General features: G+C 36.8%; 1 protein-coding gene across 1 annotated transcript; it reads right to left on the bottom strand.

Annotated features, from left to right (window-relative positions):
* Positions 1–6,763: 6,763 nt before the first annotated feature.
* On the bottom strand, positions 6,764–53,732 carry LOC144591286 (uncharacterized; the record flags this gene model as incomplete). Its single annotated transcript, XM_078395543.1, has 38 exons — positions 6,764–6,820; positions 7,164–7,223; positions 7,558–7,608; positions 9,571–9,630; positions 10,004–10,060; positions 10,405–10,461; positions 10,796–10,846; positions 12,023–12,079; positions 12,424–12,480; positions 13,148–13,198; positions 14,906–14,962; positions 15,307–15,366; positions 15,701–15,751; positions 17,022–17,081; positions 17,455–17,511; positions 17,856–17,912; positions 18,247–18,297; positions 19,459–19,515; positions 22,712–22,768; positions 23,436–23,486; positions 25,194–25,250; positions 25,595–25,654; positions 25,989–26,039; positions 27,304–27,363; positions 27,737–27,793; positions 28,138–28,194; positions 30,689–30,748; positions 31,083–31,133; positions 32,398–32,457; positions 32,831–32,887; positions 33,232–33,288; positions 33,623–33,673; positions 43,657–43,716; positions 44,090–44,146; positions 44,491–44,547; positions 44,882–44,932; positions 53,290–53,349; positions 53,682–53,732. Coding segments are annotated over 38 exons (2,130 nt in total), but the record flags the coding sequence as incomplete, so codon positions are not given.
* Between the last annotated feature and the right edge of the window lie 1,470 nt (positions 53,733–55,202).

Below are 55,202 nucleotides of genomic sequence, written 5' to 3'. Positions count from 1 at the left end.
GATGTAGTCGATGCAGTGGCAGTTGTTGTACTTGGTTCTGAGAATGAAATGAAGATGTGACAGCAATGGATATTGAAAGAAAATTGGACTATTTTTTATTCATAAAGCAGGTAAAATGGGATAGTGATAATTAAACTGACGACAAGAAATGTGAACAATGAATTCAACAAATAATTGGGTGGGTAATTTTGGAGTTCTAATGCATCTTAAGAATAATGAACAGTGTTTCTCTAGAATTGTTCAACAATTCTCAGCAAATTACTTCGAAGTGACTGATCGATTGGTCTCTTTGAGAAAGATTGTCTAATTACTTGATCAAGCATCAACTGTTGTTTGTCACATGTGTTGGTAAATATTGTATCATTTAAAGTCAAATCAGTGAATGCTGGTGCTGCATTATCCTAGTACCTGTTGTTTCGCTGCTAGTGGCGGACGTAGTCGATGCAGTGGCACTTGTGCTTGGTTCTGTGAATGAAATGAAGATGTGACATCAATAGATATTGCAATGGAAATGGAAGGTAAATTGGACACTTATTGTGTCATAAAGCATGTAAAGTGTAGCAGTGTAAATTAAACTGACGAGAAGAAATGTGAGGCAAGGATTACATTAATAATTGTGTGGATAACATTTGTAGTTGTTTGGAATCAAGAAACATTTTGGCATGTAATTTCCTTTGTCAGTTTTGCACGGAATTATCACGGAAAATATTGGATTTTTACATGCTATTTTGATTGAGCATTTGCTGTTAGATTTAAAATTCTGCAACAATTAGTTACCGGAATGAATTGGCCATTTTTTAATCAATCCGCTGCCTATAATTTATTTACACTGGACAATACATCTTTCTAATACCCATAGATATTTTGAACTTGGTTTGTTTCATTTTGCTGTTGTTATTCAAGGCCAGAAGGTAGAATGTAGGCAGTATAAATAACTAAAATATTGTTTATGCAAAAGTCCAGTCTTGGATTTTATTTCTTGGACGAAAGGAGGCTGAAGGTTTATCTTGTGGAGGTGTAATAAAATTAAATGGGAATAGATAGTGTGGATGTACAGAATGTTTATAGTGGAGGAATCAAATATGCAGAGAAATCTCAGTTAAAATATATGCAGCACTCTCATGTCTACACTTGTAAAATGTCCATGGAAGTCAAAACTGACTTTAATTATTTGTTTATTTTTATCTATTGATGCATGTTAGCATCTTGCAGTCATGTAATTGATGACTGGGGCAGTATATATACTACTATTTTACAAACATAGAAGCATCAATGATAATAAGAGACGTCAGTGGAAATTTCAAGGAAATTGGACACCTTTTATTTCATAAGGCAGAATTCTTATCACTGTTGTAAACCAAACTGTCAGAATTAATTGGCCATTTTTTATCAGTCTGCTGCCTATAATTTACTTGTACTGGACATTAAATCTTTCTAACACCCATAGATATTTTGAACTTGGTTTTGTAAGGGGTTTCTGCGCCGAGCTTTCGCCCGACCTAAGGTCCCCGTGCCTTGCTCTGATCCCTTGACCAGGCCGCGCACACTGGTTCCCCGTGAGTGGTTCGACCCACTCACCCCCTACGGTTTTAGACACTGGACTTAGATGCAGGAGCGTTTATAGTGCAGAAAAACTCACTCAGACCAGATTTGAAGACCAGGGTTTAAATGGAAAAGGCTTTTATTGAGCGCTTGGGACTATTGTCCATGAATACTTATACACAGTTCTATTAGACATATGCACAACTACACGAATACTTAGACACAGTTCTAAACGACATATGCATAACTACACGAATACTTAGACACAGTTCTACTAGACGTATGCACACTTACACGAACACTTTTGACGCAGTTCTAAAAGACATATGCATAACTACACGAATACTTAGACACAGTTCTAAAAGACATATGCATAACTACACGAATACTTAGACACAGTTCTATTAGACATATTCTTGACTGTAAGATGGGGAACGTACGACACATCGCAAACTTGACCAACACATATTCATTTACACACCCACGTTTATTCAAACCACCCTCCCCTCTACACTAAAACTATGTCCAGGATGTGCAGGATCGGGGTACATGCTCACCATGGGGCTATTACTGGGGTTACTGGCTGTTCGTGCTGCTTCTCCGCTGCTTTCCGTGAGGGTCGTGCTTGTCCCGTGAGTTTCTTCCTTCCGTTTCTTGCGTTCCTGGCCAGTCGTTGCGAGCGTTGCTGTCCCTGCTGCGAGCGTGTCTTTCTTGCCTGTCCTTTTCGTCTTCCTCCTGGCTTGCATTCCTTGCCGTTTGTTGCCTCCTCTGACTTCTGTCTTGCATGCCTTTCTTGCCTGTCTTTTCTTCTTGCATCCGTTTTTCCAGTTTCCGACTTCTGCCTTGCATGAGTTTAAAACCCAAAAGTCGTGGCCAGTTATACTAATTATGGCCCGTCCTATCTCCCGCCAGATCTCGGGATCTCTTTGTTTAAAAGATATGTATTGAGTTTTCCCTTTGTCCTGCGTTATGTCCGGGGGTACCGGGGATGGCCAGATGGTATGTTAATTGGTATTTCGTTGAGAGGTGATGGGTTTAACTGGTTTCCCATCACCTACCGGGTAGTTTTCTATGGGCTATTGTGCCCCCTTAACGAGATTAACTGTGTAGGTCAGCTTGGGGCATTGTGAGTATGCTGATGTCAGCGCCCCAGTGTCTGGACTTCGACCTGGTTTCGCAGGTTTCTGCATGGCCAATATCCATCCATTGTTCTGGCCGTGGCTTTGCAGAAACCTAGAGACTGGGCTGTAAGGTTTTTGCTTTTGTGGCTGGTCACGAGGTCCCGCGGCCATCTTAGGACCCACGGATTGTGACATCCCTGGTTAAAACTGACCGCAGCCTTTCTCCGCTATCAGCCCCAGCCTCCCATGTAAAATGTCCAAACTGCAGCTTTTGGTTTGATGTTGATTGCAGAATGAGGGAAAACTTCTCAAATCTTACAGTTTGTTTCATTTTAATGTTGTTATTCAAGGCCAGAAGGTAGAATGTGGGCAGTATAAATAACTAAAATATTGTATATGCAAAAGTCCAGTCTTCGATATTATTTCTTGGATGAAAGGATGCTGAAGGTTTATCTTGAGGAGGTGTAAGAAAACCAAATGGGAATATATAGGGTGAATGTACAGAATGTTTATAGTGGGGGAATCAAATATGCAGAGAAATCTCAGTTAAAATAAATGCAGCACTCTCCTGTCTACACTTGTAAATTGTCCATGGAAGTCAAAACTGACTATAAATATTTGTTTATTATTTCTCTATTGATGCATGTTAGCAACTTGCAGTCATGTAATTGATGACTGGGGAATTATATATACTACTATTTTCCGAACATAGAAGCATCAATGATAATACAAAGTATAAATTAAAAATTGCCTGACTTATTTTTGCCTTATTTGACTATTTGCACGATATTTCTATTTAAATTAACGAGGTGATTATACTAGTGAATGTTTTTAGAAATTACATCAAAGTGTTAGGCCACAATATTATATCCCAGTTGCAACTCTGTATAATATTAGAAATTATACATACAGAAGAACGTAAACTGACAAAATATTTTTCTTTTTCAAGTGACTTATTTTTCTCTTGCAATATTCTCTTGACCACGCTCTGTTGTTTCTCTAGAATTGTTCAACAATTCTCAGCAAATAACTTCGAACTGACTGATAGATTGGTCTCTTTGAGAAAGATTGGCTAATATCTTGATCAAGCATCAACTGTTGTTTGTCACATGTGTTGGTAAATATTGTATCATTATAATGTCTGATCAGTGAATGCTGGTGCTGCATTATCCTAGTACCTGTTGTTTCGCTGCTAGTGGCAGACGTAGTCAATGCAGTGGCAGTTGTGCTTGGTTCTGAGAATGAAATGAAGATGTGACATCAATAGATATTGCAATGGAAATGTAAGGTAAATTAAACACCTATTGTGTCATAAAGCATGTAAAGTGTAGCGGTTACAATAAACTGACGAGAAGAAATGTTAGCCAAGGATTACATTAATAATTGTGTGGATAACATTTGGATTTGTTTGGAATCATGAAATATTTTGGCATGTAAATTCCTTTGTCAATTTTGCACGGAATTATCACAATTGTATTGAACAATTTTTAATGTAGTAGTCGTCAACTGAAAATATTGAAATTGTACACGCATATTCCGTTCAGATCAGTGAATGTTGGTGCTGCATTATCCTCATACCTGTTGTTTCGCTGCTGGTAGTCGATGCAGTGGCAGTTGTTGTGCTAAGTTCTGAGAATGAAATGAAGATGTGACATCAATGGATATTGAAAGAAAATTGGACTATTTTTGATTCATAAAGCAGGTAAAGTGGGGTAGTGAAAATTAAACTGACGACAAGAAATGTGTGAACAATGAATTCAATAAATAATTGGGTGGGTAATTTTTGGAGTTCTAATGAATTTTAAGAATCATGAACAGTTTTGGTACCGAATGAACCGATGGTTTGGACTCTTTGAGTAACATTGTTTGATCATGCATCATCTACTGTTTGTCACTTTTGGTGATAAGTAATGTATGTATTTAAAGTCTGATCAGTGAATGCCGGTGCTGCTTTATCTGGTACCTGTTGTTTCGCTGCTAGTAGTCGATGTAGTGGCAGTTGTTGTACTTGGTTCTGTGGATGAAATGAAGATGAGACATCAATGGATATTTCAAGGAAATTGGACACTTTTTATTTCATAAGGCAGAATTGTTATCACTGTGTTGTGCACCAAATTGTCATCATGTTATTGCACAAAGTTTCATGTCAATAGACAATAGACAATAGACAATAGGTGCAGGAGTAGGCCATTCAGCCCTTCGAGCCAGCACCGCCATTCAATGCGATCATGGCTGATCACTCTCAATCAGTACCCCGTTCCTGCCTTCTCCCCATACCCCCTCACTCCGCTATCCTTAAGAGCTCTATCCAGCTCTCTCTTGAAAGCATCCAACGAACTGGCCTCCACTGCCTTCTGAGGCAGAGAATTCCACACCTTCACCACTCTCTGACTAAAAAAGTTCTTCCTCATCTCCGTTCTAAATGGCCTACCCCTTATTCTTAAACTGTGGCCCCTTGTTCTGGACTCCCCCAACATTGGGAACATGTTTCCTGCCTCCAATGTGTCCAATCCCCTAATTATCTTATATGTTTCAATAAGATCCCCCCTCATCCTTCTAAATTCCAGTGTATACAAGCCTAATTGCTCCAGCCTTTCAACATACGACAGTCCCGCCATTCCGGGAATTAACCTAGTGAACCTATGCTGCACGCCCTCAATAGCAAGAATATCCTTCCTCAAATTTGGAGACCAAAACTGCACACATTACTCCAGGTGCGGTCTCACCAGGGCCCGGTACATCTGTAGAAGGACCTCTTTGTCGTATACATCAACTGAAAATATTGGATTTTTAAATGCAATTTTGATTGAGCATTTGCTGTTAGATTTTCAATTTCCACAACAATTAGTAACCTAAATTAATTGGCCATTTTTTAATCAGTCTGCTGCCTATTATTTAATTGTACTGGACATTAAATCTTTCTAATACCCATAGATATTTTGAATTTGGTTTGTTTCATTTTAATGTTGTTATTCAAGGCCAGAAGGTAGAATGTGGGCAGTATAAATAACTAAAATATTGTATATGCAAAAGTCCAGTCTTGGATTTTATTTCTTGGACGAAAGGAGGCTGAAGGTTTATTTTGTGGAGGTGTAATAAAATTAAATGGGAATAGATAAGGTAAATGTACAGAATGTTTATAGTGGGGAATCAAATATGCAGAGAAATCTCAGTTAAAATACATGCTGCACTCTCATGTCTCCACTTGTAAAATGTCCATGGAAGTCTACACTGACTTTAAATATTTGTTTATTTTTATCAATTGATGCATGTTAGCATCTTGCAGTCACGTAATTGATGACTGAGGCATTATATATACTACTATTTTCCAAACATAGAAGCATCAATGATAATACAAAGTATAAATTAAAAATTGCCTGACTTATTTTTGCCTTATTTGATTATTTGCACGATATTTCTATTTAAATTAAACGAGGTGATTATACGAGTGATTTTTTTTTAGAAATTACATCATAGTGTTAGGCCACAATATTATATCCCAGTTGCAACTCTGTATAATATTAGAAATTATACATACATAAGTACGTAAACTGTCAAAGTATTTTTCTTTTTCAAGTTACTTATTTTTCTCTTGCAATATTCTCCTGACCACGCTCTGTGTTTCTCTTGAATTGGTCAACAATTCTCAGCAAATAACTTCGAAGTGACTGATAGATTGGTCCCTTTGAGAAAGATTAGCTAATATCTTGATCAAGCATCAACTGTTGTTTGTCACATGTGTTGGATATGTGACCAATGGATATTGAAAGAAAATTGGACTATTTTTGATTCATAAAGCAGGTAAAGTGGGGTAGTGATAATTAAACTGACGACAAGAAATGTGAACAATGAATACAACAAATAATTGGGTGGGTAATTTTGGGAGTTCTAATGCATCTTAAGAATAATGAACAGTGTTTCTCTAGAATTGTTCAACAATTCTCAGCTAATAACTTCGAATTGACTGATCGATTGGTCTCTTTGAGAAAGATTGGCTAATGACTTGATCAAGCATCAACTGTTGTTTGTCACATGTGTTGGTAAATATTGTATCATTTAAAGTCAAACCAGTGAATGCTGGTGCTGCATTATCCTAGTACCTGTTGTTTCCCTACTAGTGGCGGACGTAGTCGATGCAGTGACAGTTGTGCTTGGTTCTGTGAATGAAATGAAGATGTGACATCAATAGATATTGCAATGGAAATGGAAGGTAAATTGGACACTTATTGTGTCATAAAGCATGTAAAGTGTAGCAGTGTAAATTAAACTGACGTGAAGAAATGTTAGCCAAGGATTACATTAATAATTGTGTGGATAATATTTGGGTTTGTTTGGAATCATGAAATATATTTGCATGTAAATTCCTTTGTCAGTTTTCACGGAATTATCACAATTGAATGGAACAATTTTGAATGTAGTAGTTGTCAACTGAAAATATTGAAATTGTACACGCAGATTCTGTTCAGGTCAGTGAATGTTGGTGCTGCATTATCCTCGTACCTGTTGTTTCGCTGCTGGTGGCAGATGTAGTCGATTCAGTGGCAGTTGTTGTGCTTGGTTCTGAGAATGAAATGAAGATGTGACAAGAATGGATATTGAAAAAAAATTGGACTATTTTTGATTCATAAAGCAGGTAATGTGGGGTAGTGATAATTAAACTGACGACAAGAAATGTGTGAACAATGAATTCAGCAAATAATTGCGTGGGTAATTTTTGGAATTCTAATGAATCTTAAGAATCATGAACAGTTATAGTACCGAATGAACCGATGGTTTGGCCTCTTTGAGGAACATTGTTTGATCAAGCATCATCTACTGTTTGTTACTTTTGGTGAGAAGTAATGTATGTTTTTAAAGTCTGGTCAGTGAATGCTGGTGCTGCATTATCTGGTACCTGTTGTTTCGCTGCTAGTAGTCGATGTAGTGGCAGTTGTTGTACTTGGTTCTGTGGATGAAATGAAGATGAGACATCAATGGATATTTCAAGGAAATTGGACACCTTTTATTTCATAAGGCAGAATTGTTATCACTGTGTTGTGCACCAAACTGTCATCGTGTTATTGCACAAAGTTTCATGTCGTATACTTCAACTGTAAATATTGGATTTTTACATGCTATTTTGATTGACCATTTGCTGTTAGATTTAAAATTCTGCAACAATTATTTACCAGAATTAATTGCCCATTTTTTTAATCAATCCGCAGCCTATAATTTATTTAGACTGGACAATACATCTTTCTAATACCCATAGATATTTTGAATTTGGTTTGTTTCATTTTGCTGTTGTTATTCAAGGCCAGAAGGTAGAATGTGGGCAGTATAAATAACTAAAATATTGTATATGCAAAAGTCCAGTCTTGGATTTTATTTCTTGGACGAAAGGAGGCTGAAGGTTTATCTTGTGGAGGTGTAATAAAATCAAATGGGAATAGATAGTGTGAATGTACAGAATGTTTATAGTGGGGGAATCAAATATGCAGAGAAATCTCAGTTAAAATACATGCAGCACTCTCATGTCTACACTTTTAAATTGTCCATGGAAGTCAAAACTGACTATAAATATTTGTTTATTATTTCTCTATTGATGCATGTTAGCATCTTGCAGTCATGTAATTGATGACTGGGGCATTATATATACTACTATTTTTCGAACATAGAAGCATCAATGAAAGTACAAAGTATAAATTAAAAATTGCCTGACTTATTGTTGCCTTATTTGACCATTTGCACGATATTTCTATTTAAATTTACGAGGTGATTATACTAGCGAATGTTTTTAGAAATTACATCAAAGTGTTAGGCCACAATATTATATCCCAGTTGCAACTCTGTATAATATTAGAAATTATACATACAGAAGAACGTAAACTGACAAAATATTTTTCTTTTTCAAGTGACTTTTTTTTCGCTTGCAATATTGTCCTGACCATATTCTGTTGTTCCTCTAGAATTGTTCAACAATTCTCAGCAAATAACTTCGAACTGACTGATAGATTGGTCTCTTTGAGAAAGATTGGCTAATGACTTGATCAAGCATCATCTGTTGTTTGTCACGTGTGTTGGTAAATATTGTATCATTTAATGTCTGATCAGTGAATGCTGGTGCTGCATTATGCTCGTACTTGTTGTTTCGCTGCTGGTGGGAGATTTAGTCGATGCAGTGGCAGTTGTTGTGCTTGGTTCTGAGAATGAAATGAAGATGTGACTTCAATGGATATTGAAAGAAAATTGGACTATTTTTGATTCATAAAGCAGGTAAAGTGGGGTAGTGATAATTAAACTGACGACAAGAAATGTGAACAATGAATTCAACAAATAATTGGGTGGGTAATTTTGGGAGTTCTAATGCATCTTAAGAATAATGAACAGTGTTTCTCTAGAACTGTTCAACAATTCTCAGCAAATATCTTGATCAAGCATCAACTGCTGTTTGTGACATGTGTTGGCATATATTGTATCATTTTAAAGTCTGATCAGTGAATGCTGGTGCTGCCTTTTCCAAGTACCTGTTGTTTCGCTGCTAGTGGCGGACGTAGCCGATGCAGTGGCAGTTGTGCTTGGTTCTGAGAATGAAATGAAGATGTGACAGCAATAGATATTGCAATGGAAATGGAAGGTAAATTGGACACTTGTTGTGTCTTAAAGCATGTAAAGTGTAGCAATGTAAATTAACCTGACGAGAAGAAATGTTAGCCAAGGATTACATTAATAATTGCGTGGATGACATTTGGAGTTGTTTGGAATCACGAAATATTTTTGCATGTAAATTCCTTTGTCAGCTTTGCACGGAATTATCACAATTGTATTGAACAATTTTTAATGTAGTAGTCGTTAACTGAAAATATTGAACTTGTACACGCATATTCCGTTCAGATCAGTGAATGTTGGTGCTGCATTATCCTCGTACCTGTTGTTTCGCTGCTGGTGGCAGATGTAGTCGATGCAGTGGCAGTTGTTGTGCTTGGTTCTGAGAATGAAATGAAGATGTGACATCAATGGATATTGAAAGAAAATTGGACTATTTTTGATTCATAAAGCAGGTAAAGTGGGGTAGTGATAATTAAACTGACGACAAGAAATGTGAACAATGAATTCAACAAATAATTGGGTGGGTAATTTTGGGAGTTCTAATGCATCTTAAGTATAATGAACAGTGTTTCTCTAGAATTGTTCAACAATTCTCAGCAAATAACTTCGAAGTGACTGATCAATTGATCTCTTTGAGAAAGATTGGCTAATGACTTGATCAAGCATCAACCGTTGTTTGTCACATGTGTTGGTAAATATTGTATCATTTTAATGTCTGATCAGTGAATGCTGGCGCTGCATTATCCTAGTACCTGTTGTTTCGCTACTAGTGGCGGACGTAGTCGATGCAGTGGCAGTTGTGCTTGGTTCTGTGAATGAAATGAAGATGTGACATCAATAGATATTGCAATGGAAATGGAAGGTAAATTAAACACTTATCGTGTCATAAAGCATGTAAAGTGTAACAGTGTAAATTAAACTGACAAGAAGTAATGTTAGCCAAGGATTACATTAATAATTGTGTGGATAACATTTGGAGTTGTTTGGAATTATGAAATATTTTTGCATTTAAATTCCTTTGTCAGTTTTGCACGGAATTATCACAATTGCATTGAACTATTTTTAATGTAGTAGTCGTCAACTGAAAGTATTCAACTTGTACACGCATATTCCGTTCAGATCAGTGAATGTTGGTGCTGCTTTATCCTCGTACCTGTTGTTTCGCTGCTGGTGGCAGCTGTAGTCGATGCAGTGGCAGTTGTGCTTGGTTCTGAGAATGAAATGAAGAAGTGACATCAATGGATATTGAAAGAAAATTGGACTATTTTTGATTCCTAAAGCAGGTAAAGTGGGGTAGTGAAATTTAAACTGACTACAAGAAATGTGTGAACAATGAATTCAACAAAAAATTGGGTGGGTAATTTTGGGAGTTCTAATGAATCTTAAGAATCATGAACAGTTTTGGTACTGAATGAACCGATGGTTTGGCCTCTTTGAGGAACATTGTTTGATCAAGAAACATCTACTGTTTGTCACTTTTGGTGATAAGTAATGTATGTTTTTAAAGTCTGATCAGTGAATGCTGGTGCTGCATTATCTAGTACCTGTTGTTTCGCTGCTAGTAGTCGATGTAGTGGCAGTTGTTGTGCTTGGTTCTGTGGATGAAATTAAAATGAGACATCAATGGATATTTCAAGGAAGTTGGACACCTTTTATTTCATAAGGCAGAATTGTTATCACTGTGTTGTGCACCAAACTGTCATCATGTTATGGCACAAAATTTCATGTCGTATACTTCAACTGAAAATATTGGATTTTTACATGCAATTTTGATTGAGCATTTGCTGTTAGATTTAAAATTTCCACAACAATTAGTTACCTGAATTAATTGGCCATTTTTTTATCAGTCTGCTGCCTATAATTTATTTGTACTGGACTTTAAATCTTTCAAACACCCATAGATATTTTGAACTTGGTTTGTTTCATTTTAATGTTGTTATTCAAGGCCAGAAGGTAGAATGTGGGCAGTATAAATAACTAAAATATTGTATATGCAAAAGTCCAGTCGTCGATATTATTTCTTGGACGAAAGGAGACTGAAGGTTTATCTTGTGGAGGTGTAATAAAATCAAATGGGAATAGATAGGGTGAATGTACAGAATGTTTATAGTGGGGGAATCAAATATGCAGAGAAATCCCAGTTAAAATACATGCTGCACTCTCATGTCTACACTTGTAAAATGTCCATGGAAGTCAAAGCTGACTTTAAATATTTGTTTCTTTTTATCTATTGATGCATGTTAGCATCTTGCAGTCATGTAATTGATGACTGGGGCATTATATATACTACTATTTTCCGAATATAGAAGCATCAATGATAATACAAAGTATAAATTAAAAATTGCCTGACTTATTTTTGCCTTATTGGACTATTTGCATGATTTTCTATTTAAATTAACGAGGTGATTATACTAGCGAATGTTTTTAGAAATGACATCAAAGTGTTAGGCCACAATATTATATCCCAGTTGCAACTCTGTATAATATTAGAAATTATACATACATAAGAACGTAAACTGACAAAATATTTTTCTTTTTCAAGTTACTTATTTTTCTCTTGCAATATTCTCCAGAACACACTCTGTTGTTGCTCTTGAATTGTTCAACAATTCTCAGCAAATAACTTCGAAGTGACTGATAGATTGGTCCCTTTGAGAAAGATTAGCTAATATCTTGATCAAGCATTAACTGTTGTTTGTCACATGTGTTGGTAAATATTGTATCATTTGAATGTCTAATCAGTGAATGCTGGTGCTGCATTATCCTAGTACCTGTTGTTTCGCTGGTAGTGGCGGACGTAGTCGATGCAGTGGCAGTTGTGCTTGGTTCTGAGAATGAAATGATGATGTGACATCAATAGATATTGTAATGGAAATGGAAGGTAAATTAAACACTTATCGTGTCATAAAGCATGTAAAGTGTAACAGTGTAAATTAAACTGACAAGAAGAAATGTTAGCCAAGGATTACATTAATAATTTTGTGGATAACATTTGGAGTTGTTTGGAATTATGAAATATTTTTGCATTTAAATTCCTTTGTCAGTTTTGCACGGAATTATCACAATTGTATTGAACTATTTTTAATGTAGTAGTCGTCAACTGAAAGTATTCAACTTGTACATGCATATTCCGTTCAGATCAGTGAATGTTGGTGCTGCATTATCCTCGTACCTGTTGTTTCGCTGTTGGTGGCAGCTGTAGTCGATGCAGTGGCAGTTGTGCTTGGTTCTGAGAATGAAATGAAGAAGTGACATCAATGGATATTGAAAGAAAATTGGACTATTTTTGATTTCTAAAGCAGGTAAAGTGGGGTAGTGAAAATTAAACTGACTACAAGAAATGTGTGAACAATGAATTAAACAAATAATTGGGTGGGTAATTTTGGAAGTTCTAATGAATCTTAAGAATCATGAACATGAAGGGCGGCACAGTAGCGCAGCGGTAGAGTTGCTGCTTTACAGCGAATGCAGCGCCGGAGACTCAGGTTCGATCCTGACTACGGGTGCTGCACTGTAAGGAGCTTGTACATTCTCCCCGTGACCTGCGTGGGTTTTCTCCGAGATCTTCGGTTTCCTCCCACACTCCAAAGACGTACAGGAGTGTAGGTTAATTGGCTGGGTAAATGTAAAAATTGTCCCTAGTGGGTGTAGGATAGTGTTAATGTACGGGGATCGCTGGGCGGCACGGACTTGGAGGGCCGAAAAGGCCTGTTTCCGGCTGTATGTATATGATATGATATGATGATAACAGTTTTGGTACCGAATGAACCGATGGTTTGGCCTCTTTGGGGAACATTTTTTGATCAAGAAACATCTACTGATTGTCACTTTTGGTGATAAATAATATATGTTTTTAAAGTCTGATCAGTGAATGCTGGTGCTGCATTATCTGGTACCTGTTGTTTCGCTGCTAGTAGTCGATGTAGTGGCAGTTGTTGTGCTTGGTTCTGTGGATGAAATTAAGATGAGACATCAATGGATATTTCAAGGAAATTGGACACCTTTTATTTCATAAGGCAGAATTGTTATCACTGTGTTGTGCACCGAACTGTCAACATGATATTGCACAAAGTTTCATGTCGTATACTTCAACTGAAAATATTGGATTTTTACATGCTATTTTGATTGAGCATTTGCAGTTAGATTTAAATTTCTGCAACAATTAGTTACCAGAATTAATTGGCCATTTTTTTAATCAATCCGCTGCCTATAATTTATTTACACTGGACAATACATCTTTCTAATACCCATAGATATTTTGAACTTGGTTTGTTTCATTTTGCTGTTGTTATTCAAGGCCAGAAGGTAGAATGTGGGCAGTATAAATAACTAAAATATTGTATATGCAAAAGTCCAGTCTTGGATTTTATTTCTTGGACGAAAGGAGGCTGAAGGTTTATCTTGTGGAGGTGTAATAAAATCAAATGGGAATAGATAGTGTGAATGTACAGAATGTTTATAGTGGGGGAATCAAATATGCAGAGAAATCTCAGTTAAAATACATGCAGCACTCTCATGTCTACACTTGTAAAATGTCCATGGAAGTCAAAACTGACTTTAATTATTTGTTTATTTTTATCTATTAATGCATTTTAGCATCTTTCAGTCATGTAATTGATGACTGGGGCAGTATATATACTACTATTTTCCAAACATAGAAGCATCAATGGTAATACAAAGTATAAATTAATAATTGCCTGACTTATTTTTGCCTTATTTGAGTATTTGCACGATATTTCTATTTGAATTAACGAGGTGATTATACTAGTGAATGTTTTTAGAAATGACATCATAGTGTTAGGCCACAATATTATATGCCAGTTGCAACTCTGTATAATATTAGAAATTATACATACATAAGAAAGTAAACTGACAAAATATTTTTCTTTTTCAAGTGACTTATTTTTCTCTTGCAATATTGTCCTGACCACATTCTGTTGTTTCTCTAGAATTGTTCAACAATTCTCAGCAAATAACTTCGAACTGACTGATAGATTGGTCTCTTTGAGAAAGATTGGCTAATGACTTCATCATGCATCAACTGTTGTTTGTCACATGTGTTGGTAAATATTGTATCATAGTATATTCTTGCTATTGAGGGCGTGCAGTGTAGGTTTACTAGATTAATTCCCGGAATGGCGGGTCTTTCATATGTTGAAAGACTGGAGCGACTAGGCTTGTATACACTGGAATTTAGAAGGATGAGAGCAGATCTTATTGAAACATATAAGATTATTAAGGGGTTGGACACGTTAGAGGCAGGAAACATGTTCCCAATGTTGGGGGAGTCCAGAACAAGGGGCCACAGTTTAAGAATAAGGGGTAGGCCATTTAGAACTGAGATGAGGAAAAACTTTTTCAGTCAGAGAGTTGTGAATCTGTGGAATTCTCTGCCTCAGAAGGCAGTGGAGGCCAATTCTCTGAATGCATTCAAGAGAGAGCTGGATCGAGCTCTTAAGGATAGCGGATTCAGGGGGTATGGGGAGAAGGCAGGAACGGGGTACTGATTGAGAATGATCAGCCATGATCACATTGAATGGCGGTGCTGGCACAAAGGGCCGAATGGCCTCCTCCTGCACCTATTGTCTATTGTCTATTGTCTATTGTCATTTAAAGTCTGATCGGTGAATGCTGGTGCTGCATTATCCTAGTACCTGTTGTTTCGCTGCTAGTGGCGGACGTAGTCGATGCAGTGGCAGTTGTGCTTGGTTCTGTGAATGAAATGAAGATGTGACAGCAATGGATATTGCATTGGAAATGGAAGGTAAATTGGACACTTATTGTGTCATAAAGCATGTAAAGTGTAGCAGTGTAAATTAAACTGACGTGAAGAAATGTTAGCCAAGGATTACATTAATAATTGTGTGGATAACATTTGGGTTTGTTTGGAATCATGAAATATATCTGCATGTAAATTCCTTTGTCAGTTTTGCACGGAATTATCACAATTGTATTGAACAATTTTGAAATTGGTAGTCGTCAACTGAAAATATTGAATTTGTACACGCAGATTCCGTTTTGATCAGTGAATGTTGGTGCTGCATTATCCTCGTACCTGTTGTTTCACTGCTGGTGGGAGATGTAGTCGATGCAGTGGCAGTTGTTGTGCTTGGTTCTGAGAATGAAATGAAGATGTGACATCAATGGATATTGAAAGAAAATTGGACTATTCTTGATTCATAAAGCAGGTAAAGTGGGGTAGTGAAAATTATACTGACGACAAGAAATGTGTGAACAATGAATTCAACAAAAAATAGGGTGGGTAATTTTTGGAGGTCTAATGAATCTTAAGAATCATGAACAGTTTCGGTACCGAATGAACCGATGGTTTGGCCTCTTTGAGGAACATTGTTTGATCAAGCATCATCTACTGTTTGTCACTTTTGGTGATAAGTAATGTATGTTTTTAAAGTCTGATCAGTGAATGCTGGTGCTGCATTATCTGGTACCTGTTGTTTCGCTGCTAGTAGTCGATGTAGTGGCATTTGTTGTGCTTGGTTCTGTGGATGAAATGAAGATGAGACTTCAGTGGAAATTTCAAGGAAATTGGACACCTTTTATTTCATAAGGCAGAATTGTTATCACTGTGTTGCGCACCAAACTGTCATCATGTTATTGCACAAAGTTTCATGTCGTATACTTCAACTGAAAATATTGGATTTTTACATGCTATTTTGATTGACCATTTGCTGTTAGATTTAAAATTCTGCAAAAATTAGTTACCTGAATTAATTAGCCATTTTTTAATCTATCTGCTACCTAAAATTTATTTGTACTGGACATTAAATCTTTCTAATACCCATAGATATTTTGAACTTGATTTGTTTCATTTTAATTATTCACAAAATGCTGGAGTAACTCAGCAGGTCGGGCAGCATCTCGGGAGTGAAGGAATGGGTGACGTTTCGGGTCGAGACCCTTCTTCAGACTGTTTCATTTTAATGTTGTTATTCAAGGCCGGAAGGTAGAATGTGTGCAGTATAAATAAACTAAAATATTGTATATGCAAAAGTCCAGTCTTGGATTTTATTTCTTGGACGAAAGGAGGCTGAAGGTTTATTTTGTGGAGGTGCAATAATATCAGATGGGAATAGATAGGGTGAATGTACTGAATGTTTATAGTGGGGGAATCAAATATGCAGAGAAATCTCCGTTAAAATACATGCAGCACTCTCATGTCCACACTTGTAAAATTTCCATGGAAGTCAAAGCTGACTTTAAATATTTGTTTATTTTTATCTTTTGATGCATGTTAGCATCTTGCAGTCATGTAATTGATGACTGGGACATTATATATACTACTATTTTTTTCCGAACATAGAAGCATCAATGAAAATACAAAGTATAAACTAAAAATTGCCTGACTTATTTTTGGCTTATTTGACCATTTGCACGATATTTCTATTTAAATTTACGAGGTGATTATACTAATGAATGTTTTTAGAAATTACATCAAAGCGTTAGGCTACAATATTATATTCCAGTTGCAACTCTGTATAATATTAGAAATTATACATACAGAAGAACGTAAACTGACGAGAAGAAATGTTAGCCAAGGATTACATTAATAATTGTGTGGATAACATTTAGAGTTGTTTGGAATCATGAAATATTTTGGCATGTAAATTCCTTTGTCTGTTTTGCACGGAATTATCACAATTGTATTGAACTATTTTTAATGTAGTAGTCGTCAACTGAAAGTATTGAACTTGTACACGCATATTCCGTTCAGATTGGTGAATGTTGGTTGGTGCTGCATTATCCTAGTACCTGTTGTTTCGCTGCTGGTGGCAGATGTAGTCGATGCAGTGGCAGTTGTTGTGCTTGGTTCTGAGAATGAAATGAAGATGTGACATCAATGGATATTGAAAGAAAATTGTACTATTTTTTATTCATAAAGCAGGTAAAGTGGGGTAGTGATAATTAAACTGACGACAAGAAATGTGAACAATGAATTCAACAAATAATTGGTTGGGTAATTTTGAGAGTTCTAATGCATCTTAAGTATAATGAACAGTGTTTCTCTAGAATTGTTCAACAATTCTCAGCAAATAACTTCGAAGTGACTGATCGATTGGTCTCTTTGAGAAAGATTGGCTAATGACTTGATCAAGCATCAACCGTTGTTTGTCACATGTGTTGGTAAATATTGTATCATTTTAATGTCTGATCAGTGAATGCTGGTGCTGCATTATCCTAGTACCTGTTGTTTCGCTACTAGTGGCGGACGTAGTCGATGCAGTGGCAGTTGTGCTTGGTTCTGTGAATGAAATGAAGATGTGACATCAATAGATATTGCAATGGAAATGGAAGGTAAATTGGACACTTATCATGTCATAAAGCATGTAAAGTGTAGCAGTGTAAATTAAACTGACGAGAAGAAATGTGAGCCAAGGATTACATTAATAATTGTGTGGATAACATTTGGAGTTGTTTGGAATCAAGAAACATTTTGGCATGTAAATTCCTTTGTCAGTTTTGCACGGAATTATCACAATTGTATTGATCAATTTTTAATGTAGTAGTCGTCAACTGAAAGTATTCAACTTGTACACGCATATTCCGTTCAGATCAGTGAATGTTGGTGCTGCATTATCCTCGTACCTGTTGTTTCGCTGCTGGTGGCAGCTGTAGTCGATGCAGTGGCAGTTGTGCTTGGTTCTGAGAATGAAATGAAGAAGTGACATCAATGGATATTGAAAGAAAATTGGACTATTTTTGATTCCTAAAGCAGGTAAAGTGGGGTAGTGAAATTTAAACTGACTACAAGAAATGTGTGAACAATGAATTCAACAAAAAATTGGGTGGGTAATTTTGGGAGTTCTAATGAATCTTAAGAATCATGAACAGTTTTGGTACCGAATGAACCGATGGTTTGGCCTCTTTGAGGAACATTGTTTGATCAAGAAACATCTACTGTTTGTCACTTTTGGTGATAAGTAATGTATGTTTTTAAAGTCTGATCAGTGAATGCTGGTGCTGCATTATCTAGTACCTGTTGTTTCGCTGCTAGTAGTCGATGTAGTGGTAGTTGTTGTGCTTGGTTCTGTGGATGAAATTAAGATGAGACATCAATGGATATTTCAAGGAAATTGGACACCTTTTATTTCATAAGGCAGAATTGTTATCACTGTGTTGTGCACCGAACTGTCAACATGTTATTGCACAAAGTTTCATGTCGTATACTTCAACTGAAAATATTGGATTTTTACATGCTATTTTGATTGAGCATTTCCTGTTAGATTTAAAATTCTGCAACAATTAGTTACCAGAATTAATTGGCCATTTTTTTAATCAATCCGCTGCCTATAATTTATTTACACTGGACAATACATCTTTCTAATACCCATAGATATTTTGAACTTGGTTTGTTTCATTTTGCTGTTGTTATTCAAGGCCAGAAGGTAGAATGTGGGCAGTATAAATAACTAAAATATTGTATATGCAAAAGTCCAGTCTTCGATTTTATTTCTTGGACGAAAGGAGGCTGAAGGTTTATCTTGTGGAGGTGTAATAAAATCAAATGGGAATAGATAGGGTGAATGTACAGAATGTTTATAGTGGAGGAATCAAATATGCAGAGAAATCTCAGTTAAAATACATGCAGCACTCTCATGTCTACACTTGTAAAATGTCAAAACTGACTTTAATTATTTGTTTCTTTTTATCTATTGATGCATGTTAGCATCTTGCAGTCATGTAATTGATGACTGGGGCATTATATATACTACTATTTTCCGAACATAGAAGCATCAATGATAATACAAAATATAAATTGCCTGACTTATTTTTGGCTTATTTGACTATTTGCAAGACATTTCTATTTAAATTAAACGAGGTGATTATACTAATGAATGTTTTTAGAAATGACATCAAAGCGTTAGGCCACAATATTATATCCCAGTTGCAACCCTGTATAATATTAGAAATTATACATACAGAAGAACGTAAACTGACAAAATATTTTTATTTTTCAAGTGACTTATTTTAATCTTGCAATATTCTCCTGACCACACTCTGTTGTTTCTCTAGTATTGTTCAACAATTCTCAGCAAATAACTTCGAAGTGACTGATAGATTGGTCTCTTTGAGAAAGATTGGCTAATGACTTGATCAAGCATCAACCGTTGTTTGTCACATGTGTTGGTAAATATTGTATCATTTTAATGTCTGATCAGTGAATGCTGGTGCTGCATTATCCTAGTACCTGTTGTTTCGCTGCTACTGGCGGATGTAGTCGATGCAGTGGCGGTTGTGCTTGGTTCTGAGAATGAAATGAAGATGTGACATCATTAGATATTGCAATGGAAATGGAAGGTAAATTAAACACTTATCATGTCATAAAGCATGTAAAGTGTAACGGTGTAAATTAAACTGACGAGAAGAAATGTGAGCCAAGGATTACATTAATAATTGTGTGGATAACATTTGGAGTTGTTTGGAATCAAGAAACATTTTGGCTTGTAAATTCCTTTGTCAGTTTTGCACGGAATTATCACAATTGTATTGATCAATTTTTAATGTAGTAGTCGTCAACTGAAAGTATTCAACTTGTACATGCATATTCCGTTCAGATCAGTGAATGTTGGTGCTGCATTATCCTCGTACCTGTTGTTTCGCTGCTGGTGGCAGCTGTAGTCGATGCAGTGGCAGTTGTGCTTGGTTCTGAGAATGAAATGAAGAAGTGACATCAATGGATATTGAAAGAAAATTGGACTATTTTTTATTCCTGAAGCAGGTAAAGTGGGGTAGTGAAATTTAAACTGACTACAAGAAATGTGTGAACAATGAATTCAACAAATAATTGGGTGGGTAATTTTGGGAGTTCTAATGCATCTTAAGTATAATGAACAGTGTTTCTCTAGAATTGTTCAACAATTCTCAGCAAATAACTTCGAAGTGACTGATCAATTGATCTCTTTGAGAAAGATTGGCTAATGACTTGATCAAGCATCAACCGTTGTTTGTCACATGTGTTGGTAAATATTGTATCATTTTAATGTCTGATCAGTGAATGCTGGCGCTGCATTATCCTAGTACCTGTTGTTTCGCTACTAGTGGCGGACGTAGTCGATGCAGTGGCAGTTGTGCTTGGTTCTGTGAATGAAATGAAGATGTGACATCAATAGATATTGCAATGGAAATGGAAGGTAAATTAAACACTTATCGTGTCATAAAGCATGTAAAGTGTAACAGTGAAAATTAAACTGACAAGAAGTAATGTTAGCCAAGGATTACATTAATAATTGTGTGGATAACATTTGGAGTTGTTTGGAATTATGAAATATTTTTGCATTTAAATTCCTTTGTCAGTTTTGCACGGAATTATCACAATTGCATTGAACTATTTTTAATGTAGTAGTCGTCAACTGAAAGTATTCAACTTGTACACGCATATTCCGTTCAGATCAGTGAATGTTGGTGCTGCTTTATCCTCGTACCTGTTGTTTCGCTGCTGGTGGCAGCTGTAGTCGATGCAGTGGCAGTTGTGCTTGGTTCTGAGAATGAAATGAAGAAGTGACATCAATGGATATTGAAAGAAAATTGGACTATTTTTGATTCCTAAAGCAGGTAAAGTGGGGTAGTGAAATTTAAACTGACTACAAGAAATGTGTGAACAATGAATTCAACAAAAAATTGGGTGGGTAATTTTGGGAGTTCTAATGAATCTTAAGAATCATGAACAGTTTTGGTACTGAATGAACCGATGGTTTGGCCTCTTTGAGGAACATTGTTTGATCAAGAAACATCTACTGTTTGTCACTTTTGGTGATAAGTAATGTATGTTTTTAAAGTCTGATCAGTGAATGCTGGTGCTGCATTATCTAGTACCTGTTGTTTCGCTGCTAGTAGTCGATGTAGTGGCAGTTGTTGTGCTTGGTTCTGTGGATGAAATTAAAATGAGACATCAATGGATATTTCAAGGAAGTTGGACACCTTTTATTTCATAAGGCAGAATTGTTATCACTGTGTTGTGCACCAAACTGTCATCATGTTATGGCACAAAATTTCATGTCGTATACTTCAACTGAAAATATTGGATTTTTACATGCAATTTTGATTGAGCATTTGCTGTTAGATTTAAAATTTCCACAACAATTAGTTACCTGAATTAATTGGCCATTTTTTTATCAGTCTGCTGCCTATAATTTATTTGTACTGGACTTTAAATCTTTCAAACACCCATAGATATTTTGAACTTGGTTTGTTTCATTTTAATGTTGTTATTCAAGGCCAGAAGGTAGAATGTGGGCAGTATAAATAACTAAAATATTGTATATGCAAAAGTCCAGTCGTCGATATTATTTCTTGGACGAAAGGAGACTGAAGGTTTATCTTGTGGAGGTGTAATAAAATCAAATGGGAATAGATAGGGTGAATGTACAGAATGTTTATAGTGGGGGAATCAAATATGCAGAGAAATCCCAGTTAAAATACATGCTGCACTCTCATGTCTACACTTGTAAAATGTCCATGGAAGTCAAAGCTGACTTTAAATATTTGTTTCTTTTTATCTATTGATGCATGTTAGCATCTTGCAGTCATGTAATTGATGACTGGGGCATTATATATACTACTATTTTCCGAACATAGAAGCATCAATGATAATACAAAGTATAAATTAAAAATTGCCTGACTTATTTTTGCCTTATTGGACTATTTGCATGATTTTCTATTTAAATTAACGAGGTGATTATACTAGCGAATGTTTTTAGAAATTACATCAAAGTGTTAGGCCACAATATTATATCCCAGTTGCAACTCTGTATAATATTAGAAATTATACATACATAAGAACGTAAACTGACAAAATATTTTTCTTTTTCAAGTTACTTATTTTTCTCTTGCAATATTCTCCAGAACACACTCTGTTGTTGCTCTTGAATTGTTCAACAATTCTCAGCAAATAACTTCGAAGTGACTGATAGATTGGTCCCTTTGAGAAAGATTAGCTAATATCTTGATCAAGCATTAACTGTTGTTTGTCACATGTGTTGGTAAATATTGTATCATTTGAATGTCTAATCAGTGAATGCTGGTGCTGCATTATCCTAGTACCTGTTGTTTCGCTACTAGTGGCGGACGTAGTCGATGCAGTGGCAGTTGTGCTTGGTTCTGAGAATGAAATGATGATGTGACATCAATAGATATTGTAATGGAAATGGAAGGTAAATTAAACACTTATCGTGTCATAAAGCATGTAAAGTGTAACAGTGTAAATTAAACTGACAAGGAGAAATGTTAGCCAAGGATTACATTAATAATTGTGTGGATAACATTTGGAGTTGTTTGGAATTATGAAATATTTTTGCATTTAAACTCCTTTGTCAGTTTTGCACGGAATTATCACAATTGTATTGAACTATTTTTAATGTAGTAGTCGTCAACTGAAAGTATTCAACTTGTACATGCATATTCCGTTCAGATCAGTGAATGTTGGTGCTGCATTATCCTCGTACCTGTTGTTTCGCTGTTGGTGGCAGCTGTAGTCGATGCAGTGGCAGTTGTGCTTGGTTCTGAGAATGAAATGAAGAAGTGACATCAATGGATATTGAAAGAAAATTGGACTATTTTTGATTTCTAAAGCAGGTAAAGTGGGGTAGTGAAAATTAAACTGACTACAAGAAATGTGTGAACAATGAATTAAACAAATAATTGGGTGGGTAATTTTGGAAGTTCTAATGAATCTTAAGAATCATGAACATGAAGGGCGGCACAGTAGCGCAGCGGTAGAGTTGCTGCTTTACAGCGAATGCAGCGCCGGAGACTCAGGTTCGATCCTGACTACGGGTGCTGCACTGTAAGGAGCTTGTACATTCTCCCCGTGACCTGCGTGGGTTTTCTCCGAGATCTTCGGTTTCCTCCCACACTCCAAAGACGTACAGGAGTGTAGGTTAATTGGCTGGGTAAATGTAAAAATTGTCCCTAGTGGGTGTAGGATAGTGTTAATGTACGGGGATCGCTGGGCGGCACGGACTTGGAGGGCCGAAAAGGCCTGTTTCCGGCTGTATGTATATGATATGATATGATGATAACAGTTTTGGTACCGAATGAACCGATGGTTTGGCCTCTTTGGGGAACATTTTTTGATCAAGAAACATCTACTGTTTGTCACTTTTGGTGATAAATAATATATGTTTTTAAAGTCTGATCAGTGAATGCTGGTGCTGCATTATCTGGTACCTGTTGTTTCGCTGCTAGTAGTCGATGTAGTGGCAGTTGTTGTGCTTGGTTCTGTGGATGAAATTAAGATGAGACATCAATGGATATTTCAAGGAAATTGGACACCTTTTATTTCATAAGGCAGAATTGTTATCACTGTGTTGTGCACCGAACTGTCAACATGATATTGCACAAAGTTTCATGTCGTATACTTCAACTGAAAATATTGGATTTTTACATGCTATTTTGATTGAGCATTTGCAGTTAGATTTAAATTTCTGCAACAATTAGTTACCAGAATTAATTGGCCATTTTTTTAATCAATCCGCTGCCTATAATTTATTTACACTGGACAATACATCTTTCTAATACCCATAGATATTTTGAACTTGGTTTGTTTCATTTTGCTGTTGTTATTCAAGGCCAGAAGGTAGAATGTGGGCAGTATAAATAACTAAAATATTGTATATGCAAAAGTCCAGTCTTGGATTTTATTTCTTGGACGAAAGGAGGCAGAAGGTTTATCTTGTGGAGGTGTAATAAAATCAAATGGGAATAGATAGTGTGAATGTACAGAATGTTTATAGTGGGGGAATCAAATATGCAGAGAAATCTCAGTTAAAATACATGCAGCACTCTCATGTCTACACTTGTAAAATGTCCATGGAAGTCAAAACTGACTTTAATTATTTGTTTATTTTTATCTATTAATGCATGTTAGCATCTTTCAGTCATGTAATTGATGACTGGGGCAGTATATATACTACTATTTTCCAAACATAGAAGCATCAATGGTAATACAAAGTATAAATTAATAATTGCCTGACTTATTTTTGCCTTATTTGAGTATTTGCACGATATTTCTATTTGAATTAACGAGGTGATTATACTAGTGAATGTTTTTAGAAATGACATCATAGTGTTAGGCCACAATATTATATCCCAGTTGCAACTCTGTATAATATTAGAAATTATACATACATAAGAAAGTAAACTGACAAAATATTTTTCTTTTTCAAGTGACTTATTTTTCTCTTGCAATATTGTCCTGACCACATTCTGTTGTTTCTCTAGAATTGTTCAACAATTCTCAGCAAATAACTTCGAACTGACTGATAGATTGGTCTCTTTGAGAAAGATTGGCTAATGACTTCATCATGCATCAACTGTTGTTTGTCACATGTGTTGGTAAATATTGTATCATAGTATATTCTTGCTATTGAGGGCGTGCAGTGTAGGTTTACTAGATTAATTCCCGGAATGGCGGGACTTTCATATGTTGAAAGACTGGAGCGACTAGGCTTGTATACACTGGAATTTAGAAGGATGAGAGCAGATCTTATCGAAACATATAAGATTATTAAGGGGTTGGACACGTTAGAGGCAGGAAACATGTTCCCAATGTTGGGGGAGTCCAGAACAAGGGGCCACAGTTTAAGAATAAGGGGTAGGCCATTTAGAACTGAGATGAGGAAAAACTTTTTCAGTCAGAGAGTTGTGAATCTGTGGAATTCTCTGCCTCAGAAGGCAGTGGAGGCCAATTCTCTGAATGCATTCAAGAGAGAGCTGGATCGAGCTCTTAAGGATAGCGGATTCAGGGGGTATGGGGAGAAGGCAGGAACGGGGTACTGATTGAGAATGATCAGCCATGATCACATTGAATGGCGGTGCTGGCACAAAGGGCCGAATGGCCTCCTCCTGCACCTATTGTCTATTGTCTATTGTCTATTGTCATTTAAAGTCTGATCGGTGAATGCTGGTGCTGCATTATCCTAGTACCTGTTGTTTCGCTGCTAGTGGCGGACGTAGTCGATGCAGTGGCAGTTGTGCTTGGTTCTGTGAATGAAATGAAGATGTGACAGCAATGGATATTGCATTGGAAATGGAAGGTAAATTGGACACTTATTGTGTCATAAAGCATGTAAAGTGTAGCAGTGTAAATTAAACTGACGTGAAGAAATGTTAGCCAAGGATTACATTAATAATTGTGTGGATAACATTTGGGTTTGTTTGGAATCATGAAATATATCTGCATGTAAATTCCTTTGTCAGTTTTGCACGGAATTATCACAATTGTATTGAACAATTTTGAAATTGGTAGTCGTCAACTGAAAATATTGAATTTGTACACGCAGATTCCGTTTTGATCAGTGAATGTTGGTGCTGCATTATCCTCGTACCTGTTGTTTCACTGCTGGTGGGAGATGTAGTCGATGCAGTGGCAGTTGTTGTGCTTGGTTCTGAGAATGAAATGAAGATGTGACATCAATGGATATTGAAAGAAAATTGGACTATTCTTGATTCATAAAGCAGGTAAAGTGGGGTAGTGAAAATTATACTGACGACAAGAAATGTGTGAACAATGAATTCAACAAAAAATAGGGTGGGTAATTTTTGGAGGTCTAATGAATCTTAAGAATCATGAACAGTTTCGGTACCGAATGAACCGATGGTTTGGCCTCTTTGAGGAACATTGTTTGATCAAGCATCATCTACTGTTTGTCACTTTTGGTGATAAGTAATGTATGTTTTTAAAGTCTGATCAGTGAATGCTGGTGCTGCATTATCTGGTACCTGTTGTTTCGCTGCTAGTAGTCGATGTAGTGGCATTTGTTGTGCTTGGTTCTGTGGATGAAATGAAGATGAGACTTCAGTGGAAATTTCAAGGAAATTGGACACCTTTTATTTCATAAGGCAGAATTGTTATCACTGTGTTGCGCACCAAACTGTCATGTTATTGCACAAAGTTTCATGTCGTATACTTCAACTGAAAATATTGGATTTTTACATGCTATTTTGATTGACCATTTGCTGTTAGATTTAAAATTCTGCAAAAATTAGTTACCTGAATTAATTAGCCATTTTTTAATCTATCTGCTACCTAAAATTTATTTGTACTGGACATTAAATCTTTCTAATACCCATAGATATTTTGAACTTGGTTTGTTTCATTTTAATTATTCACAAAATGCTGGAGTAACTCAGCAGGTCGGGCAGCATCTCGGGAGTGAAGGAATGGGTGACGTTTCGGGTCGAGACCCTTCTTCAGACTGTTTCATTTTAATGTTGTTATTCAAGGCCGGAAGGTAGAATGTGTGCAGTATAAATAACTAAAATATTGTATATGCAAAAGTCCAGTCTTGGATTTTATTTCTTGGACGAAAGGAGGCTGAAGGTTTATTTTGTGGAGGTGCAATAATATCAGATGGGAATAGATAGGGTGAATGTACTGAATGTTTATAGTGGGGGAATCAAATATGCAGAGAAATCTCCGTTAAAATACATGCAGCACTCTCATGTCCACACTTGTAAAATTTCCATGGAAGTCAAAGCTGACTTTAAATATTTGTTTATTTTTATCTTTTGATGCATGTTAGCATCTTGCAGTCATGTAATTGATGACTGGGACATTATATATACTACTATTTTTTTCCGAACAGAAGCATCAATGATAATACAAAGTATAAACTAAAAATTGCCTGACTTATTTTTGGCTTATTTGACCATTTGCACGATATTTCTATTTAAATTTACGAGGTGATTATACTAATGAATGTTTTTAGAAATTACATCAAAGCGTTAGGCTACAATATTATATTCCAGTTGCAACTCTGTATAATATTAGAAATTATACATACAGAAGAACGTAAACTGACGAGAAGAAATGTTAGCCAAGGATTACATTAATAATTGTGTGGATAACATTTAGAGTTGTTTGGAATCATGAAATATTTTGGCATGTAAATTCCTTTGTCTGTTTTGCACGGAATTATCACAATTGTATTGAACTATTTTTAATGTAGTAGTCGTCAACTGAAAGTATTGAACTTGTACACGCATATTCCGTTCAGATTAGTGAATGTTGGTTGGTGCTGCATTATCCTAGTACCTGTTGTTTCGCTGCTGGTGGCAGATGTAGTCGATGCAGTGGCAGTTGTTGTGCTTGGTTCTGAGAATGAAATGAAGATGTGACATCAATGGATATTGAAAGAAAATTGTACTATTTTTTATTCATAAAGCAGGTAAAGTGGGGTAGTGATAATTAAACTGACGACAAGAAATGTGAACAATGAATTCAACAAATAATTGGTTGGGTAATTTTGAGAGTTCTAATGCATCTTAAGTATAATGAACAGTGTTTCTCTAGAATTGTTCAACAATTCTCAGCAAATAACTTCGAAGTGACTGATCGATTGGTCTCTTTGAGAAAGATTGGCTAATGACTTGATCAAGCATCAACCGTTGTTTGTCACATGTGTTGGTAAATATTGTATCATTTTAATGTCTGATCAGTGAATGCTGGTGCTGCATTATCCTAGTACCTGTTGTTTCGCTACTAGTGGCGGACGTAGTCGATGCAGTGGCAGTTGTGCTTGGTTCTGTGAATGAAATGAAGATGTGACATCAATAGATATTGCAATGGAAATGGAAGGTAAATTGGACACTTATCATGTCATAAAGCATGTAAAGTGTAGCAGTGTAAATTAAACTGACGAGAAGAAATGTGAGCCAAGGATTACATTAATAATTGTGTGGATAACATTTGGAGTTGTTTGGAATCAAGAAACATTTTGGCATGTAAATTCCTTTGTCAGTTTTGCACGGAATTATCACAATTGTATTGATCAATTTTTAATGTAGTAGTCGTCAACTGAAAGTATTCAACTTGTACACGCATATTCCGTTCAGATCAGTGAATGTTGGTGCTGCATTATCCTCGTACCTGTTGTTTCGCTGCTGGTGGCAGCTGTAGTCGATGCAGTGGCAGTTGTGCTTGGTTCTGAGAATGAAATGAAGAAGTGACATCAATGGATATTGAAAGAAAATTGGACTATTTTTGATTCCTAAAGCAGGTAAAGTGGGGTAGTGAAATTTAAACTGACTACAAGAAATGTGTGAACAATGAATTCAACAAAAAATTGGGTGGGTAATTTTGGGAGTTCTAATGAATCTTAAGAATCATGAACAGTTTTGGTACCGAATGAACCGATGGTTTGGCCTCTTTGAGGAACATTGTTTGATCAAGAAACATCTACTGTTTGTCACTTTTGGTGATAAGTAATGTATGTTTTTAAAGTCTGATCAGTGAATGCTGGTGCTGCATTATCTAGTACCTGTTGTTTCGCTGCTAGTAGTCGATGTAGTGGTAGTTGTTGTGCTTGGTTCTGTGGATGAAATTAAGATGAGACATCAATGGATATTTCAAGGAAATTGGACACCTTTTATTTCATAAGGCAGAATTGTTATCACTGTGTTGTGCACCGAACTGTCAACATGATATTGCACAAAGTTTCATGTCGTATACTTCAACTGAAAATATTGGATTTTTACATGCTATTTTGATTGAGCATTTGCAGTTAGATTTAAATTTCTGCAACAATTAGTTACCAGAATTAATTGGCCATTTTTTTTAATCAATCCGCTGTCTATAATTTATTTACACTGGACAATACATCTTTCTAATACCCATAGATATTTTGAACTTGGTTTGTTTCATTTTGCTGTTGTTATTCAAGGCCAGAAGGTAGAATGTGGGCAGTATAAATAACTAAAATATTGTATATGCAAAAGTCCAGTCTTGGATTTTATTTCTTGGACGAAAGGAGGCTGAAGGTTTATCTTGTGGAGGTGTAATAAAATCAAATGGGAATAGATAGTGTGAATGTACAGAATGTTTATAGTGGGGGAATCAAATATGCAGAGAAATCTCAGTTAAAATACATGCAGCACTCTCATGTCTACACTTGTAAAATGTCCATGGAAGTCAAAACTGACTTTAATTATTTGTTTATTTTTATCTATTAATGCATGTTAGCATCTTTCAGTCATGTAATTGATGACTGGGGCAGTATATATACTACTATTTTCCAAACATAGAAGCATCAATGGTAATACAAAGTATAAATTAATAATTGCCTGACTTATTTTTGCCTTATTTGAGTATTTGCACGATATTTCTATTTGAATTAACGAGGTGATTATACTAGTGAATGTTTTTAGAAATGACATCATAGTGTTAGGCCACAATATTATATCCCAGTTGCAACTCTGTATAATATTAGAAATTATACATACATAAGAAAGTAAACTGACAAAATATTTTTCTTTTTTAAGTGACTTATTTTTCTCTTGCAATATTGTCCTGACCACATTCTGTTGTTTCTCTAGAATTGTTCAACAATTCTCAGCAAATAACTTCGAACTGACTGATAGATTGGTCTCTTTGAGAAAGATTGGCTAATGACTTCATCATGCATCAACTGTTGTTTGTCACATGTGTTGGTAAATATTGTATCATAGTATATTCTTGCTATTGAGGGCGTGCAGTGTAGGTTTACTAGATTAATTCCCGGAATGGCGGGACTTTCATATGTTGAAAGACTGGAGCGACTAGGCTTGTATACACTGGAATTTAGAAGGATGAGAGCAGATCTTATCGAAACATATAAGATTATTAAGGGGTTGGACACGTTAGAGGCAGGAAACATGTTCCCAATGTTGGGGGAGTCCAGAACAAGGGGCCACAGTTTAAGAATAAGGGGTAGGCCATTTAGAACTGAGATGAGGAAAACCTTTTTCAGTCAGAGAGTTGTGAATCTGTGGAATTCTCTGCCTCAGAAGGCAGTGGAGGCCAATTCTCTGAATGCATTCAAGAGAGAGCTGGATCGAGCTCTTAAGGATAGCGGATTCAGGGGGTATGGGGAGAAGGCAGGAACGGGGTACTGATTGAGAATGATTAGCCATGATCACATTGAATGGCGGTGCTGGCACAAAGGGCCGAATGGCCTCCTCCTGCACCTATTGTCTATTGTCTATTGTCTATTGTCATTTAAAGTCTGATCGGTGAATGCTGGTGCTGCATTATCCTAGTACCTGTTGTTTCGCTGCTAGTGGCGGACGTAGTCGATGCAGTGGCAGTTGTGCTTGGTTCTGTGAATGAAATGAAGATGTGACAGCAATGGATATTGCATTGGAAATGGAAGGTAAATTGGACACTTATTGTGTCATAAAGCATGTAAAGTGTAGCAGTGTAAATTAAACTGACGTGAAGAAATGTTAGCCAAGGATTACATTAATAATTGTGTGGATAACATTTGGGTTTGTTTGGAATCATGAAATATATCTGCATGTAAATTCCTTTGTCAGTTTTGCACGGAATTATCACAATTGTATTGAACAATTTTGAAATTGGTAGTCGTCAACTGAAAATATTGAATTTGTACACGCAGATTCCGTTTTGATCAGTGAATGTTGGTGCTGCATTATCCTCGTACCTGTTGTTTCACTGCTGGTGGGAGATGTAGTCGATGCAGTGGCAGTTGTTGTGCTTGGTTCTGAGAATGAAATGAAAATGTGACATCAATGGATATTGAAAGAAAATTGGACTATTCTTGATTCATAAAGCAGGTAAAGTGGGGTAGTGAAAATTATACTGACGACAAGAAATGTGTGAACAATGAATTCAACAAAAAATAGGGTGGGTAATTTTTGGAGGTCTAATGAATCTTAAGAATCATGAACAGTTTCGGTACCGAATGAACCGATGGTTTGGCCTCTTTGAGGAACATTGTTTGATCAAGCATCATCTACTGTTTGTCACTTTTGGTGATAAGTAATGTATGTTTTTAAAGTCTGATCAGTGAATGCTGGTGCTGCATTATCTGGTACCTGTTGTTTCGCTGCTAGTAGTCGATGTAGTGGCATTTGTTGTGCTTGGTTCTGTGGATGAAATGAAGATGAGACTTCAGTGGAAATTTCAAGGAAATTGGACACCTTTTATTTCATAAGGCAGAATTGTTATCACTGTGTTGCGCACCAAACTGTCATGTTATTGCACAAAGTTTCATGTCGTATACTTCAACTGAAAATATTGGATTTTTACATGCTATTTTGATTGACCATTTGCTGTTAGATTTAAAATTCTGCAAAAATTAGTTACCTGAATTAATTAGCCATTTTTTAATCTATCTGCTACCTAAAATTTATTTGTACTGGACATTAAATCTTTCTAATACCCATAGATATTTTGAACTTGGTTTGTTTCATTTTAATTATTCACAAAATGCTGGAGTAACTCAGCAGGTCGGGCAGCATCTCGGGAGTGAAGGAATGGGTGACGTTTCGGGTCGAGACCCTTCTTCAGACTGTTTCATTTTAATGTTGTTATTCAAGGCCGGAAGGTAGAATGTGTGCAGTATAAATAACTAAAATATTGTATATGCAAAAGTCCAGTCTTGGATTTTATTTCTTGGACGAAAGGAGGCTGAAGGTTTATTTTGTGGAGGTGCAATAATATCAGATGGGAATAGATAGGGTGAATGTACTGAATGTTTATAGTGGGGGAATCAAATATGCAGAGAAATCTCCGTTAAAATACATGCAGCACTCTCATGTCCACACTTGTAAAATTTCCATGGAAGTCAAAGCTGACTTTAAATATTTGTTTATTTTTATCTTTTGATGCATGTTAGCATCTTGCAGTCATGTAATTGATGACTGGGACATTATATATACTACTATTTTTTTCCGAACAGAAGCATCAATGATAATACAAAGTATAAACTAAAAATTGCCTGACTTATTTTTGGCTTATTTGACCATTTGCACGATATTTCTATTTAAATTTACGAGGTGATTATACTAATGAATGTTTTTAGAAATTACATCAAAGCGTTAGGCTACAATATTATATTCCAGTTGCAACTCTGTATAATATTAGAAATTATACATACAGAAGAACGTAAACTGACGAGAAGAAATGTTAGCCAAGGATTACATTAATAATTGTGTGGATAACATTTAGAGTTGTTTGGAATCATGAAATATTTTGGCATGTAAATTCCTTTGTCTGTTTTGCACGGAATTATCACAATTGTATTGAACTATTTTTAATGTAGTAGTCGTCAACTGAAAGTATTGAACTTGTACACGCATATTCCGTTCAGATTAGTGAATGTTGGTTGGTGCTGCATTATCCTAGTACCTGTTGTTTCGCTGCTGGTGGCAGATGTAGTCGATGCAGTGGCAGTTGTTGTGCTTGGTTCTGAGAATGAAATGAAGATGTGACATCAATGGATATTGAAAGAAAATTGTACTATTTTTTATTCATAAAGCAGGTAAAGTGGGGTAGTGATAATTAAACTGACGACAAGAAATGTGAACAATGAATTCAACAAATAATTGGTTGGGTAATTTTGAGAGTTCTAATGCATCTTAAGTATAATGAACAGTGTTTCTCTAGAATTGTTCAACAATTCTCAGCAAATAACTTCGAAGTGACTGATCGATTGGTCTCTTTGAGAAAGATTGGCTAATGACTTGATCAAGCATCAACCGTTGTTTGTCACATGTGTTGGTAAATATTGTATCATTTTAATGTCTGATCAGTGAATGCTGGTGCTGCATTATCCTAGTACCTGTTGTTTCGCTACTAGTGGCGGACGTAGTCGATGCAGTGGCAGTTGTGCTTGGTTCTGTGAATGAAATGAAGATGTGACATCAATAGATATTGCAATGGAAATGGAAGGTAAATTGGACACTTATCATGTCATAAAGCATGTAAAGTGTAGCAGTGTAAATTAAACTGACGAGAAGAAATGTGAGCCAAGGATTACATTAATAATTGTGTGGATAACATTTGGAGTTGTTTGGAATCAAGAAACATTTTGGCATGTAAATTCCTTTGTCAGTTTTGCACGGAATTATCACAATTGTATTGATCAATTTTTAATGTAGTAGTCGTCAACTGAAAGTATTCAACTTGTACACGCATATTCCGTTCAGATCAGTGAATGTTGGTGCTGCATTATCCTCGTACCTGTTGTTTCGCTGCTGGTGGCAGCTGTAGTCGATGCAGTGGCAGTTGTGCTTGGTTCTGAGAATGAAATGAAGAAGTGACATCAATGGATATTGAAAGAAAATTGGACTATTTTTGATTCCTAAAGCAGGTAAAGTGGGGTAGTGAAATTTAAACTGACTACAAGAAATGTGTGAACAATGAATTCAACAAAAAATTGGGTGGGTAATTTTGGGAGTTCTAATGAATCTTAAGAATCATGAACAGTTTTGGTACCGAATGAACCGATGGTTTGGCCTCTTTGAGGAACATTGTTTGATCAAGAAACATCTACTGTTTGTCACTTTTGGTGATAAGTAATGTATGTTTTTAAAGTCTGATCAGTGAATGCTGGTGCTGCATTATCTAGTACCTGTTGTTTCGCTGCTAGTAGTCGATGTAGTGGTAGTTGTTGTGCTTGGTTCTGTGGATGAAATTAAGATGAGACATCAATGGATATTTCAAGGAAATTGGACACCTTTTATTTCATAAGGCAGAATTGTTATCACTGTGTTGTGCACCGAACTGTCAACATGTTATTGCACAAAGTTTCATGTCGTATACTTCAACTGAAAATATTGGATTTTTACATGCTATTTTGATTGAGCATTTCCTGTTAGATTTAAAATTCTGCAACAATTAGTTACCAGAATTAATTGGCCATTTTTTTAATCAATCCGCTGCCTATAATTTATTTACACTGGACAATACATCTTTCTAATACCCATAGATATTTTGAACTTGGTTTGTTTCATTTTGCTGTTGTTATTCAAGGCCAGAAGGTAGAATGTGGGCAGTATAAATAACTAAAATATTGTATATGCAAAAGTCCAGTCTTCGATTTTATTTCTTGGACGAAAGGAGGCTGAAGGTTTATCTTGTGGAGGTGTAATAAAATCAAATGGGAATAGATAGGGTGAATGTACAGAATGTTTATAGTGGAGGAATCAAATATGCAGAGAAATCTCAGTTAAAATACATGCAGCACTCTCATGTCTACACTTGTAAAATGTCAAAACTGACTTTAATTATTTGTTTCTTTTTATCTATTGATGCATGTTAGCATCTTGCAGTCATGTAATTGATGACTGGGGCATTATATATACTACTATTTTCCGAACATAGAAGCATCAATGATAATACAAAATATAAATTGCCTGACTTATTTTTGGCTTATTTGACTATTTGCAAGACATTTCTATTTAAATTAAACGAGGTGATTATACTAATGAATGTTTTTAGAAATGACATCAAAGCGTTAGGCCACAATATTATATCCCAGTTGCAACCCTGTATAATATTAGAAATTATACATACAGAAGAACGTAAACTGACAAAATATTTTTATTTTTCAAGTGACTTATTTTAATCTTGCAATATTCTCCTGACCACACTCTGTTGTTTCTCTAGTATTGTTCAACAATTCTCAGCAAATAACTTCGAAGTGACTGATAGATTGGTCTCTTTGAGAAAGATTGGCTAATGACTTGATCAAGCATCAACCGTTGTTTGTCACATGTGTTGGTAAATATTGTATCATTTTAATGTCTGATCAGTGAATGCTGGTGCTGCATTATCCTAGTACCTGTTGTTTCGCTGCTACTGGCGGATGTAGTCGATGCAGTGGCGGTTGTGCTTGGTTCTGAGAATGAAATGAAGATGTGACATCATTAGATATTGCAATGGAAATGGAAGGTAAATTAAACACTTATCATGTCATAAAGCATGTAAAGTGTAACGGTGTAAATTAAACTGACGAGAAGAAATGTGAGCCAAGGATTACATTAATAATTGTGTGGATAACATTTGGAGTTGTTTGGAATCAAGAAACATTTTGGCTTGTAAATTCCTTTGTCAGTTTTGCACGGAATTATCACAATTGTATTGATCAATTTTTAATGTAGTAGTCGTCAACTGAAAGTATTCAACTTGTACATGCATATTCCGTTCAGATCAGTGAATGTTGGTGCTGCATTATCCTCGTACCTGTTGTTTCGCTGCTGGTGGCAGCTGTAGTCGATGCAGTGGCAGTTGTGCTTGGTTCTGAGAATGAAATGAAGAAGTGACATCAATGGATATTGAAAGAAAATTGGACTATTTTTTATTCCTGAAGCAGGTAAAGTGGGGTAGTGAAATTTAAACTGACTACAAGAAATGTGTGAACAATGAATTCAACAAATAATTGGGTGGGTAATTTTGGGAGTTCTAATGCATCTTAAGTATAATGAACAGTGTTTCTCTAGAATTGTTCAACAATTCTCAGCAAATAACTTCGAAGTGACTGATCAATTGATCTCTTTGAGAAAGATTGGCTAATGACTTGATCAAGCATCAACCGTTGTTTGTCACATGTGTTGGTAAATATTGTATCATTTTAATGTCTGATCAGTGAATGCTGGCGCTGCATTATCCTAGTACCTGTTGTTTCGCTACTAGTGGCGGACGTAGTCGATGCAGTGGCAGTTGTGCTTGGTTCTGTGAATGAAATGAAGATGTGACATCAATAGATATTGCAATGGAAATGGAAGGTAAATTAAACACTTATCGTGTCATAAAGCATGTAAAGTGTAACAGTGAAAATTAAACTGACAAGAAGTAATGTTAGCCAAGGATTACATTAATAATTGTGTGGATAACATTTGGAGTTGTTTGGAATTATGAAATATTTTTGCATTTAAATTCCTTTGTCAGTTTTGCACGGAATTATCACAATTGCATTGAACTATTTTTAATGTAGTAGTCGTCAACTGAAAGTATTCAACTTGTACACGCATATTCCGTTCAGATCAGTGAATGTTGGTGCTGCTTTATCCTCGTACCTGTTGTTTCGCTGCTGGTGGCAGCTGTAGTCGATGCAGTGGCAGTTGTGCTTGGTTCTGAGAATGAAATGAAGAAGTGACATCAATGGATATTGAAAGAAAATTGGACTATTTTTGATTCCTAAAGCAGGTAAAGTGGGGTAGTGAAATTTAAACTGACTACAAGAAATGTGTGAACAATGAATTCAACAAAAAATTGGGTGGGTAATTTTGGGAGTTCTAATGAATCTTAAGAATCATGAACAGTTTTGGTACTGAATGAACCGATGGTTTGGCCTCTTTGAGGAACATTGTTTGATCAAGAAACATCTACTGTTTGTCACTTTTGGTGATAAGTAATGTATGTTTTTAAAGTCTGATCAGTGAATGCTGGTGCTGCATTATCTAGTACCTGTTGTTTCGCTGCTAGTAGTCGATGTAGTGGCAGTTGTTGTGCTTGGTTCTGTGGATGAAATTAAAATGAGACATCAATGGATATTTCAAGGAAGTTGGACACCTTTTATTTCATAAGGCAGAATTGTTATCACTGTGTTGTGCACCAAACTGTCATCATGTTATGGCACAAAATTTCATGTCGTATACTTCAACTGAAAATATTGGATTTTTACATGCAATTTTGATTGAGCATTTGCTGTTAGATTTAAAATTTCCACAACAATTAGTTACCTGAATTAATTGGCCATTTTTTTATCAGTCTGCTGCCTATAATTTATTTGTACTGGACTTTAAATCTTTCAAACACCCATAGATATTTTGAAATTGGTTTGTTTCATTTTGCTGTTGTTATTCAAGGCTAGAAGGTAGAATGTGGGCAGTATAAATAACTAAAATATTGTATATGCAAAAGTCCAGTCTTCGATTTTATTTCTTGGACGAAAGGAGGCTGAAGGTTTATCTTGTGGAGGTGTAATAAAATCAAATGGGAATAGATAGGGTGAATGTACAGAATGTTTATAGTGGAGGAATCAAATATGCAGAGAAATCTCAGTTAAAATACATGCAGCACTCTCATGTCTACACTTGTAAAATGTCAAAACTGACTTTAATTATTTGTTTCTTTTTATCTATTGATGCATGTTAGCATGTTGCAGTCATGTAATTGATGACTGGGGCATTATATATACTACTATTTTCCGAACATAGAAGCATCAATGATAATACAAAATATAAATTGCCTGACTTATTTTTGGCTTATTTGACTATTTGCAAGACATTTCTATTTAAATTAAACGAGGTGATTATACTAATGAATGTTTTTCGAAATGACATCAAAGCGTTAGGCCACAATATTATATCCCAGTTGCAACTCTGTATAATATTAGAAATTATACATACAGAAGAACGTAAACTGACAAAATATTTTTCTTTTTCAAGTGACTTATTTTTCTCTTGCAATATTCTCCTGACCACACTCTGTTGTTTTTCTAGAATTGTTCAACAATTCTCAGCAAATAACTTCGAAGTGACTGATAGATTGGTCTCTTTGAGAAAGATTGGCTAATGACTTGATCAAGCATCAACCGTTGTTTGTCACATGTGTTGGTAAATATTGTATCATTTTAATGTCTGATCAGTGAATGCTGGTGCTGCATTATCCTAGTACCTGTTGTTTCGCTGCTGGTGGCAGATGTAGTCGATGCAGTGGCAGTTGTTGTGCTTGATTCTGAGAATGAAATGAAAATGTGACATCAATGGATATTGAAAGAAAATTGGACTATTTTTGATTCATAAAGCAGGTAAAGTGGGGTAGTGATAATTAAACTGACGACAAGAAATGTGAACAATGAATTCAACAAATAATTGGGTGGGTAATTTTGGGAGTTCTAATGCATCTTAAGTATAATGAACAGTGTTTCTCTAGAATTGTTCAACAATTCTCAGCAAATAACTTCGAAGTGACTGATCAATTGATCTCTTTGAGAAAGATTGGCTAATGACTTGATCAAGCATCAACCGTTGTTTGTCACATGTGTTGGTAAATATTGTATCATTTTAATGTCTGATCAGTGAATGCTGGCGCTGCATTATCCTCGTACCTGTTGTTTCGCTACTAGTGGCGGACGTAGTCGATGCAGTGGCAGTTGTGCTTGGTTCTGTGAATGAAATGAAGATGTGACATCAATAGATATTGCAATGGAAATGGAAGGTAAATTAAACACTTATCGTGTCATAAAGCATGTAATGTGTAACAGTGTAAATTAAACTGACGAGAAGAAATGTGAGCCAAGGATTACATTAATAATTGTGTGGATAACATTTGTAGTTGTTTGGAATCAAGAAACATTTTGGCATGTAAATTCCTTTGTCAGTTTTGCACGGAATTATCACAATTGTATTGATCAATTTTTAATGTAGTAGTCGTCAACTGAAAGTATTCAACTTGTACACGCATATTCCATTCAGATCAGTGAATGTTGGTGCTGCATTATCCTCGTACCTGTTGTTTCGCTGCTGGTGGCAGCTGTAGTCGATGCAGTGGCAGTTGTTGTGCTTGGTTCTGAGAATGAAATGAAGAAGTGACATCAATGGATATTGAAAGAAAATTGGACTATTTTTGATTCCTAAAGCAGGTAAAGTGGGGTAGTGAAATTTAATCTGACTACAAGAAATGTGTGAACAATGAATTCAACAAAAAATTGGGTGGGTAATTTTGGGAGTTCTATTGAATCTTAAGAATCATGAACAGTTTTGGTACTGAATGAACTGATGGTTTGGCCTCTTTGAGGAACATTTTTTGATCAAGAAACATCTACTGTTTGTCACTTTTGGTGATAAGTAATGTATGTTTTTAAAGTCTGATCAGTGAATGCTGGTTCTGCATTATCTAGTACCTGTTGTTTCGCTGCTAGTAGTCGATGTAGTGGCAGTTGTTGTGCTTGGTTCTGTGGATGAAATTAAAATGAGACATCAATGGATATTTCAAGGAAATTGGACACCTATTATTTCATAAGGCAGAATTGTTATCACTGTGTTGTGCACCAAACTGTCATCATGTTATGGCACAAAGTTTCATGTCGTATACTTCAACTGAAAATATTGGATTTTTACATGCAATTTTGATTGAGCATTTGCTGTTAGATTTAAAATTTCCTCAACAATTAGTTACCTGAATTAATTGGCCATTTTTTTATCAGTCTGCTGCCTATAATTTATTTGTACTGGACTTTAAATCTTTCAAACACCCATAGATATTTTGAACTTGGTTTGTTTCATTTTAATGTTGTTATTCAAGGCCAGAAGGTAGAATGTGGGCAGTATAAATAACTAAAATATTGTATATGCAAAAGTCCAGTCGTCGATATTATTTCTTGGACGAAAGGAGGCTGAAGGTTTATCTTGTGGAGGTGTAATAAAATCAAATGGGAATAGATAGTGTGAATGTACAGAATGTTTATAGTGGGAGAATCAAATATGCAGAGAAATCTCAGTTAAAATACATGCAGCACTCTCATGTCTACACTTGTAAAATGTCCATGGAAGTCAAAACTGACTTTAATTATTTGTTTATTTTTATCTATTAATGCATGTTAGCATCTTTCAGTCATGTAATTGATGACTGGGGCAGTATATATACTACTATTTTCCAAACATAGAAGCATCAATGGTAATACAAAGTATAAATTAATAATTGCCTGACTTATTTTTGCCTTATTTGAGTATTTGCACGATATTTCTATTTGAATTAACGAGGTGATTATACTAGTGAATGTTTTTAGAAATGACATCATAGTGTTAGGCCACAATATTATATCCCAGTTGCAACTCTGTATAATATTAGAAATTATACATACATAAGAAAGTAAACTGACAAAATATTTTTCTTTTTCAAGTGACTTATTTTTCTCTTGCAATATTGTCCTGACCACATTCTGTTGTTTCTCTAGAATTGTTCAACAATTCTCAGCAAATAACTTCGAACTGACTGATAGATTGGTCTCTTTGAGAAAGATTGGCTAATGACTTCATCATGCATCAACTGTTGTTTGTCACATGTGTTGGTAAATATTGTATCATAGTATATTCTTGCTATTGAGGGCGTGCAGTGTAGGTTTACTAGATTAATTCCCGGAATGGCGGGACTTTCATATGTTGAAAGACTGGAGCGACTAGGCTTGTATACACTGGAATTTAGAAGGATGAGAGCAGATCTTATCGAAACATATAAGATTATTAAGGGGTTGGACACGTTAGAGGCAGGAAACATGTTCCCAATGTTGGGGGAGTCCAGAACAAGGGGCCACAGTTTAAGAATAAGGGGTAGGCCATTTAGAACTGAGATGAGGAAAAACTTTTTCAGTCAGAGAGTTGTGAATCTGTGGAATTCTCTGCCTCAGAAGGCAGTGGAGGCCAATTTTCTGAATGCATTCAAGAGAGAGCTGGATCGAGCTCTTAAGGATAGCGGATTCAGGGGGTATGGGGAGAAGGCAGGAACGGGGTACTGATTGAGAATGATCAGCCATGATCACATTGAATGGCGGTGCTGGCACAAAGGGCCGAATGGCCTCCTCCTGCACCTATTGTCTATTGTCTATTGTCTATTGTCTATTGTCATTTAAAGTCTGATCGGTGAATGCTGGTGCTGCATTATCCTAGTACCTGTTGTTTCGCTGCTAGTGGCGGACGTAGTCGATGCAGTGGCAGTTGTGCTTGGTTCTGTGAATGAAATGAAGATGTGACAGCAATGGATATTGCATTGGAAATGGAAGGTAAATTGGACACTTATTGTGTCATAAAGCATGTAAAGTGTAGCAGTGTAAATTAAACTGACGTGAAGAAATGTTAGCCAAGGATTACATTAATAATTGTGTGGATAACATTTGGGTTTGTTTGGAATCATGAAATATATCTGCATGTAAATTCCTTTGTCAGTTTAGCACGGAATTATCACAATTGTATTGAACAATTTTGAAATTGGTAGTAGTCAACTGAAAATATTGAATTTGTACACGCAGATTCCGTTTTGATCAGTGAATGTTGGTGCTGCATTATCCTCGTACCTGTTGTTTCACTGCTGGTGGGAGATGTCGTCGATGCAGTGGCAGTTGTTGTGCTTGGTTCTGAGAATGAAATGAAGATGTGACATCAATGGATATTGAAAGAAAATTGGACTATTCTTGATTCATAAAGCAGGTAAAGTGGGGTAGTGAAAATTATACTGACGACAAGAAATGTGTGAACAATGAATTCAACAAAAAATAGGGTGGGTAATTTTTGGAGGTCTAATGAATCTTATGAATCATGAACAGTTTCGGTACCGAATGAACCGATGGTTTGGCCTCTTTGAGGAACATTGTTTGATCAAGCATAATCTACTGTTTGTCACTTTTGGTGATAAGTAATGTATGTTTTTAAAGTCTGATCAGTGAATGCTGGTGCTGCATTATCTGGTACCTGATGTTTCGCTGCTAGTAGTCGATGTAGTGGCATTTGTTGTGCTTGGTTCTGTGGATGAAATGAAGATGAGACGTCAGTGGAAATTTCAAGGAAATTGGACACCTTTTATTTCATAAGGCAGAATTGTTATCACTGTGTTGCGCACCAAACTGTCATCATGTTATTGCACAAAGTTTCATGTCGTATACTTCAACTGAAAATATTGGATTTTTACATGCTATTTTGATTGACCATTTGCTGTTAGATTTAAAATTCTGCAAAAATTAGTTACCTGAATTAATTAGCCATTTTTTAATCTATCTGCTACCTAAAATTTATTTGTACTGGACATTAAATCTTTCTAAAACCCATAGATATTTTGAACTTGGTTTGTTTCATTTTAATTATTCACAAAATGCTGGAGTAGCTCAGCAGGTCGGGCAGCATCTCGGGAGTGAAGGAATGGGTGACGTTTCGGGTCGAGACCCTTCTTCAGACTGTTTCATTTTAATGTTGTTATTCAAGGCCGGAAGGTAGAATGTGGGCAGTATAAATAACTAAAATATTGTATATGCAAAAGTCCAGTCTTGGATTTTATTTCTTGGACGAAAGGAGGCTGAAGGTTTATTTTGTGGAGGTGTAATAATATCAGATGGGAATAGATAGGGTTAATGTACTGAATGTTTATAGTGGGGGAATCAAATATTGGGGGCGTGGCTGTGTTCTGCAGCTGCGGCTCACCGGCAGTCTCTCCGTTTTTTTTTGTCATTGTCGTTGTTAAATGTACGTTTTGTTTTATTTTTAATTCTGTGTATGTAGGGGGGTGGTGGGGGGGCTGGGGGAAACCTTTTTTTCAATCTCCTCCTCAACGGAGATGCGACCTTTACCGTGTCGTATCTCCGTTCGCGCTACGGCCTAGCATCGTGGAGTCGGCGGCCTCCAGCTGGGATCGACCTCGAAGACTCCGGTCGCAGGGCCTGGACTTACCATCTCGGAGGCTTCGGCCGTTGGGCCCTGCAGACCGCAACATCGGGAGCTCGCAGGTCCCTGGCTGGCGACCGGCTTTTGGCAGCTCCAGCCATAGCAGCTTCGACCGCCCCGAAGCGCAAGGTACGATCAACCCGCCCGCAGGCCCTTCATCGCCCTGCTCGGCTCGGCCGCGACATTTTCCATCGCCCGGTGGAGGCCCAGGACTTTCATCGGCCTGCTCGGCTCGGCCCTGGGACTTTCCATCCCCCGGTGGGGGCTTCAAGGGGTTGGGAGCCTCGATCGCCTCGTGGCGCCACGGGAGAAGAATGAGGAGGAGATAAGACTTTGCCTTCCATCACAGTGAGGGTATGCCTGGAGCAATCACTGTGATGGCTGTTTTGTGTAAAAAATTGTATCTGTGTGTCTTGTGCTTTTTGATGTCTGCTGCCGGACCCTGACGTGAGAGGACGCTGGCGTTGAGTATTGGCCGCTTTTCCGTCAGGATAGTTTGTCTGTTTGTTTCTATGTTAATTGTATTTGTAAAGCGCTTTGAGCATGTGATAAGGCGCTATATAAAATAAATATATTATTATTATTATTATTATTATTAAATATGCAGAGAAATCTCCGTTAAAATACATGCAGCACTCTCATGTCCACACTTGTAAAATTTCCATGGAAGTCAAAGCTGACTTTAAATATTTGTTTCTTTTTATCTATTGGTGCATGTTAGCATCTTGCAGTCATGTAATTGATGACTGGGACATTATATATACTACTATTTTTTTCCGAACATAGAAGTATCAATGATAATACAAAGTATAAACTAAAAATTGCCTGACTTATTTTTGGCTTATTTGACCATTTGCACGATATTTCTATTTAAATTTACGAGGTGATTATACTAATGAATGTTTTTAGAAATTACATCAAAGCGTTAGGCTACAATATTATATCCCAGTTGCAACTCTGTATAATATTAGAAATAATAATACAGAAGAACGTAAACTGACGAGAAGAAATGTTAGCCAAGGATTACATTAATAATTGTGTGGATAACATTTAGAGTTGTTTGGAATCATGAAATATTTTTGCATGTAAATTCCTTTGTCTGTTTTGCACGGAATTATCACAATTGTATTGAACTATTTTTAATGTAGTAGTTGTCAACTGAAAGTATTGAACTTGTACACGCATATTCCGTTCAGATTAGTGAATGTTGGTTGGTGCTGCATTATCCTAGTACCTGTTGTTTCGCTGCTGGTGGCAGATGTAGTCGATGCAGTGGCAGTTGTTGTGCTTGGTTCTGAGAATGAAATGAAGATGTGACATCAATGGATATTGAAAGAAAATTGTACTGTTTTTTATTCATAAAGCAGGTAAAGTGGGGTAGTGATAATTAAACTGACGACAAGAAATGTGAACAATGAATTCAACAAATAATTGGTTGGGTAATTTTGGGTGTTCTAATGCATCTTAAGTATAATGAACAGTGTTTCTCTAGAATTGTTCAACAATTCTCAGCAAATAACTTCGAAGTGACTGATCGATTGGTCTCTTTGAGAAAGATTGGCTAATGACTTGATCAAGCATCAACTGTTGTTTGTCACATGTGTTGGTAAATATTGTATCATTTTAATGTCTGATCAGTGAATGCTGGTGCTGCATTATCCTAGTACCTGTTGTTTCGCTACTAGTGGCGGACGTAGTCGATGCAGTGGCAGTTGTGCTTGGTTCTGTGAATGAAATGAAGATGTGACATCAATAGATATTGCAATGGAAATGGAAGGTAAATTGGACACTTTTTGTGTCATAAAGCATGTAAAGTGTAGCAGTGTAAATTAAACTGACGAGAAGAAATGTGAGCCAAGGATTACATTAATAATTGTGTGGATAACATTTGGAGTTGTTTGGAATCAAGAAACATTTTGGCATGTAAATTCCTTTGTCAGTTTTGCACGGAATTATCACAATTGTATTGATCAATTTTTAATGTAGTAGTCGTCAACTGAAAGTATTCAACTTGTACACGCATATTCCGTTCAGATCAGTGAATGTTGGTGCTGCATTATCCTCGTACCTGTTGTTTCGCTGCTGGTGGCAGCTGTAGTCGATGCAGTGGCAGTTGTGCTTGGTTCTGAGAATGAAATGAAGAAGTGACATAAATGGATATTGAAAGAAAATTGGACTATTTTTGATTCCTAAAGCAGGTAAAGTGGGGTAGTGAAATTTAAACTGACTACAAGAAATGTGTGAACAATGAATTCAACAAAAAATTGGGTGGGTAATTTTGGGAGTTCTAATGAATCTTAAGAATCATGAACAGTTTTGGTACCGAATGAACCGATGGTTTGGCCTCTTTGAGGAACATTGTTTGATCAAGAAACATCTACTGTTTGTCACTTTTGGTGGTAAGTAATGTATATTTTTAAAGTCTGATCAGTGAATGCTGGTGCTGCATTATCTAGTACCTGTTGTTTCGCTGCTAGTAGTCGATGTAGTGGTAGTTGTTGTGCTTGGTTCTGTGGATGAAATTAAGATGAGACATCAATGGATATTTCAAGGAAATTGGACACCTTTTATTTCATAAGGCAGAATTGTTATCACTGTGTTGTGCACCGAACTGTCAACATGTTATTGCACAAAGTTTCATGTCGTATACTTCAACTGAAAATATTGGATTTTTACATGCTATTTTGATTGAGCATTTCCTGTTAGATTTAAAATTCTGCAACAATTAGTTACCAGAATGAATTGGCCATTTTTTTAATCAATCCGCTGCCTATAATTTATTTACACTGGACAATACATCTTTCTAATACCCATAGATATTTTGAACTTGGTTTGTTTCATTTTGCTGTTGTTATTCAAGGCCAGAAGGTAGAATGTGGGCAGTATAAATAACTAAAATATTGTATATGCAAAAGTCCAGTCTTCGATTTTATTTCTTGGATGAAAGGAGGCTGAAGGTTTATCTTGTGGAGGTGTAATAAAATCAAATGGGAATAGATAGTGTGAATGTACAGAATGTTTATAGTGGGGGAATCAACTATGCAGAGAAATCTCAGTTAAAATACATGCAGCACTCTCATGTCTACACTTGTAAAATGTCCATGGAAGTCAAAACTGACTTTAATTATTTGTTTATTTTTATCTATTGATGCATGTGAGCATCTTGCAGTCGTGTAATTGATGACTGGGGCATTATATATACTACTATTTTCCGAACATAGAAGCATCAATGATAATACAAAACATAAATTAAAAATTATAAATTAATAATTATTAAATTATGGGCCTCCTCCAGTGCCATAGTGAGGCCCGCCGGAAATTGGAGGAGCAGCACCTCATATTTCGCCTGGGCAGTTTGCGGCCCGGTGGTATGAACGTCGACTTCTCCAACTTCAGATAGCTCCTCTGTCCCTCCCTTCCCCTCCTCCTTCCCAGATCTCCCTCTATCTTCCTGTCTCCACCTTTATCCTTCCTTTGTCCCACCCCCGACATCAGTCTGAAGAAGGGTCTTGACCCGAAACGTCACCCATTCCTTCACTCCCGAGATGCTGCCTGACCTGCTGAGTTACTCCAGCATTTTGTGAATAAATCGATTTGTACCAGCATCTGCAGTTATTTTCTTATAAATTAAAAATTGCCTGACTTATTTTTGGCTTATTTGACTATTTGCACGACATTTCTATTTAAATTAAACGAGGTGATTATACTAATGCGTTTTTAGAAATGACATCAAAGCATTAGGCCACAATATTATATCCCAGTTGCAACTCTGTATAATACTAGAAATTATACATACAGAAGAACGTAAACTGACAAAATATTTTTCGTTTTCAAGTGACTTATTTTTCTCTTGCAATATTCTCCTGACCACATTCTGTTGTTTCTCTCGCATTGTTCAACAATTCTCAGCAAACAACTTCGAACTGACTGACAGATTGGTCTCTTTGAGAAAGATTGGCTAATGACTTGATCAAGCATCAATTATTGTTTGTCACATGTGTTGGTAAATATTGTATCATTTAAAGTCTGATCAGTGAATGCTGGTGCTGCATTATCTTAGTACCTGTTGTTTCGCTGCTAGTGGGGGACGTAGTCGATGCAGTGGCAGTTGTGCTTGGTTCTGAGAATGAAATGAAGATGTGATAGCAATAGATATTGCAATGGAAATGGAAGGTAAATTGGACACTTATTGTGTCATAAAGCATGTAAAATGTAGTGGTTAAATTAAACTGACGAGAAGAAATGTTAGCCAAGGATTACATTAATAATTGTGTGGATAACATTTGGAGTTGTTTGGAATCATGAAATATTTTGGCATGTAAATTCCTTTGTCAGTTTTGCCCGGAATTATCACAATTGTATTGAACAATTTTTAATGTAGTAGTTGTCAACTGAAAATATTGAAATTGTACACGCATATTCCGTTCAGATCAGTGAATGTTGGTGCTGCATTATCCTCATACCTGTTGTTTCGCTGCTGGTGGCAGACGTAGTCGATGCAGTGGCAGTTGTGCTTGGTTCTGAGAATGAAATGAAGATGTGACATCAATGGATATTGAAAGAAAATTGGATTATTTTTGATTCATAAAGCAGGTAAAGTGGGGTAGTGAAAATTAAACTGACGACAAGAAATGTGTGAACAATGAATTCAATAAATAATTGGGTGGGTAATTTTTGGAGTTCTAATGAATCTTAAGAATCATGAACAGTTTCGGTACCGAATGAACCGATGGTTTGGCCTCTTTGAGGAACATTGTTTGATCAAGCAACATCTACTGTTTGCCACTTTTGGCAATGTCTGATCAGTGAATGCTGGTGCTGCATTTTCTGGTACCTGTTGTTTCGCTGCTAGTAGTCGATGTAGTTGTTGTGCTTAGTTCTGTGGATGAAATGGAGATGAGACCTCAGTGGAAATTTCAAGGAAATTGGACACCTTTTATTTCATAAGGCAGAATTGTTATCACTGTGTTGTGCACCAAACTGTCATCATGTTATGGTACAAAGTTTCATGCCGTATACTTCAACTGAAAATATTGGATTTTTACATGCTATTTTGATTGAGCATTTGCTGTGAGATATAAAATTCTGCAACAATTAGTTACCTGAATTAATTGGCCATTTTTTTTATCAATCCGCTGCCTATAATCTTTTTACACTAGACATTAAATCTTTCTTATACCCATAGATATTTTGAACATGGTTTGCTTCATTTTGCTTTTATTATTCAAGGCCAGAATGGTAGAATATGGGCAGTATAAATAACTAAAATATTGTAAATGCCAAAGTCCAGTCTTGGATTTGATTTCTTGGATGAAAGGAGGCTGAAGGTTTATCTTGTGGAGGTGTAATAAAATCAAATGGGAATATATAGGGTGAATGTACAGAATGTTTATAGTGGAGGAATCAAATATGCAGAGAAATCTCAGTTAAAATACATGCAGCACTCTCATGTCTCAACTTGTAAAATGTCCATGGAAGTCAAAACTGACTTTAAATATTTGTTTATTTTTATCTATTGATGCATGTTAGCATCTTGCAGTCATGTAATTGATGACTGGGGCATTATATATTGTTGGATGTTAAACCAAAACTGTTTAACTGTGCTCTTATACTGACTTCACTTCCGGTTAAAGCAACACCGATGCATGAGAGCATGTGTGTTTATTCCTCCGAAGAATAAAAGACATAATACCGACTATCCTGCCCTTGAGATGCAAACGTCAACAGGTTATGGGCCCAGGAGGGATGGTGGAAGCCGATGGAACAGATTATGCTTCGACGGAGATGAAAAGAATTACGAATTATGGGAAACAAAGTTTTTAGGCCACATGCGGCTACAAGACTTAAAGTCAACAATTCTGAACGAGCCGGCTACCGACGAAGAAGACGACGGGGAAGCCGAGAAAAACGAAGAAGCCTACGCCGAGCTGATACAAGTGCTAGACGACAAAAGTTTGTCGCTCATTATGAGAGAAGCGGCGGACGACGGGAGAAAAGCGTTGCAGCTACTGAGGAGCCATTACGCGGACACAGGGAAGCCGCGAGTGATCGGCCTCTACACCGAGCTGACGTCGCTGAAAAAAGGCCATAAACGAAAGTGTAACAGAATACATTATTCGTGCAGAAACGGCGATTACAGCACTAAGAAAAGCCGGAGAGACTCTTAATGACGGGCTGCTGATTGCCATGATTCTGAAAGGCTTGCCAGAGACATTTAAGCCATTTGCCATCCACATAACACAGGGTGATGAGAAGACAACTTTTGGTGAGTTTAAGACCAAGTTGAGAAGCTACGAGAGCACTGAAAGATTTAGCGGCCATATGAGTGACGACAACGTAATGAAAGCAAGAGGCTGGGTGAAAGAAAGGACTAAAGGCTCAGAGAAGACATTCACCTGCTACAACTGCGGTCAGACGGGACACAAAGCGTGGGAATGCAGCGGAGAGCGCAGCGGTTAAGAAGAGAGACAGTGGTGCAGTTTTTGCAAGAGCCCCACTCATAAGGAGGCAAACTGCAGAAAGAAAAAGCGAGAACGTGAAACAAGCATCCGACTCCAACGACCACACATTTGCATTCAAAATAAATGACTGCCAGGCAAGTGAAGAAACTCGTAAAGGGCTTATGGTCGACACGGGCGCAACGTCACACATAATCACAGACATTGAAAAGTTTAAGAACTTTGATGAGACTTTCCAGCCCGCCAAACACTTCATCGAGTTGGCTGATGGGACAAGGACGAGCGGTGTTGCACGGAGGAAAGGCGAAGCAGAGGTGTACCTGAGAGACAATGAGGGCCGTCGTGTGAGGACGACGCTGAGAAAGGCGTTGTACATCCCATCATTCCCACAGGACATCTTCTCTGTCAAGGCAGCAACGACCACCGGAGCTTCAGTGATCTTTGGCCAAGGCAGCAACAAGCTCATCCACAAGAACGGTACCAAGTTCGACATTAAGGAGTACGACAGACTATACTATCTAAACACTGTAAGTCATAAAACTAATGACGGATGTCACGGGTGTTATGATATTCAAACATGGCACGAGATACTTGGTCACTGTAACTATGATGATGTATCACAGTTAGAGAGGGTAACAGAGGGCATGAAAATCAAAGGTAAAGTTGGTAAGTCCAAACTCAACTGTGAGGTCTGTATAAAAGGCAAATTTGCACAGAGCAGGAACAGAGAGCCAGATGTAAGGGCTAAAGAAGCACTTGAGTTAGTGCATACTGATTTGGCTGGCCCTGTAGAGCCAGAAGCAAAAGATGGATACAAATACATACAAACTTTCACAGATGACTACTCAGGAGCAGTGTTTGTTTACTTCTTGAAAACAAAACGTGACACTATAAAAGCTACAGAAAAGTTCATAGCGGACGTGGCCCCCTATGGAAAAATTAAGTGCATAAGGTCTGATAATGGCACAGAGTTCACAGCAGCAGATTTCCAATCATTGCTCAGTAGAAATGCCATAAGGCATGAAACCTCCGCACCTTACTCCCCCCATCAAAATGGGACAGCTGAGAGAAACTGGAGAACGCTATTTGAAATGGCAAGGTGCATGCTACTCGAGAGTAACCTACCGAAAGAATTGTGGACATATGCTGTAATGACTGCTGCAGTAATCCGCAACAGATGCTACAACAAACGTGTTGGTCAGACTCCACGCTACATGGTGACAGGCAGAAAGCCTAATCTTTCAAAAATGAAGAAGTTTGGATCAGTCTGTTTCTCATACAAACAAGTCAAAAAGAAGTTAGACTCAAGACGTGAAAAAGGGATTTTTGTAGGTTATGACAAAAACAGCCCTGCATACTTAGTCTACTACCCAGAGACAGGGCGAGTTCTCAAAAACAGACTAGTGAAGTTCATAACAAAAAGTGTAACTGAAAGCCAAACTCAGACAGATATGGAGATGAGTGATGATGACCATCCTGGGAAGAGATTAACATCCCCCAGACCAAACGCAGAGGTGACTGATCAGAGTCCAGAAGTGACACTGAAGTCACACACGGATACTACTGAGAGTGATAGCAACACTCAAACTGGACAGGGTGAAAATAGTCAGAGCACACGCTATCCTAAGAGAGAAAGGAAAAGCCCACAGTACTTACGAGACTATGAGTGTAAAGGAGAAGAGGATGACCAGATAAATGTAAATGTAGACTACTGCTACAGAGTGATGTATAATGTTCCACAAACCTTCAAAGAAGCTATGAGCTCATCAAAATCTGACATTTGGGCTAAAGCTATGAAGGAGGAAATCGAATCTCTCAAAGAAAATGACACATACACTCTAACCACAATACCACAGGGCAAAAATGCAGTGGGGGGGAAGTGGATGTTTGCAGTAAAAGAATCTTCAGATAAGACTGAGACATACAAAGCCAGGTATGTTGCAAAGGGGTATAGTCAAGTAGTAGGAATAGATTACAAGGAGATGTTTTCCCCAACAGCTAACATGACATCAGTGCGCAGTCTGATGCAGCTAGCAGCTCAGTACGATTTGGAATTACACCAGATGGATGTGAAAACCGCTTATCTACATGCTCCAATTGATTGTGAGCTGTATATTGAACAACCTGAAGGATTTGAAGTGAAAACAGACACAGGTAAAAAGCTGGTCTGCAAACTTAACAAATCACTGTATGGACTGAAACAGTCAGGACGGAACTGGAACAAGATGCTGCATGATCATCTCAGTAAAAATGGTTCCGCACAAAATCCAGCAGATCACTGCGTGTACAGTAAAGAGACTGAAAATGAGAGAATAATTCTGATCATGTGGGTTGACGACCTAATTATTGCTGCCAGTGATAAAGAATCTCTCAATGGTGTGAAAGAAATGCTAAGTGCAAAGTTTAAGATGAACGATCTTGGGAAACTTAGACATTTTCTAGGCAATGATTTTTCACAGACAGAGGGAGAAATAAAAATGAACCAAAAGAGGTACATAGCAAAAATACTGGAGAAGTTTGGAATGTCTGACTGTAAAACAAGGTCAACTCCATGTGAACAGAAACAAAACTTTTATGATGATCATGAGCCTGTTAATCCAACACAATACAGGGAAGTGGTAGGCAGCTTGATATATGTGATGACATGTACAAGGCCTGATTTAAGCTGGATTGTCAGTAAACTGTCACAAAATCTAGCAGAGCCTAAAGAACAACATAGGATAACTACCAAACATGTGTTGAGGTACTTAAAGGGTACTATAAACCAGGAGCTGTGTTACAAGAAAAGAGAGGAAAAACTCAAACTTGTTGCATACAGTGACGCTGACTGGGCGGCAGATCAAAATGACAGGCGAAGCACAACAGGATATTGTTTTAGTTTGTCTGAAAATGGGCCTGTTATTTCATGGAAATCCAAGAAACAGCAGACAGTAGCCTTATCCACATGTGAAGCCGAATATATGGCAATGGCGGCTACTACACAAGAGAGCTTGTATCTTGTGCAGCTATTGAAAGGAATGGACAAAGATTGCCAGTACGAGCCAGTGAAAATCGTTGAGGACAATCAAGGTGCGATTGCATTATCAAAGAACCCAGTGAACCGACAAAGATGCAAACATATCGACATTAGGTATCATTTCATTCGGTCTGCACTCAGTGATAAGAAAGTAATCATTGAGTATTGTCCAACAGCAGACATGGTTGCAGATATCTTAACTAAGCCTGCAACAAAGTTTAAAACTGAGAAATTCAGGGATTATATGTTTGGAGTGTAAAATCATAAAAACAAAATTATTTTTTTGAAAAGTTGAACACTGTAAATGTGTAAAATGTGGTGATACAGAGAATGTAATCAGATTAAGTTATGTTGTATATGTTGTTAAATGTAATGCACAGCATAAGAGCAAGTGGGGGTGTTGGATGTTAAACCAAAACTGTTTAACTGTGCTCTTATACTGACTTCACTTCCGGTTAAAGCAACACCGATGTATGAGAGCATGTGTGTTTATTCCTCCGAAGAATAAAAGACATAATAACGACTATCCTGCCCTTGAGATGCAAACGTCAACATATATACTACTATTTTCCGAACATAGAAGCATCAATGATAATACAAAGTATAAATTGCCTGACTTATTTTTTGCTTATTTGACTATTTGCACGATATTTTTATTTCAATTAACGAGGTGATTATACTAGTGAATGCTTTGAGAACTGACATCAAAGTGTTAGGCCACAATATTAAATCCGAGTTGCAACTCTGTATAATATTAGAAATTATATATACATCAGAACGTAAACTGACAAAATATTTTTCTTTTTCAAGTGACTTATTTTTCTCTTGCAATATTCTCTTGACCACACTCTGTTGTTTCTCTAGAATTGTTCAACAATTCTCAGCAAATATCTTGATCAAGCATCAACTGCTGTTTGTGACATGTGTTGGCATATATTGTATCATTTTAAAGTCTGATCAGTGAATGCTGGTGCTGCCTTATCCAAGTACCTGTTGTTTCGCTGCTAGTGGCGGACGTAGTCGATGCAGTGGCAGTTGTGCTTGGTTCTGAGAATGAAATGAAGATGTGTCATCAATAGATATTGCAATGGAAATGGAAGGTAAATTGGACACTTGTTGTGTCTTAAAGCATGTAAAGTGTAGCAATGTAAATTAACCTGACGAGAAGAAATGTTAGCCAAATCAACCACATTAATAATTGTGTGGATGACATTTGGAGTTGTTTGGAATCATGAAATATTTTTGCATGTAAATTCCTTTGTCAGCTTTGCACGGAATTATCACAATTGTATTGAACAATTTTTAATGTAGTAGTCGTTAACTGAAAATATTGAACATGTACACGCATATTCCGTTCAGATCAGTGAATGTTGGTGCTGCATTATCCTCGTACCTGTTGTTTCGCTGCTGGTGGCAGATGTAGTCGATGCAGTGGCAGTTGTTGTGCTTGGTTCTGAGAATGAAATGAAGATGTGACATCAATGGATATTGAAAGAAAATTGGAAAATTATTGATTCATAAACCAGGCAAGGTGGGGTAGTGATAATTAAACTGACGACAAGAAATGTGAACAATGAATTCAACAAATAATTGGGTGGGTAATTTTTGGAGTTCTAATGCATCTTAAGAATCATGAACAGTTTTGTTACCGAATGAACCGATGGTTTGGCCTCTTTGAGGAACATTGTTTGATCAAGTATCATCTACTGTTTGTCACTTTTGGTGGTAAGTAATGTATGTTTTTAAAGTCTGATTAGTGAATACTGGTGCTGCATTATCCGGTACCTGTTGTTTTGCTGCTCGTAGTTGATGTAGTGGCAGTTGTTGTGCTTGGTTCTGTGGATGAAATGAAGATGAGACATCAATGGTTATTTCAAAGAAATTGGACATGTTTTGTTTCATAATGCGGAATTGTTATTACTGTGTCTTGCACCAAACTGTCATCATGTTATTGCACAACGTTTCATGTCCTATCTACAGAAGATCTCTGACGACTCTTCCATCGTCGGTCTCATCACGGGCGACGAGGACAGGGCGTACTGAGGACTGATCAAGAATTTTGTGGACTGGTGCTGCGGAACCGCCTCCGGATCAACGTGGGGAAAACCATGGAGATGGTGTTAGATTTCTGCTGCCGCATCCATGTCCCCATGACACCGGTGAACATCCAGGGAATGGACATCGAGAGGTTGGATTCTTGTAAGTACCTGGGTGTCTACCTCAACAAAAAATTGGACTGGACAGAAAACACCGAAGCGCTATACTGAAAGGACCAGAGCAGACTTTATCTGCTAAGGAGGCTCTGGTCCTTTGGAGTGCAGGGGGCACTCCTAAGGACCTTCAACAACACGGTGGTTGCATCAGCCATTTTCTACAGAGTGGTCTGCTGGAGCAGCAGCATCTCAGCCGCGGAAGGGAAGAGACTTGACCAGCTGGTCAGGAAGGCCAGTTATGTCCTGGGTTGCCCCCTCGACTCAGTGCAGGTGGTGGGAAAGAGGAGGATGATGGCAAAGTTAACATCGCTGCTGGACAACGACTCCCACCCCATGCAGGACACTGTCACTGCACTGAGTAGCTCCTTCAGTGACAGACTCCTTCACCCCAAGTGCATGAAGGAGAGATATAGGAAGTCCTTCCTTCCCGCTGCTGTTAGACTGCACAACCAGCACTGCTCCCAGCAGACGAGTCAACAGTAACATTTAAGAACACACAGACAATTGATGACAAATTATCTTTGTCTTTACTTTTATTTATAATGAATGATCTCTTGCTATCCACTTTGCTGCTGTAACACTGTACATTTCCCCGGTGTGGGACGAATAAAGGAATATATATATATATGTATATATATATATATATATATATATATGTCGTATACTTCAACTGAAATTTTTGGATTTTTACATGCAATTTTGATTGAGCATTTGCTGTTAGTTTAAAAATTCTGCAACAATTAGTTACTTGAATTAATTGGCCATTTTTTTAATCAATCCACTGCCTATAATTTATTTACACTAGACATTAAATCTTTCTAATACCCATAGATATTTTGAACTTGGTTTGTTTCATTTTGCTGTTGTTATTCAAGGCCAGAAGGTAGAATATAGGCAGTATAAATAACTAAAATATTGTATATGCGAAAGTCCAGTATTGGATTTTATTTCTTGGATGAAAGGAGGCTGAAGGTTTATCTTGTGGAGGTGTAATAAAATCAAATGGGAATAGATAGTGTGAATGTAAAGAATGTTTATAGTGGGGGAATCAAATATGCAGAGAAATCTTAGTTAAAGTACATGCAGCACTCTC

The sequence above is a fragment of the Rhinoraja longicauda genome, unplaced genomic scaffold, assembly GCF_053455715.1.
Source record: "Rhinoraja longicauda isolate Sanriku21f unplaced genomic scaffold, sRhiLon1.1 Scf000795, whole genome shotgun sequence".
Lineage (NCBI taxonomy): Eukaryota > Metazoa > Chordata > Chondrichthyes > Rajiformes > Arhynchobatidae > Rhinoraja > Rhinoraja longicauda.
This window is presented reverse-complemented; position numbering and strand designations above follow the sequence as displayed.